This window comes from Lactuca virosa, chromosome 6, assembly GCF_052849685.1.
Source record: "Lactuca virosa cultivar CGN04683 chromosome 6, Lactuca_virosa_CGN04683_v6, whole genome shotgun sequence".
NCBI classification, from domain to species: Eukaryota; Viridiplantae; Streptophyta; class Magnoliopsida; order Asterales; family Asteraceae; genus Lactuca; species Lactuca virosa.
The window spans coordinates 177002677-177074765 of NC_136431.1; the positions used below are offsets into that span (position 1 = coordinate 177002677).

Here is a 72089-nt window from a genome sequence, read left to right on the forward strand (position 1 = left end):
GTTACTGGCAGATCTGTTCCGGGCGAGAGTCAATGTTGGGTGGGGCCCGATGGTTTTCGGGCAAGGCCCATTGTATGTATGATATTTGGTATTTTGGAGAACTCACTAAGCTTTGTGCCTACCGTTTTCAGTTTATGTTTCAGGTACTTCCGGATCGGAGGTGAAGAGCTCGGGATGATCCCATCGTACATACCATGACTTTCCGCTTTATTGACTCTGATGTATTTTGGATGATTATGAAAACCTTATGATTTCCTTATGGTTTTTATAAACACGTTTGTGTTGGATTAAGTGCCTAAGCCCATAACTATAACTGATATATACTTGAATTAATAGTAGCACAGTCCTTTTGGGTTGCCCTTATAACTAGCAACTAGACAGGATGACTTTTGGAGAGAGGTTTAATTTATTATTTGATTAATAAATTGAAATAAATGATTTATTAATGTATTATGGAAATAATATATTAATTAGAAATCATATTATTTAATTAATAATTAATCGGAAATTAATTGGAATTAATTTGGGATTAATTGACTTAATTAAAAGTGCAGAGGCTGTTGGGCAACTTATTGTTAGTTGAGGAAAGAGGCTCTAGAACCTCCCTAGAAAGGGTTGGATGAAAACTTCTAGAAAGGCCCTAGAATTTTCGTCCAAGGGCTCCTAGATGGGGATTCTTGGGTTGCTTGGTCCTTAAGCTAAGGAATTAGGGTTTCCTCCTAAAACTCTAGCTTTGGCTCTAAGCTAACTCACTATATAAGGAGCCTTACCGATCATCTAAAACCCTAGAAGGATAGCCAAAAATTCCTAGCCTCCTCCTCCTCTCTCCCCGCTCATCTTCTTGCTTAGTTTGGGTGTGATCTACTAGAGGCATGACACTTGTGACGCTTGCTCTCAAGGTTGAAGAAGACTTGGATTTTCATTGTTATTGCAACACACGAAATCTAAAAGGCCAATTAAGGAAAGAAAAACCCCAAATCAAAAAGGCAACTCGTCGAGTCCTAGGAGGAGAACTCGACGAGTAGGAATAGATTTGGGACGCGGGTTGGGAAACCTACTCGACGAGTTGGTCTGGGTTTGGGAAACCCTAAATCCGAGTTTTTGTACCCTATTTAAGCATCCTTTTCCCCACCTTTCAGCCTCATTTCCAGCCCCCATTGTCCAAACCCTAGATCTCGAACCCTAATGCTATAGTGAGCCATTTTTAATGTTCTTGTGAGTATTGAAGCTTGGGAAGGAAAGAGAAGCTTGGGGGAATCAAGAAGAAGCTAGTAGATCCAGAAACACCTTGTCTTTCTCATCATTTTTGGGTAAGAAAGTCTTCACCTTGCTCAAGGAATACTTAGATCTTCTTAGCACCTTTTCTAGTGGGTTTTGGTCCAAGAAGCTTGACTCTTGGGATTTGGACGTCCCAAGTGTACATCTTTCCAAATCTAGAGCCATGGAGGGCTTTCATGGCATAAAGGTGCAAACTTCATGGCCATTAAAGCCCCATGCAAGCTATAGGTGGTTATTTTGGCCTTTTAAGCTCCAAAAGGTCATGCATGAAGGAAAAAGGTGGAAGCTTTACGTGTTTTGTAGTATCTAGAGTCCAAATCTCAGTTTATATGCCTTGGTTTAGAGTATTAATGATGTTTGGATCAAGATCTAAGTCTTAAAGGAATAGGGTTTAAGCTTAACCCATTATGTAAGGCTATTAACGGGTAAAGCTGGAAACTTTACCCTTAAAAGGACATTTTAAGTGCATAGGAGAAGTGTGAAGCTTAGATCTGAAGGGTAGGGGCTTAATCCATTAAGAAGGCCCAAACTGACTGAAGAACTCGGCGGGTCCATGGAGGGACTCGACGAGTTGAGTTAGTTTGTCCTGATTCTATACAGGAGGAACTCGACGGGTCTGTGAAGGGACTCGACGAGCTGATTCGTGTTTTAACGACTATGAGTAGCAAGGGAACTCGGCGAGTCAGGGGGATGGCTCGATGAGTTGAGTCAACTCGGAGCATTGACTTTAACCGTTAACTTTGACTTTGGCCAAGGTTGACCTAGTTTGAGTTTTGTAGGCATTTGGACGAGAGTATGTGAGGGGTGGAATGGTCTTCTACCCCAATGAGGACTTATGGTTAAGTTATAAGAATCCCGGACTTATCTAATTTGTATGATGATCGGTAGCTCGGGGAGTCGAGAGATCAGCAGTTCGAGGATCTGCCAGCAAGCAGCGAGAGATTTATTTGCAGGATTCTGCAGTCAGCTTGTGAGATGAGTCTCCTCACTGTTTTCATGGGTCAACGGCCATAATGTCGGCCCATTTATTTTATGCATGGTAGGAAGACCCGGGGGTTAGTCCTAGGCATTGTATGATAGTATGTTATTCCGGGCCAAGGTCCGATGTCGGGCGGTGCCCGAGGAAGTTTTATATGTACGTTATTACGGACTAAGGTCCGATGAGGGGCAGTGCCCGAGGAATGTTTGCATGTTAGATTATACTTGTTGTCTGTGTGATACTTGTATGTGCCTGGTAGGGAGGTGAGTGTGGGCGAGGTCCCGTATCTCATCACTAGCTGAGTATGGACGGGGTTCCATATCTCATTATTAGCATAGTAGGGGTGGGGTCCGTGATAGGAGAGAAGTGAGTGTGATTGGGGGCCCATATATCACTATCAGCAGGAGTGTGGACGGGGTTCCATGACTCATCAGTAGCAGGACAGGGGCAGGGCCCAAGTTAGGCGAGGCCTTAGAACAGGAAATACATTTAGAGTATGTTTGGTTTATGTACTGGCATGTTTATGTGATTGTATGTGTATAGCGAGCGAGGCCTAGAGACAGACGAGGCCTAAGAGAAACAGATATGTATACCGAGCGGGGCTCGATGCAGATGGGGCCTGATGTCGGGCGGGGCCCCAGTACATATGGTTATGTGTATGGTATGTGGTAGTATGGGGAACTCACTAAGCTTCATGCTTATGGTTTACAGTTTTCTTTTCAGGTACTTCCAGTTGCAGAGAGAAGAGCTCGGGATGACTGCATTGCACACACCAAGATGTTTTAGCCTGGGATGTTTACTCTGATGTTTTGATACTTCGATAATAATGTTTTGAGATATTTGACTATGCTTTGATGAAATGATATGATAACTATGGTTTTATTAATGATTTAAAAGTGAAATTTTTGGGACTGTATTTTTAGGATGTTACAAGTTGGTATCAAAGCCTTAGTTTGAGGGATTCGGGTACACTCTTGGGTGTGTCTGAACTCAAACTGAGGACTTGGTATGAAAGTTTTCGAAAGAAAATCATTTTTATAAAAAAGAATTTTTAAAAGAGAAAAGAACTTTGAAAATAGAAAAGGGCGTGGTGAATGCAATCAGACGAGCTCAAGTAAGTACCCCCAAATTACCCATATAAGTTTATGTTATGATATGTTTATGAGAACGGCTTTATGAACTGCATGCTAGTACATATTAGTCAGTGAAATGATGGCCTGATTAGGATATGCTTGATTATGTTTACTCGATGCTCGAATGTTGCTTGCTTTGTGCTTTTAGGAGTCTTAGTTATCTTTTACTAACTAGTAAAAGTATATGTTAAGTTACATATTGCGAGGACTAAATAATTTCAGAAGGTTAGGTCTAGCTCTATTTCGCAACTCTTGTTTGAGTCCAACCGGTGTAGGGTAGGATCTCTCATTCGAAGAATTATCTAGTCTTAGTGATATATAATGGTATTCGCGAGCTAGTTAGGGGGAGATAACAAGGACTTCTTACGCAGCTGATGGCTGAGAGTGGGTTGGTAATTACCCTAGGGAAAGCCTAGGATGAGATTAGCATGAGATTAGTGCTGGGAGCAATAGTAGTAGTGAAAGGGACTTGGTGGAGTCGAGGCAATTGTTGAGGAAAGTAAGGGTAGATGTGGAAGGTAGTATGGGCCCGTACTACTAAAAGCAGAGGATCCGTACTCGAATCAAGGAGGGCTGAGATGAAACTAGGGAAGTTGTAGTGTGTGTGATCCCTCTAATTATGATGAGTATTCTGATGGTCATTATGATATGTTGCAGCATGGTGACGCTACGCACTAGACCAGGTGACACTTCGGCAGTCGTTGAGGGATCAGGCTCGGGCTCAGGAGTCGGGAAGCTCGACAAGTAGATGAGAGGATTTATTTCAACTGAGGTTACGCTTAGTATCCTTGATCAGACTCCTTTGATTTTCGGTACGGTCAAGGAGGGCATTATGGAGATTTTTGACGAGAGTTTGGATGCGTTCCGCACCGAGATGGTGGCCATGATGGGGGGCACGTTGACATTCAGGGAGTTTAGAGCCTGTGGAGCTCCACACTATCATGGGGCTAAGGACCCCATTGCTAGCAGTCGGTGGTTGGCAGATGTCGCCAATGCTTTTCGTACTAGCCGGTGTCCCGAGGGGGACAAGGTCCGACTCGCCTCCTGTCTTCTGAAGGACAGAGCACGTGATTGGTGGGAGGAGGTTGGACATGCTATTTGTAACGCCCAGTTCCCGGTACGTATTTTAAATTTAAAGATTGTATGTTTTACACCGGGACTCGGCGAGTTGGAGGCCCAACTCGTCGAGTAGACAAGACTTTGGACGCGGGTTCTTAGTAACCTACTCGACGAGTCGGGAGCCCGACTCGGCGAGTAGGACTGTCTAGATGAAACCCTAATATTTAGGGTTTGCACCCTATTTAAACGCCTTAACTTGTCCCAACCCAGCCTCCATCGTCCCTCCCAGCCCAGAATAGCCCTAACTCGAAACCCTAATCAATTATTGAGTGTTCTTAAGCTTCTTGGTTCCTTTTGTGTGTATTTGAAGCTAGAGAAGAAGAAGGAAGCTTGACAGATCAAGAGGAGGCAAGAAGATCCAGAGGTTTTGGCACATTTCCAAATCACTTGAGGTATAAAGCTGAAACCTTGACCATCTATCTCTTAGATCTCTTGTTAGGGTTCATTTCTACCTTTTCTAAGCCTTAGAAGTGCCATTCTTGGGATTTTGTGGTTATAGAGGGGTATTAGTTTAGATCTGGAACCATTGGGGGTTCCCATGGCATAAAGGTGCCAACTTTATGGCCATGGGAGTCCCATGCATCATATAAACCCCATTTTTGAACCTTTTGAGCCAAAAACCCCATGCATGGACGTCAAGTTTGTAACTTGACGTGTATTATGGACCCTAAGAGGCTAGATCTATGTTTTGGATGTGTTAAACCCGACTGAAATCAACTGTATGGACATGGACTTTGGGGGACTCGGCGAGTCGTTCATGGGACTCGACGAGTCGGGGTATGGTTCCCCAACCCTTTTCTGTTTTGATCGAACTGGTTGAGTCTAGAAGAGGACTCAATAAGTTAGATGTAAAACTGGACCTGGAAATCAGAACTCGGCAAGTTCAAGGCAAGTCCCAACTGCATGAAGACGAACTCGACGAGTTCATAAGGAACTCAGCGAGTCTAGGGCTAAATGGGCCTTCTTGCATTAAGGAGGACTCGACGAGTTCAAGGATGAACTTGGCGAGCCAGATAAAGAAGGTCCCGACTTTGTGTGATGGAGAACTCGGCGAGTGTGTGCAATACTCGGTGAGTAAGATCGAGGTCTTAGGTATTTGAGGATTTGGGGACTCGGCGAGTGGTGGGGTCAACTCGGCGAGTCGAGTCAACCGGACGTTGACTTTGACCCAGAGTTGACTTTGACCAAGGTGTTGACCTTGACTTTGGTTTTGACTTGAGTAACCCTTGTAAGGGTTAAGAGTATGTAATGGTAAATTAAGGAGGGTTGTTACATGTAGGAATTAAGAGGAGTTGATCCCGATAGCAAGGACAGTTCAGACACTTCACGACATTGATGTGAGTTACCTTCCAGTAACGGTGGGTCTACGGCCACAATGTCGGCCCACTAGTAGGAGCTGTCGATAGATGATTGTCTTTGTGATAATTCTCTAGGTTTGATACTACCTGATGTGTTTATCTGCTAGCAGGATATGTTGTATGTGTTAGTGGTAGTAGGAGGGGAGTAGTCCCCGAGTTCGGTTGTTAGGACCGAAGGGTAGGTCGGCACCCCATATATGCCTGACAGTATGTTTATGTTATGTTTTGTGTGGTAGTAGTAGGAGGTGAAATAGTCCCTGTAGCCGATTGGGATAAAACGGAGGGAAGGTCAGCACCCTAGAACTGCTTGACATGGGTAGGGCAGCGACCCAGAACTGCTTGACATGGGTAGGTCAGCACCCCAGAACTGCTTGACATGGGTAGGTCAGCACCACAAAACTTCTTGACATAGGTAGGTCGGGCACCCCAGAATTTCCCGACAGTATGTATGTTGTATGGTATCTGGTATGATGGGGGAACTCACTAAGCTTCGTCCTTACAGTTTTCAGTTTTATTTCAGGTACCTCTTCAGCGAAGGGGAAGGAGTCGGCACGGTAGCAGCGCATCGCACACACATGATTTCCACATTTTGAGATCCATGGGATTTGTACTCTGACATTATTACTACTTTATGTTATGGTTTTTGAGACACGTGACCAAGGTTTTATGAAATGATATGAATCGTTGATGTTTTCTATAAACTTTTTTATAAGTTACTTAATTAAAAACAATTTTTTTTGTCTTGAATTTTAGGATGTTACAAGTTGGTATCAGAGCCGTGGTTTGAGGGATTCGGACACACCTTCGGGGTTGTCTGAACTCAAATCGAGGGTATGAAATATTTTTACAAGAAATAGTTTTTCTAAAACTTATAATAAAAGGTTTTGAGAAAGAACAAGGTGTGTGATGCGTGCAACCGGCCGAGCTCAAGTAAGTTTTCCCCAAGATACCCATACATGTTATGCTATGATGTGATATGATATTGAGAATCGCATGCTAGATTAGGGCTAAGGATATAGGAATGATGCCTCATATGCTTGTTGCCCTTGTATGAGAACTGCATGCTAGATTAGGGCTAAGGATCTAGGAAGATGCCTTCTGTGCCTGCTATATGTGCTTATTGAATTATATGCTAGAGTTGATTAATCATTAATATGATGGCCTGAGTAGGATATGCTTTGTATGGTTACTCAATGCTCAAATGCTACTTGCTTTGTGCTTTTAGAAGTTCTAGTTATCTTTAGCTAACTAGTAAATGAATACATTAAGTTACATATTGCGAGGACTAAATAATTTCAGAAGGTTAGGTCTAGCCCTATTGCGCAGCTCTTGTTTGAGTCCAACCGTTCTATGGTAGGACCTCTCATTCGAAGAATTATCTGGTCTTAGTGATATGTAATGGTATTCGCAAGCTAGTTAGGTAGAGGTGGCAGGAATTCCTTATGCAGCTGATGGCGGAGAGTAGGTTGGAGAGTTACCCTAGGGTAAGCCTAGGATGAGTCTAGTGCAGAGAACAGTAGCAGTAGAAGGGACTTGGTAAAGTCAAGGAAAACCTTGAGGGAAGTATGGATAGATGTGGAAGGTAGTATGGGCCCGTACTACTGAAATCATAGGATCCGTACTCGAGTCAAGGAGGGCCTAGATAGAACCAGGGAACTTGTAGTATGTGAAACCTTCTAAGGTTATGTATGACTGTTTCAGAATGGTGATGATTACGCGACACGTAGGAGGAGGAGGAGGTTCAGGTTCAGGATTAGGTTCAGGATCAGGTTCGGGATCAGGTGCCGAGCCAGTTGATGAGGGACTACGTGAGTTCATTGCTTCTGAGATCACTAGAGGCATCCTTGAGTCGACCCCGGTGATTTTCGGGTCGATCAAGGAAGGGATCATTCAGCTGATGGAGGATCGCCTTAGAGCGTTTAGGAGTGACTAGGCGGCTAGCCAGTCAGGGGCGTGCACACTGTCCTTTAAGGAATTCAGGGGGAGTGGTGCACTGGATTTCCATGGGGCGAAGGACCCCATCGCGGTCAGGAGATGGATTGCAGACATTGAGTATGCACAGTTGACGAGCTTCTGCCCTGAGGGGTCGAAGGTTTGATATGTTGCGGGATGTTTGAGGGACAGGGCTAGGGATTGGTGGGAGTCTGTTGGTGATTCCTTGGGAGCCTCAGCCATTGAGGCTATGACTTGGTCGGACTTTGTGACCAGGTTTAGGGATAAGTTTGTGACGGTTGTGGAGCTTCAGCAGCTGGCCAGGGAGTTTCTTGATATGAGGCAGACGACAGAGACTGTGGCGGAGATTACCGCCAAGTTCAGAGAGAGGGCTTTACTGGTTCCGCATTATGCAGGAGATGAGGATATGCGGAGGACCCGCTATCATGATATGTTGAGGGCTGATATCCGGGAGCATGTTAGCTACTCGACATGCCCGACCCTGGATTCCATGATTGCCAGGGAAAGGGAGAGGGAGATCGATTTGGAGCACATCAGGACGAGGAAGGCGGAAGAGGGACAGGTGACATGGGTTTCGGGGAAGAAACCCAAGGGATTCGACTCTAGGTCGAAGGGCCAGCCGGGCCAGAGCCGCTGCAGGAAATGCGACAGGCCGCATGAGGGAGCTTGTAGACTGGGATCATCAGGCTGTTATAAGTGCAGCAGGACTGGGCACTTTGGTAGGGATTGTACTGCCCCTACCCCCACCTTTCAGACATCAGAACTAATTTGCTTTCATTGCAATCAGAAGGACCATAAAAAGGCCAACTGCCCGAGATTAACAGCAGCAGCAGCGCCAGTAGCGGCGCCAGCTCCAGCGACCTTGCGGCTCACGGATGGCCGGCAGGGTAAGTCAGAGGCTCCAGTGGTGAGGAGTCGAGCCTTCCAGTTGACTACATGTTGTTTATGATATTTATGTGCCATGTCATGTGTTTTGTTTAGGATCGTTCCATTTGAACGGTATTCCAGTTCAGGTGTTGTTCGATTCGGGTGCCACCCGATCGTTTGTCTCTCTTGCACTTAGCAAGAGGTTCCCTGAGTCTTCGGGCATGTTGGATTTCCCTCTAGAGGTCGACATTGCTGACGACCGATGAGTTCGAGCATCAGAGGTTTTCATAGATTGTGTTTTGAGGTTGTTCGAGGAGCGCTATCTGGTAGACTTGGTTCCCATACCATTGCTTGGGAACATGGTTATCATCGGTATGGACTGGTTGAGCCCTAATGGGGTTGTGATTGACTGTGCGCATCAGTTGGTACGCGTCAGGACCCTAAGTGGGGGAGAGCTGGTGATTCAGGGCGAGAGGCCACAGCACGGACCAGCCTTAAGCTCAGCAGCAAGGGCTAGGTGTTACCTTCAGTAGGGTTGCGCCGGATATGTCGCCTACGTCATCGATACCCGGGAGGAGGGTAAGGCGACTGTGAGTGGTGTGCCGGTGGTGCGAGAGTATCCGGATGTGTTTCCAGAGGAGTTGTCTGGGATACCTCCGGAGAGACAGGTGGAGTTTAGGATCGACCTGGTTCCTGGTGCGGCCCAGATAGCCAAGGCACTGTATCGGTTGGCTCCTCCCGAGATGCAGGAGTTGTCTACACACCTGCAGGAGCTGTTAGACAAGGGATTCATCAGAACGGGCAGTTCACCCTGGGGAGCCCTGATTCTGTTCGTGAAGAAGATGGACGGGTCACATCGGATGTGTATAGATTACCGGGAGCTGAACAAGGTAACGGTGAAGAACCGTTACCCACTCCCGAGGATTGATGATCTCTTTGACCAGCTACAGGGGGCATGTAACACCCAAAAATTTTGAACAAATTTAAACTTTCAAAACATGTCAAGTTCATCAAAACATTACAACTTTGTTTTCAAAATACATTCTATCAGAGTATTCCCATAAACATAAACATAACAAGAGGAGATGTACGATCATGCCTTCGCCTTGCCACGATCCCCTGATGTACCTGAAACGATAAACTGAAACTGTAAGCCCGAAAGCTTAGTGAGTTACCCCCAAAATACCGATATACATACAGTCCACATAACCATGTCAGCAATAACATATCATAGCAAAACCGAACAGAACAGCACATAACGGGTCCACAACCCTACAGACTGTAATACCCCCGAGCCCACAGTACGAGTCTCCCTCAGCCCGTAACTGGAATGCTCCTGAGCCCACAGTACGAATCTCCCTTAGCCCGTAACTGGAATGCTCCCGAGCCCACAGTACGAGTCTCCCTTAGCCCGTAACTGGAATGCTCCCGAGCCCACAGTACAAGTCTCCCTTAGCCCGTAACGGGAATGCTCCCGAGCCCATAGTACGAGTCTCCCTTAGCCCGTAACTGGAATGCTCCCAGGGTTTGTTGGCTATCACACGAAGCAGTACAACCTCAACCCATCCCATATAACAATCACATAACATAACATAACCACTGAGCATGCAATAATCATATAACATCACAGGTAGTCCTACAGATCTACCTAACTGGCATAACCACTAGCATGCAACACTAACTCATACCCAACATCTAACACTGCTAGGATAACATATCCAATGGGCCGGCCTTGGTTCCTTAGACCCCTTAGTATAGTGAGGATAACTCACCTCGCAAATGTCGACCCGGAAGATAAAACCCAACTCTCGAATCACTTGGCACAGGCTCCACCACCTAATACCATAGCACAATATACTCATAAGTCCTTAACCTTATAAGGTACTCCATAACCCACTAGTCAACCCCTGGTCAAATTCAAAGTCCTTAGTCAAGGTCAACAGTCCATGTTGACCTTACTCGCCGAGTACCCTCAGCTACTCGTCGAGTTCCTTGAAGCACTATCCCACTCGCCGAGTCATCGAGGTGACTCGTCGAGTTTCCCCGATTCTCGACCCACTCTAAGGCTACCCGTCGAGTTTTCCTTTTTGCACACGACGGACACACACACATTCATAACTTGGGGAAAACTCATCCGACTCGCCGAATTGTTCTTCAACTCGCCGAGTTGTTCATCCAACTCGTCGAGTCCACGGCCATCTTCATGTGACTCGCCGAGTCAACCTTGCGACTCGCCGAGTCCATTCAGTCCTTTTTCCATACAGACTTGTTTTGAGCCATGCAGCGGCTCCAAATCACAGATCCAAGCTTCTAGGGCATGCTTATCACGTAAAGTTGCAAACTTTACGTGCATGCATGGCTATAAAGGCTCTAAATGCCTATTTTAAGTTCTTAATGGAACTTCATGCTCAAGAGGGACCTTAATCATGACCAAAACTGAGACTTTATGCTTATAGAATCCAAGGAGGGTCGAGATCTAAAGTTACAACCTCAGATCTAGCTCATAGCTCATCTTTCCAACTTAATATCTCATCAAAAACCCTAAAACTCAACCAATAGAAGAGATTCACAAAGAAAAGGCGATTTGGTTACCTCCAGAAGATGATAACTGAGATAAGAGTTGATTCCCACACTCTACTTGCTCCAATCTCCTTCTCCTCTAAGCTTTCCCCCTCAAGGATCCTCTCTTGAAGCTTCAAACACACAATGGGCACACACACACACGTATTAGGGTTTTCTGAGCTCTCAAATGACTGCAAAGAGGCCAAAGGAGGCTTATCATTCCTTAAATAGGGTGCAAAACCCTGGGATTTAGGGTTTCATCTGCCAGCACCTACTCGTCGAGTCCCTTAGTGGACTCGTCGAGTAGGTCACTAAATACGTGTTCCAACCCCGCTGCTACTCGACGAGTAGGGCAACCAACTCGTCGAGTAGGACATTAAACAAATTAACCTTTTATTTAAATCCATACTTGGAATCGGGGCGTTACAGGGCATCTTGGTTTTCCAAGATAGATTTACATTCAGGCTACCATCAGATGAGGGTCAGAGACGAGGACGTACAGAAGACTGCGTTTCGGACCTGCTATGGCCACTACGAGTTCGTGGTGATGCCCTTCGGGCTCACCAATGCTCCTGCCGCGTTCATGGACCTCATGAACTGCGTATGCAGGCCAATGCTCGATCGATCTGTGATAGTTTTCATCGATGAGATCTTGGTTTACTCCAAGACGTAGGAGCAGCATTAGAAGAACTTGCGGGAGGTGTTGGATACCCTAAGGAGGGAGATCTTGTATGCCAAGTTCTCCAAGTGCGAGTTCTGGTTGCGCGAGGTGCAGTTTCTTGGGCACCTTCTCAACCAGAATGGGATTTTGGTTGATCTGGCCAAAGTACAGGCCATGATGAGATGGGAGGTTCTGAAGTCTCCATCTAAGATTTGGAGTTTCCTGGGATTGGTAGACTATTACCGGAGATTCATTCAGGATTTCTCCAAGATAGACGTACCCCTGACCCGGTTGACGAAGAAAGTCGTTGTTTTTCGCTAGGAGCCGAAGCAGCAGGCAGCGTTTGAGACATTGAGACAGAGACTATGCGAGGCGCCGATCCTCTCCCTGCCTGAGGGCGTGGAAGACTTTGTGGTTTATTGTGATGCGTCCATCTCATGGTTGGGCGTGGTATTGATCCAAAGAGGGCATGTTATCGCTTACGCTTCGAGGCAGCTGAAGCCTCACGAGGCGAACTACCCGACGCACGATTTGGAGTTGGGGACGGTTGTCTTCGCCCTCAAGATATGGCGACATTACCTCTATGGGGTCCGTTGTACCATTTACACGCATCACACGAGTCTGAGGTACCTCATGGATCAGCCGAATCTGAACAAGAGGCAGCTTCGGTGGCTAGATGTGGTGAAGGATTACGATTGTGAGATCCTCTACCACCCGGGAAAGTCGAATGTCATGGCCGATGCTCTTAGCCGCAAGGCATCCCCATTCAGAGACGTTTGCTTGCAGATGACAGTGGTGACTCCGCTTCTGGAGCAGATCCGAGAGGCCCAGCAGGAGGCTATGAAGGAGGAACATCGGAAGAGCGAGTGTATTGTGGGACAGGTTTCCTCCTTAGACTATGATAGCCGTGGGTTGTTGACACTACACCGTAGGGTGTGGGTTCCATATCATGGATAGGTGCGCCAGGTTTTGATGGAGGAGGCGCACAAATCCCGATTCTCGATTCATCCCGGGGTGAAGAAGATGTACAGAGATCTTCGTCATGATTACTGGTGGACCTGAATGAAGCGGGATATAGCCTGGTACGTCGAGAGGTGCCTGACCTGCAGGATGGTCAAGGCCGAGCACCAGAGGCCTCATGGCAAGACACAGTCGTTGGACATCCCCATGTGGAAATAGGAAGATATTACCATGGATTTCATCACCACACTTCCCAGGACTACGCGGGGAGTGGATTCGATTTGGGTCATCGTGGATCGGTTGACCAAGAGTGCTCATTTCATACCAATCTAGGAGAGCATCTCGGCCGAGAAGATGGCCGATATCTACATCCAAGAGGTTGTAGCTCGACACGGAGTGCCAGTCTCCGTGATTTCTGACAGAGATGTGTGGTTCACTTCCAGATTCTGGAAGAAATTCCATGACGAGTTGGGTACTCGTCTGCACTTTAGCACCGCTTTTCACCCACATACGGATGGCCAGACCGAGCGGACCATCCAGACTTTGGAGGATATGCTGCGGGCATGCGTTTTAGACTTCGGTGGTAGCTGGGATACCTATATTCCATTAGTTGAGTTCTCCTACAACAACAGCTACCACACGAGTATCGATCGTCCTCCCTTCGAGATGTTATACGGGAGGAAGTGCAGGACCCCGATTTGCTGGGGTGAGGTTGGGAAGAGAGTCATGGGGAGTACCGAAGTGGTACTTAAGACTATGGAGAGGATCGAGCAGGTCAGGAGCAGGCTTCAGACTGCTCAGAGTCGGCAAAAAGTTATGCCGACAAGCATCGTTCGGACCTGGAACTCCAGGTCGGGGATATGGTCCTCCTGAAGGTGTCACCTTGGAAAGGTTTCATCCAGTTCAGGAAGCATGGCAAGTTGGGCCCCAGGTACATCGGTCCCTTCAGGGTTGCAGCCCGGGTGCGCAAGGTGGCTTATAGGCTGGATCTGCCAGATGGGCTTAGCCAGATTCATAGAAACTTTCACGTCTCCCAGCTGCGGAAGTGTCTGGTAGACGACTCTGCAGTGGTACCTTTGGAGGATAATCAGGTGGATGACAGCCTGAACTACATTGAGCGACCAGTAGCTATCCTCGACAGGAAGTCGAAGGATCTGAGGAACAAGAGGGTCGAGCTGGTGAAGGTGCAATGGCAGCACCGTAAGGGCTCAGAATGGACTTGGGATCCATAGGACGAGATGCGGGAGCATTACCCCGAGCTTTTTCCGGATGCAGCAGCAGACTTCGAGGATGAAGTCTAAAATAAGTGGGGGAGATATGTAACGCCTGGTTCCCGGTACGTATTTTAAATTTAAAGATTGTATGTTTTACAATGGGACTCGGCGAGTTGGAGGCCCAACTCGTCGAGTAGACAAGACTTTGGACGCGGGTTCTTAGTAACCTACTCGACAAGTCGGGAGCCCGACTCGGCGAGTAGGACTGTCTGGATGAAACCCTAATATTTAGGGTTTGCATCCTATTTAAACGCCTTAACTTGTCCCAACCCAGCCTCCATCGTCCCTCCGAGCCCAGAATAGCCCTAACTCGAAACCCTAATCAATTATTGAGTGTTATTGAGCTTCTTGGTGCCTTTTGTGTGTATTTGAAGCTAGAGAAGAAGAAGGAATCTTGACAGATCAAGAGGTTTTGGCACATTTCGAACTCAATTGAGGTATAAAGCTGAAACCTTGACCATCTATCTCTTAGATCTCTAGTTAGGGTTCATTTCTTCCTTTTCTAAGCCTTAAAAGTGCCATTCTCGGGATTTTGTGGTTATAGAGGGGTATTAGTTCAGATCTGGAACCATTGGGGGTTCCCATGGCATAAAGGTGCCAACTTTATGGCCATAGGAGACCCATGCATCATATAAACCCCATTTTTTGAACCTTTTGAGCCAAAAACCCCATGCATGGACGTCAAGTTTGTAACGTTACGTGTATTATGGACCCTAGGAGGCTAGATCTATGTTTTGGATGTGTTAAACCCGACTGAAATCAACCGTATGGACATGGACTTTGGGGGACTCGGCGAGTCGTTCATGGGACTCGACGAGTCGGGGTATGGTTCCCCAACCCTTTTCTGTTTTGATCGGCATTGAGGTGAGTTACCTTCCAGTAGCGGTGGGTCTACGGCCACAATGCCGGCCCACTAGTAGGAGATGTTGATAGATGATTGTCTTTGTGATAATTATCTAGGTTTGCTACTACTGATGTGTTTATGTGCTAGCATGATATGTTGTATGTGTTAGTGGTAGTAGGAGGGAAGTAGTCCCCGAGTTCGGTCGTTAGGACCGAAGGGTAGGTCGGCACCCTAGATATGCCTGACAGTATGTTTATGCTATGTTTTGTGTGGTAGTAGTAGGGGTGAAATAGTCCCCGTAGCCGGTTGGGATAAACCGGAGGGAACGTCAGCACCCCAGAACTGCTTGACATGGGTAGGTCAGCACCCCAGAACTGCTTGACATGGGTAGGTCAGCACCCCAGAATTGGTTGACATGGGTAGGTCAGCACCCCAAAACTGCTTGAGATAGGTAGGTCGGGCACCCTAGAATTGCCTGACAGTGTATATGTTGTATGGTATGTGGTATGATGGGGGAACTCACTAAGCTTCGTGCTTACAATTTTCAGTTTTGTTTGAGGTACCTCTTCAGCGAAGGGGAAGGAGTCGGCACGGTAGCAGCGCATCGCACACACATGATTTCCGCATTTTGAGATCCATGGGATTTGTACTCTGACATTATTACTACTTTATGTTATGGTTTTTGAGACACGTGACTAAGGTTTTATGAAATGATATGAATCGTTGATGTTTTCTGTAAACTGTTTTATAAGTTACTTAATTAAAAACAATTTTTTTGGTCTTGAATTTTGGGATGTTACACTATTGGGGATGATGCCGCGTTGGACGCGATGACATGTAGTGACTTCTCGGCCAGGTTCAGGTCCGAGTTTGAACCAGTGATTGAGGTGCAGCAGCTGGCGCGGGAGTTCCAGGACCTCCAGCAGACTACGGAGACGGTGGCTGAGATCACCGCTAAGTTAAGGGAGAGGGCTCTTCTTGTTCTGCAATATGTGGCGGATGAGGAGATGAAGAAGGCATGATAACACGAGATGATAATGAACGATATCAGACATTTTGTGAGCCAGTCCAGCTGCAAGACGCTGGAGGATATGATCGCTCGAGCCAGAGAGAGATTGATTTGGAGGCAGATAGGAAGAGGAAGCCAGATGAGGTTCAGACATCCGTGGGATCGGGCAAGAGGCCCAAGACATCGGATTCTAGATCGAGGGGTCATCAGGACATTAGCCGCTGTGGTAAGTGCGGCAGGACACACGAGGGTGCGTGTAAGAGCGGTAGTGGTGGAGATTCTGGTTGCTTCAAGTGCGGCCGGATCGGTCATTTTAGCAGGGACTGTATTGCTACCACCACCCAGGGATCAAACCTGATCTGCTTTCATTGCAGTCAGCGGGGCCACAAAAAGGCCCAATGTCCGAGTTTGGCAGCAGTGGGTCAGGTGATAGCACCTTCCCCTGCGACGTTGAGGATCACCGACGGCCGTCAGGGCCGGGCAGAGGCGCTTGCGGCAAGGACCAGGGCTTTCCAGATGACCACAGAGGAGGCAGGGGCAGCTTCCGATGTTGCAGGTGTGTATCTTTTACTTTCCTGCTTATGAGTAAGTGTATCTTGGAAGTATTATTTCCTGCTTATGTTCGGATTATATCCCATCTGCATACCATGGATTCTAGAAGAGTGGTTTGAGGTCGTCGTCTTTTAGAGTGTGTTCTCAGGATGCGGTAGCTGTAGCAAGTGTGATTGGAACTCAGGAAGTGTTCTGTTAGCCTTCAAGGGTTCTACGGATTTGATATTGATTTGTTTTGGGTCGTTCGTAGTGGTAAGCGTTGGTTGCCAGCAGATTGGTTATTTGATGGCGAGAAGGATTGGGAATCCTTTCCGAGCTGTGAGTTGTAAGGGTTTAGTCGAATCGAAGTAGGGGAGAATCGCCCAAGTATTCAGGAATGGAAGTAAGTGAGAAACTAGGATGAGTTCGCATTCTCGTTGAGGAGGAAAGCGGCCTAAGTGGCTGATTGGATAGAGTAGTGCATGAGTTGGGAGTTTAGGAAACTTCCCAACGTGGGTTCGCGTCTTCTTGGTGTGGATAGTTGGTATTGGGAATCCAGGTTGAAGAATTCCCGTCAGGACGCGAGTTTTTCCAGGATATTAGGTAGTGTGTACGCTGCCGAGGGAGGTTTCGGGTGGGCGACCAGCATCCAGACAACGTGGAAGGTGTTGTAAGACTGCGGGATAGCCGTAGCATTCACCAGCAGTTAGACGGTGTGGAAAGTGTTGTAGGACTGCAGGAAAGCTGTAGCATTCATTAGCAGATAGTTAGCGGAGTGTGGGCGGAGGCCTGTATCTCCTAGTTGGCGGAGTGTGTGCGATTCCCGTATCTCCTAGTAAGCAGGATCAGACTCAGGAAAGGATAGTTCTATGGGATTCGAGGTGGAGTTGGACTTGTGTAGCCCTAGATAGGTGAGACCTATGGACAAGGCCGGTCTGTGCTATAGTTTGGGTGGGACCCGTGGGCGAGGCCCGTGTGCTTGTAGCAATGCAGGTGGGACCTGGCAGAGACCGTAGGGTCAAGGTAGGGGATCGGGGATCCCAAGACTTTCGCGCCATGAGTGGAAATGTAGATAGAGTAGCTTTCGATAGCCGAAGTTTTCTTCGGAGGTTGCTGGGAGCGACTAAGAAGGTGTTCTTTAGTTCAGCAACCGGGTGAGAGTCCGGTGTTCCAGATAATGGCAGTTAAGTTGGGACCTGGGAGGTCTCGGATCGGTTAGGAGTGGGTAAGGAGCAACGGGATTTTCGGACATGTAGTGATAAGAGAATTCTTGTGTAGAGCAGCTAGTTGATCGAGAGGTGCTAAGTTACTCACAGCAGGATTAAATAATCTCAGAGTAATGATTTTACTCTGTTGCGCAGCTCTTGTATGAGTCTAATTGTTGCAGGGATGAATCTCTTACTCGAAGGATTGTCTGATTCACACGCTGAGTTGGGTGTTCAACATCTGGACATAGTAAGTGGAATCGTTCAGTGGGTAATGGCGTAATGAATGGCACTGGGAGTGGCTGGGATTTTGGTTACGGTCGAGGATTTATTCCTTATAAAGAAAGAAGGGGGTTTCGTCGCTTACGTATAGTTGCCTTGGGAAGGCCATTGACTAAGCAGGGTAAGGGTTGAACCCCTTAGGATCCCAAGTATAAGTACTCGGGGAGTACCGGAAGGATTGTCGGCTAGGGTGAGAGCAATGTATTCAGGGTTTATGGTGATTAAAGTGGTCTCAAGATTTTACCTCCAAGGAGTAGTATTTCGCTCAGGAAGCAGAACGGAGGGCCAAGTGTAGCGGTCCTTTCGATTATTGGACCAAGCATACGAGGTTTTACATGGTATAGGATTGTTGTGAGAATTCGGGTGAATGCAGAGTATCAATTGTATCCCATGAGAGGCATCAGTTACTCCGGGGTAGAATGCGGGAGCCGAGGGCGTGACACGGGAGAAGTATCCGAGATAAGAAATTGCAGGAGACTTCGAGGACGAAGTCTAGTTTAAGTGGGGGAGAGTTGTAACACCCGGAATCCAGAAGGCCAATTAAGGAAAGAAAAACCCCAAATCAAAAAGGCAACTCGTCGAGTCCTACGAGGAGAACTCGACGAGTAGGAACAGGTTTGGGACGTGGGTTGGGAAACCTACTCGACGAGTTGGAGGGACCAACTCGACGAGTTGGTCTGGGTTTGGGAAACCCTAAATCCGAGCTTTTGTACCCTATTTAAGCATCCTATTCCACACCTTTCAGCCTCATTTCTAGCCTCCATTGTCCAAATCCTAGATCTCGAACCCTAATGCTATAGTGAGCCATTTTTGAGTGTTCTTGTGAGTATTGAAGCTTGGGAAGGAAATAGAAGCTTGGGGGAATCAAGAAGAAGCTAGTAGATCCAGAAACACCTTGTCTTTTTCGTCATTTATGGGTGAGAAATTCTTCGCCTTGCTCAAGGGATAATTAGATCTTCTTAGCACCTTTTCTAGTGGGTTTTGGTCCAAGAAGCTTGATTCTTGGGATTTGGACGTCCCAAGTGTACATCTTTCCAGATCTAGAGCCATAGAGGGCTTTCATGGCATAAAGGTTTAAACTTTATGGCCATTAAAGCCCCATGCAAGCTATAAGTGGTTATTTTGGCCTTTTAAGCTCCAAAAGGCCATGCATGAAGGAAAAAGGTGGAAGTTTTACGTGTTTTGTAGTATCTAGAGTCTATATCTCAGTTTATATGCCTTGGTTTAGAGTTTTGATGATGTTTGGATCGAGATCTAAGTGTTAAAGGACTAGGGTTTAAGCTTAACCCATTATATAAGGCTACTAACGGGTAAAGCTGGAAACTTTACCCTTAAAAGGACATTTTCAGTGCATAGGAGAAGTGTGAAGCTTAGATCTGAAGGGTAGAGGCTTAATCCATTAAGAAGGCCCAAACAGACTGAGGAACTCGGCGAGTCCATGGAGGGACTCGATGAGTTGAGTTGGTTTGTCCCGATTTTGTAAAGGACGAACTCGACGAGTCTGTGAAGGGGATCGACAAGCTGGTTTGTGTTTTCACACATTTGAGTAGCAAGGGAACTCGGCGAATCAGGGGGATGACTCGACGAGCTGAGTCAAATCGGAGCGTTGACTTTGACCGTTGACTTTGACTTTGGCCAAGGTTGACCTAGTTTGACTTTTGAAGGCATTTGGATGAGAGTATGTGAGGGGTGGAATGGTCTTCTACCCCAGTGAGGACTTGTGGTTAAGTTATAAGAATCTCGTACTTATCTAATTTGTATGATGATCGGTAGCTCGGGGAGTCGAGAGATTAGCAGTTCGGGGATCTACCAGCTAGCAGCGAGAGATTTATTCGCGGGATTCTGAAGTCAGCTTGTGAGGTGAGTCTCCTCACTGTTTGCATGGGTCTACGGCCATAATGCCGGGCCATTTAGTTTATGCATGGTAGGAAGACCCGGGGGTTAGCCCTAGGCATTGTATGATAGTATGTTATTCCGGGCCAAGGTCCGATGTCGGGCGGTGCCCGAGGAAGGTTTATATGTATGTTATTCCAGACTAAGGTCCGATGTTGGGTGGTGCCCAAGGAATGTTTGCATGTTAGATTATACTTGTTTTCTGTGTGATACTTGTATGTGCCTGGTAGGGAGGTGAGTGTGGGCGAGGTCTCGTATCTCATCACTAACTGAGTATGGACGGGGTTCCATATCTCATTATTAGCAGCGTAGGGGAGGGGCCCGTGATAGGAGAGAAGTGAGTGTGGGCGGGGGCCTGTATCTCACTATCAGCAGGAGTGTGGACGGGATTCCATGACTCATCAGTAGCAGGACAGGGGCGGGGCCCAAGTTAGGTGAGGCCTTAGTACAGAAAATACATTTATAGTATGTTTGCTTTATGTACTAGCATGTTTATCTGATTATATGTGTATAGCGGGCGAGGCCCAGAGACAGGCGGGACCTAAGAGAAACAGATATGTATACCGAGCGGGGCTCGATGCCAGGCGGGGCCTGATGTCGGGAGGGGCCCGATGCCGGATAGATTCTGATGTCGGGCGGGGGACCAGTACATATGGTTATGTGTTTGGTATGTGGTAGTATGGGGAACTCACTAAGCTTCGTGCTTACGGTTTACAGTTTTGTTTTCAGGTTCTTCCAATTGCAGAGAGAAGAGCTCGGGATGACTACATTGCACACACCAAGATGTTTTAGCCTGGGATGTTTACTCTGATGGTTTGATACTCTGATAATAATGTTTTGAGATATTTGACTATGCTTTGATGAAATGATATGATAAGTATGGTTTTATTAATGATTTAAAAGTGAAATTTTTGGGACTGTATTTTTGGGATGTTACAGTTATTACTACATAACAATCAAAGGTATGTTTACTAACCCTAGTTAGGATTTTCAAAAATTATATAGATCTATTAGGGTTTTCCATTTGATGTTCAAAAGTTGTATGTTCAATTAGAGAAAACATAGATCCAAGAATTAGGGTTGCATGCACACATAGGAATTTGTTTGTTATGCTCAAAACCCATCAGTGGTATCAGAGCCTTGGCTTGTTTTTTATTGAATTTGATTGCAATTGTTTGAATTTGATCAATTGGGGTGTATGACAATTAAACCCTTTTGGACTTAGGTTTTTTCGAAATTGGGGTTTCTTAACCCTTGGTTTCGAATATCTGGAAAGGGTTTTAACCCTTTCCCTTGTCGTACAAGTTTCGAAATTAGGTTTCCTAAACCCTCTTGAATTTCGAAAATGGCAAGGATTGAAATCCTTGCCTTGCTCCCCAATATTTTCCTTTTTTCGAAAATTAGGGTTTTACAAGGGTTTCTTATTTTTGGTAATTATTTCCTTATTTGATTAACTAGATAATTATAAAATTTGAGGAATCCCTCCCATGATTTTCGAAATTTAGGGGAAGTGGATTAGGTTAAATTATTTTGATTAATTTAATTGGCTAATCCTTATCTGATTTAATAAATTAATTAAATGTTCAATTAAGATAATTATTAAATCATGTGGTTTAATATTAAATTTAAATTAAAGGTTTTAATTTTCAAAATTTAATAATTAAACCTAGTATTTTGAAATACTTAAAATACACCTTATACTATATGTAAAATTAAATGTTTAATATTTACTATATGTATAAGACAAGTCAGTCGAACCACTAGTATGCTTCATTCATGAAGTCAATCTACAAAGGGAGTTTAAGGAAGCGGCCTATAAAATGACCATCATTCGGTATCCACTCTTACCCACCGCTCTCTTGATTGGTGGAGGGTCGTTAGCCGAACGGGTTTGATAGGAAAAATAATTCTCATTAATAAGCATATCGAAATTATAAAGTAACTAAATTCTTTTATTAAAATTCTCAATCTTAATTACTTTAGAAAAAATGTGAATTTGATGCTAATCCATGAAATTGCACATTGCACTTTATAAATCGTTAGTGGAGCGTGTGTAGTTAACTGGCACACTAATATGGACTAATAAAGGGTGGCAATGGGGGTCTTGTAAATTATCATTGATTAATGGAGCGTGTGTGGCTAACCGGCACATTGATTAGATGATAAATGACGTCGAGAGTACCAATCTAATTTGCATGGTTATTCATATCTTGTTTGTGATCTTCGGTATCCCAGTCACAGATGGAAGAGCATAATCGAGATTAAACATGCCATTGAATAGTTCAATGAATCTCAAAAGATCTAGGAATTTCATTAAAAACCTAATTTATTCAAATTTCGTTTTTCGTGGTGAAATTGGTAAATCATCATTTACCTACCATTATTTATTTCACAGTTAGATTACGACATCCCTTTTTTAAGTTGTGAAATATCTAGTTGGATCCTAGCCTTAATATTTTATTTGGGTGTTATATGGAGGATTATTCCTATCTAACCTAAAACTAGTCTTTCTTCTCCTTCCGATGTCAACTCCCAACGATGCTTCTGGTTTCTCCTCCAACAACAACTTCTCGCTTTTGAACATCTGCTCAAGAGTTACTTTTGATGACACCAATTATAATGATTGGATGCGTAACATCAAAATGGATCTACGTTTCGAGGATAAAGAGTATGTGCTCGAAAAGGAACTTCTTGAGATTGATCAAACCAAAGCTACTGCCGCAGAACTAGCTGAGTATAGGAAGCAATACAATGATGCAACCAAAGTGGCATGCATCATGGTGGCTACTATGACTCCCGAGCTACAAAGGTTCTACAAGGATTACTGGCCATATGAGATTAAAAAGGACTTGGTGGAAAAGTACCACCAACGAGTTCGTCAAGAGAAGTATGAGGTAGTAAAGTCCCTCATCACTAGCAAGATGAAAGATGGAGAGTCTGTCAGTAGCCATGTGCAAAGAATGCAACGATACGTGGAGCGCTTGATAAAGCTCAATGTGAACTTTGATGAGGAAGTGGCTATTGATATAGTCTGGTACTCATTGCCCTGTTGTTATGATCAGTTTATCCTAACTTATCACCTGAACAACCAAGAGAACATAGTGGCTCAAATTCAGAACCTCCCGCGAACTAATGAAGCAGGAATGAAGGGAAATGGTGTTTCGTCCACCCCTTCTACTGCTCCTGTCTTGGCCATTGGGTAAGGAAAAGGGAAGAAGAGGAAAGGTCCTCCTAAACAGAATTGGAAGGGAAAGTCCCAAGTTGGGTCCTCAAGCAATGGACCCAAAGGAAAGTCCAGTTCTGATTCTCCCCCCGCCTCTGATCCTAAAGAGGCTACTTGCTTTTACTGCCACGAGAAAGGGCATTGGAAACGAAGGTGCCCTAAGTACTTGCAAGAAGTAAAGGATGGCAAAGGTGAAGCCAACCTCGGCACCTATTTACACTATCTTATCTAAAAACTCATCATATTCTCATTCTTGGGTCCTTGATACAGGATGTGGTTTTCACATTTGTTCTGATTTACAGGGACTAAGAAAAAGTGAGGATGTGGAGCATGGGAGAATGAACTTGATCATGGGAAATAGTAGATCGTCACATGTTACCAAGATTGGAGTTTATAACTTAGTGCTTAGTAGTGGGTTGTGTTTAGATTTGAATAATTGTTGCTACTCGTCAGAGGTGACACGAAACATCATTTCATTTCATGCTTTATACAGACAAGGTTTTAGATATTCTTTCAATAATGAGAATGGATCTATTTCTGCTTTTAAAAATGGTGTATTTTATTTTGAAGCTTTACCTTGTGATGGTGTGCATGAAACCGTGATGGTTGTAGACAATTTAGGTAATACTGTTTTACAAATTGATTCGTCTAATGGTTTAAACAAATCATGCTTGTGGCATTGTCGCCTTGGACATGTCAATAAGAAACGTGTCGCCCAACTCCTAAAGGATGGAGTGTTGGAATCATTTGACTTAAAGTCAGATGATACATGCGAATGTTGTTTACTTGGAAAGATGACAAAATCACCTTTCATTGGTTCTTATAAAAGAGGTGACGGATTTTTGGATCTCATACACACATATGTGTGGGCCCTTCAAATCCACCACTAGGGATGCAAATCGATTCTGTGTGACTTTTACTGATGATTATAGCAGATATGGCTATATCTACTTAATCAAGCATAACTCAGAAACCTTTGAAAAGTTCAAAGATTTCAAACAAGGAGTCGAGAATCAATTGGGCTGGAAGATCAAGATGCTCAGATCTGATAGAGGTGGTGAGCATCTTAGTATCGAATTCCACGACTACCTCAAGGAATGAGGAATAGTTTCACAATTAACACCTCCTAGGACACCACAACTTAATGGTGTTGCTGAGAGGCATAATCGAACCTTAGTCGACATGGTTCGTTCCATAATGATTCGAGCTTCACTTCCAATATCATTATGGGGGTATGTCTTAGAGACTGCTGCCCACATTCTTAATCTTGTCCCAACTAAGAAGATTGCCAAAACACCTCACGAGATATGGACAGGGAAGGTTCCATCATTAGCACATATTAAGGTTTGGGATTGTGAAGCTTTCGTTAGACGAGAGACTCACGACAAGTTTGAACCTCGAAGTAAGAGATGTATTTTCATCGGCTACCCACAAAAGTCATTTGGATACTTTTTCTGCAGACCTTGTGACAACGTGGTCTTTGTTGAATGAAGAGGAGTCTTTCGTTAAAGAGAGCTCATACCCAAAGAGGACAGTGGGAGTACTATTGATCTTGAAGAAATTCAAGAGTCAAACGATGAAGGAACCTCTGAAAATGTTATGGCTCAACCTGAAGAAGAAATTCCAGTTGAAACAATTGACGAGTTATTACCTCTTAGGCGTTTCAGTAGAGTTAGAATGTCACCTGAGTTTTATGTATTCCATATTACTACAGATGGTGATATGTTTATCAGTGATAGTACACTGGTAAATTTGTATGAGCCTTCTAACTACAAGGAAGCAAATGCGGGCCCTGAGTCTGCCAAGTGGAAAGAGGCAATGGACAGCGAGATCAAGTCCATGTATGACAACCAAGTTTGGAATTTGGTTGACAATGTACCAGGCCGTAAGACAGTTGGGTGCAAATGGATCTTCAAGAAGAAGACTGACATGGATGGAAAGGTGCTCACTTTCAAGGCTCGATTGGTTGCGAAGGGCTTTACTCAAACCCCATGGGTTGACTATGATGAGACCTTCTCACGAGTGGCTAAAATTAAATCTATTAGGGTGATGCTAGCCATAGCTGCATTTCATGACTATGATATTTGGCAGATGGATGTCAAAATCGCTTTACTTAATGGGAAGTTGGCTAAGGATGTTTACATTAATCATCCAGAGGGTTTTCTAGATGCTAAGTACCCCAATAGAGTGTGTAAGCTTGAGAAATCAATCTATGGATTGAAAAAAGTTTCTCACAGATGGAATCTTTGCTTTAACGAGAAAGTTAAAGAGTTTGGCATCTCTAGAAGTGAGATGAATCTTGTGTTTATGTCAAAGCTCGTGGGAGTATAGTAACCTTCATGGTATTGTATGTTGATGACATACTTCTCATAGGAAACGACATTCGAGCTTTGCAAGAAGTTAAGTCTTCTCTTGGAAAGTGTTTTTCTATGAAGGATCTGGGAGAGGCTGCCTATATTCTAGGGATAAGAATTTTGAGAAACACGAGTAAAAGACTAAATGGACTTAGTCAAAGTACGTATTTGGATAAAGTGTTAAAATGTTTTAGCATGGAGAATTCCAAGAAAGGAGAGTTGCCTATCTAGAGTAATACCAAACTGAGTAAGACTCAAAGTCCGAGTATTGATGTAGAGATAGCAGAAATGAGTCGAGTTTCATATGCTTCCACCATTGGATCGATCATGTATGCTATGACATGTACTCGCCATGATGTGGGTTTTGCCTTGAGCATGGTTAGTCGATATCAGGGAAAATCTGGGTAGAGCTCATTGGATAGCGGTCAAGAATATTCTTAAGTATATACGAAGGACTAAGGATTGGGTCCTTGTTCTTGGTGGCAGTAATAACTTAAGAGTAACTAGGTATACATACGCCATCTTTCAGACAGACAGAGACAACGTCCGTTCTGAATCTGGCTGGGTGTTTACCATTAATGGAGGAGCGATAACTTGGAAAACTTCCAAACAGGAGATTGTCGCTGATTCTACCTGTGAATCATAGTACATAGCAGCAAGCAAAGCATTGAAGGAGGCTATATGGTTGAAGAAATTCATCGGAGACCTTGGAGTTATGCCAGCCATAAAGGAGCCAACAGAGATTTTCTATGATAATGAAGGAGCGGTCGCCTTGACAAACGAACCAAGAGATCATGGCAGATCGAGACATATCGACAGAAAATATAATTTTATCAGACATAGAGTAGAAAAAGAAAACCTCATCATAAAGAGGGTATCATCAGAAGAGAATTTTGCAGATCCCCTCACAAAGGGTCTGAGTAAGCACGTTCAGCATGCAAAGAGCATTGGTCTAAAAGATGATGTTAGTTTTAGTGGTTAGATAAATATTTAGAAACTTGTAAAAAAGCAAATGTAATTGACTTTTGATGATTAAATAATAGAGAATTATTTATGAGTATTGTTTACTGTCATTTGTCAATTGTTTATTATTGTGCTTTATTTTGCATGTTTTACTTCCCGAATAATTGGATTATTTAAACATCCACAACCGATCGTACTTTTGGAAGTAAGTAATGAATCAAGACTGTCATGAATTGTATTGTAAATTGTCTAAAGAGTTTTAGACATAGTAATGGATTTGCTGAAATATTCATGTGTAACAATCGGAATGCAGGTATTTACCCTTTCTACCCCTGGAATAAAATTTCTTTTGCATGAAGGGTCCCTACATACGTTGGGCGTACATATGCATACGCTTAGCTTACTAAGGAGGAATGGACGCGGGCATGCACCACGTACGTGAGGGCGTACGTGGCTTAAGACCAAAACCCTAATTTTAGGGCAAGGACCCTATTTAAACACTCTTATGCGATTTGGACCTTACCCTAAGCAGCCTCCATTGCCTCTTATCATCCCAAAACCCTAGTTTTGCAAAAGAGTGTGATCCTTTAGCTTAAAAGTGTTTTAGGTGGCCATTTTAGTGGGTTTGCAAGAAGGAGAATGTGGTGGTCAAGTCTTGAACGTGGGTGAGCTTATAGATCCTACATCTACTTCATCTTGGGGAGCTCTTGGAGGTAAAAAGTCCAGACCTTGCTTATTCCTTTTGCTAGAATGAGTTAGGGCTAGTTATGAGTTCATTTTTGGTCCATGGATCCTCTTTTGTGAGTTTGAGCAACTCCAGGGGTTAAGGATGTTAGATCTAGGTCCCTTTGTCTGGTTAAACGCATAAAAATGCTAACTTGATGGTTGTTATGGCACCATGCAGGGGTTTAATATCTTAAAGAGAGTCTTAATGGATAAAATGAAGTGTTGGTTTCCTACATGGCATGCAAAGGCACAAAGTTGCCAACTTTATGCCCTAGGACCTCTATTATGACCAAGATCTAGAGTTGGAGAGAATGACTACATGATTTAATCACTTAATGGTCATTTGTGCAAACCGGCTTGTACGTTGGGCGTAATGATTTGTATGTTGCACGTACAGCCAAAGGATCCAATATGATAAGCGTACTGATGAGGTATGTTGGGCGTACGCTCCCCAGTGGAGTTTGGGCTTCGTTGGGCTTATGATCTATTTTGGGCCCTATTCAGCCTTGGGCCTGGACCCATTAAGAGTTATTGGGCCTTTGTACTTGTTTTGGACCATAGGTGGCATGGTTAGGCCTATTGGGCCTTGTGGCCCATTATTGTAATGGACCTTGGATGTTAGGCTCATTTAGGAAGAAAGGCTTTTGGGCCATATTGGAGGAATTTACACTTGGGATTTTGGGCCCTTGGCTAGGTATTGTCATAATCCTAATTAGGTTAATTTGTATATTTATACAGTGTGAGATTTTTGGATTGGTAGCCGAACAGCTATTGTTTTCAGCGAACCGAGGTGAGTCTCTTCCTGGTATTACGGGTAAAAGGCACCAAGGCCGGTCCATTGTTTGTTTATGCAAAATGTTAGTTGTTGTGTGTTATATGTTGTGATCGGGTTGAAACACACCCCAAGGCGGGGGCCCAATATGATATGTCGGGTTGAAATATACCCCAGGGCAGGGCCCACTGTGATATGTTGGGTTGAAATATACCCAGCACGAAGCCCCAGGGAAGGGGGGCATATTTGTATTGGGTTGGAAATGAACCCCAGGGATGGGCCCATTTGTATGATTAGTATGTGTTATTTTGGGAAACTCTCCAAGCTTTTGCTTATAATTTATTTGGGTGCTTTCAGGTACTTCTGGTACTAAGGGGAAGGGTCCGGCTTGATGGCGCAACATTCACTCTCCAGCATATTCTGCATATATTGTTATGGATACTCTGATATTTTGTCATGACTTGATGTAATGGATTTCTTTTTAAATGAATAATGAATGAAATTCCCATTTTTGAAAATGAAAATTTTTTCCTTGGTATTTCGGGTTTAACATCATGAGTACTTTTGAAATGGGGATTTAAGTATTGGATTAACCCACACTCAGAGAATTACTTCATGGAATTTATCACGCGTAATTCTGAGACGATAATATCTTATAATCTTTAAATGGAGATATATGAGTTGTTTTTTACAAGTTGGTTGTGCATTGATAATGCGTAAACGCATCAGTAACTTAATGTTATAAAACATATTGTTGTGCATGATTTGATGAGTAAATATTACAAGCATATTAGTCAAAGTTTATATGTTCCTTTTTCCATAACGGGAAAAACGATATTTTGGTCCCCTCGATGATTTGGTGTTGAGTTATAGTGTCGGGCCCAGCCAGGACTAAATTGATGTGTTCGATTAGTAGTTCTTGGTCATTACAAATAGGAAATCGGGAAACAAAATATTGGACAGTGAGATTGATTCTGTTCTATGTCGTTTTTCCACATGATATCTTGCAGAACGGATGATTATATGATCAATTATCTTAGTACACATAACTAACTAGGTCAGAGTTTGTCAGCGGCTTTGAGAGCTACAATTTGCTAATCAGTTTTTGAAGTTATACTGACAATTATAGTTATTAGAATTATCCAAGTGGGAGACTGTTGGATTAGGTGTCTAAGCCATAACTACAATTGGTATATATTTGAATTGATAATAACACAGTCCATTTAGGTTGCCCTCATAACTAGCAACTAGACAGGATGACTTTTGGAGAGAGGTTCAATTTATTATTTGATTAATAAATTGAAATAAATGATTTATTAATTTATTATGGAAATAATATATTAATTAGAAATCATATTATTTAATTAATAATTAATCAGAAACTAATTGGAATTAATTTTGGGATTAATTGAATTAATTAGAAGTGCAGGGGTTGTTTGGAAATTTATTGATAATTGAGGAAAGAGGCTCTAGAACCTCCCTAGAAAGGGTTGGACGAAACTTCTAGGAAGGCCCTGGAATTTTCGTCCAAGGGCTCCTGGATGGGGATTCTTGGGTTGCTTGGTCCTTAAGCTAAAGAATTAGGGTTTCCTCCTAAAGCCCTAGCTTTGGCTCTAAGCTACCTCACTATATAAGGAGCCTTACTCCTTCTCATTTTCGATCATCTGAAACCCTAGAAGGATAGCCGAAAATTTCAAGCCTCCTCCTCTTCTCTCCTCTCTCATCCTCTTGCTTATTTTGGGTGTGATCTACTAGAGGCATGACATTTGTGACACTTGCTCTCAAGGTTGAAGAAGACTTGGATTTTCATTGTTATTACTACATAACAATCAAAGGTATGTTTACTAACCCTAGTTATGATTTTCGAAAATTATAGAGATCTATTAGGGATTTTCATTTGATGTTCAAAAGTTGTATGTTCAATAGAGAAAACATAGATCCAAGAATTAGGGTTGCATGCACACATAGGAATTTGTTTGTTATGCTCAAAACTCATCAGTTTGGTTGATGCTTTAATTAATATAAAAACAAAAAAATTTGGTTCTGGTTTTGAGACGTTACACATATGTTATATTAACTCACTATCTTTTTTCTTTATTTGACATCCAATTTGAGTCTCACGTCGATTCAAGGATCAAAACATACTTCAACTTTAGGTTTATATAAGAAGACTTGAGGTGGTCGTTGCTATTGATCCATCCAACAGAAACAAAAATTAGTTCCAACAAGATTTTAGGTATTTTCATGTTGCCCCATGTTTAGGAATAATTTTTTGTTGCAATAGGGTAAGAAGGAATTTTTCCTTACCAATTTTTGTTGGAATATGATAAGCGGGAAAGTTTCCCTCTTCTTAGAGTGATGAAAATTTTATAGAAACTAAACTTTGTTGCTATAGATTTAATTTTTCTATTTTTTAATTAATTTTTTTAAAATAATATTATTAATGAGATGAAAATTTATAGATATGAAAAGTGTTTTTTGCACCTAACCCTAAAGATCAACTCCTTTACCTTTATTCACTTGCACCCAAACTAAAATCAGAAGGAGACACTGGGGGAGCAAGTCGAAGACAACATCGCCGATCAACTATCTCATGCGAACAAAGAACTGTCGGCGATGAAGCATCTTTGATATGTATTTATCCCTTTTCTTCGACATGCTTTTCTTTCAACCTTTCTTCCCTTACACCTATATGACAATCAGGAAGGAGAGACCGGCAACCAAGGCAAAGGTAGCATTGTCGGCGAAAAAGCATCTCGGATAAGTATTCTTCCCTCTTCTCCTAACTGCTTTTCTTTCAACCTTGTTTCACCGATTTGTTTGTATTCATGCTACTGAAATGTCATAGCTTCTAATGCCATGATTTCTAGCGTAAACTTTCCATTTGATGTTCAGGATTTCAATTTCAAGCAAATCAACTTATAAGTTTTGGTACATCACTTCTAACTATACATACAAAGCAACTCATGGTGAAAAATATGTTGGTACATAAGTTCTAGTACAAAGAGTGTTTGGTTTTAGCAACTGATTGCATAAAACTGTCATATGTTTTATAAATGCATATACATAGATGATAACTTTAGCTTTGGTGCCACAATACATGGATTTGGTTTTAGCTTTTAGCCATTTGCACTTTCATATAGTGGTCACTGAGTTTTGGTAGAGTATTAGAATTTGATTCACTAATATATTTTTTTATATGTATATATATAAAATTGATCTTAAAATGTGTGTTATATTTGTTGAAATATGTTATTTTTCTTCTTATCGTATGAACGCTGATGTAATTGTTAAGATAATGTTGAAAATTTTATTATTCATTATCTCAACTACCAACCGTGGATGCAATTCAATGATCCAATACTAGGATTTCATCAATTTCGAGAAACAAATGACCATGAAAATACTAGCGATGAGGAGCAATTTGACAATATAGACATTGCATGATTTTGTTTTCTTAATACATTGAACGGTTTGTATCAAATTGGATGTTAACTATAGTGTTAGCTTTGGATTTAATAGATAATATTATGTTTTAGTATAAAATCTGGAAATATAATTAAAATGTTTTGGTACAAAATCCGGAAATCTAAATAAAAGTATTTTTGTACAAAATTTTGAAAAAGATTCCTAATATTTTTAAAATAAATTTAAAAAAATTTGTTTGTTCCGGGAAGTATTAAAATAGCGAAAAATAAATAAGCTATAGAAACAAAAGTTTTGTTTCTAAAAGGGGGCGGGACCTATAGCATCGAGCCTATAGCAACAACACTCACAGTAACAAAATTTTGTTTCTACGGTCTTTAGGAACAAAATCAATACATTTAGAAACAAAAAAAATTGTTTCTACAAGTGACTTTTCTTGTAATTCTGAACCCATCGTCGTTTGAATATTTCCTCCTCAAAGGAACCTCAAGTTTTTGTATGTGCATATATTTTTTTAAATTTGTTGTTTAATTACAAGATAAGCGAATAAGAAAAGGTTAAAGTATGTGGGTATTCAGGAAAACCAACCAGACATACTCAAAGAACCTGTGGGAATTGGATGAAATGGTAAAGACAATCGTGCTTGAATGGTTGAATTTGGAGAATTACTTGGAAGGCCACTTGAAATAAAAATACATAAATCTGTAGAAAATTCTTATTATTTTGGGAAAATTAACGATTCAGTCCTAAGTACCTACCAAGTATATCAAAAAAGGAAAAAAGTCAGTAATTTTTTGGACTTTTCTAAAAACCCATTTTTTCCAAATCCTGATTCGACACAGAAGATGAAAGCTTCATTCACAAAAGGTAGAAGTGATGTTAAGAACATCAACCATTGGCCTGAAGGAAAAGGAAAACAAGATCAATCACGAAAGTATTCTCAAGAGCAAATAAAAAATGCTTATGAGAAGTACTTGAATGATTCAATAAATGGAAGTACTTCATCTCAGGAGTCTACACCAACAGTACGAAAGTGGAACGAAATTTCAAAGAAGAAAATTGATGCCTCTAAGAAAAAGGATGAAAAAGTTAAAATCAAAGTTGAACATTCCCCATTGCATGATTATATTTTGATGCCTAAAGCAAGTGAAATGGACTTAATTGACAATTTCAAATCAAAAGTTCGTAAATGGGTTTTAGGTTCTTCATTGAACAGTGTGTTTCAAACTAATGTCCAAGGACCCAAAAGGTCTTTGGGACCTAAATTCTTCTAACTGATTGCAGGTACTATATGACGAGCAATATGATGAAAAGTGGTACATCGATAGTGGATGCTCGCGTCACTTGACTAGGAGGAAAGAAAATTTGATAGATTTTCGAAAGTTGGAAAATGTTGGAGTTGTCAAGTTTGGAAACAACCAAAAATGTAAAGTCAAAGGTTATGGAAAGGTGACGAACGGGAAATTCACTGTGAATCGATTCACTTATGTTGAAGGTTTAAAGCACAATCTGATTAGTGTTTCGCAACTAGTTGTTGGAACAGGAAATCTGGTTTTTTCTTTTTTTTTATGATGAAGGAAGTATTATCTCCAACAAGGAAACATACGAGATCCTGCTGAAGTCAAAACGAAAGGGAGACATATTCACTCTTGACATGAAACCAATTGTGGGCATTCCCTCGGTGTGTTTTCTATCGAAAGCATCTTCGGATCTAAGTTGGTTATGGCATAAAATTCTTTCTCATCTCAACTTAAAAAACTTAAACAAACGTGTTCTTGATGATCTTGTTCGTGGTTTACCTGTTTTGAAATTTGACAATGATTTGTTGTGTGTTGCATTTGAACAGGGAAAACAACATCGTCAGGGTCATCTGATCATAATTGATTAAAAATCATTAAACCTTTGGAATTTCTTCACATTGACTTGTGTGGACCTTCGATTGTTGAGTCTCTCAATTAGAATAAATACATACTAGTTATTGTTGATGATTTTTTTAAGGTTTACTTGAGTTTTCTTTCTTCAACAGAAGTCTAAAAATGCTCAAGTGATGATTGATTTTATCAAGAACATTGAATTGAGCTTAAAAATGAAAGTTTGAAAGATAAAGAACGACAATGGAAAGGAGTTCAAAAATCGAATTTTGGATTCATTTTTTACTGGACTAGGCATATCTCATAATTTCTCGTCCCCATACACACCGCAACAAAATGGTGTTGTCGAAAGGAGGAATCGTTCCTTGTGTGAAGCGGCGAGAACGATGCTCACTTATGCAAACTTGCCACAATACTTTTCGGCAGAGGGGTTTCGACTACTTGCTTTACGCAAAATCGTTCTTTCATTCATCGTCGTTTTAACATAACACCTTATGAAATTATAAAGAAAAGGAAACCTAATGTTAAATTTTTCCATGTTTTTGGATGCAGATGTTTCATCATGAATCTCAGGGATAATCTTTCCAATTTTCAGTCAAAAGTTGATGAATGAATTTTCTTGGGATATTCTCAAAATTCTGTAGCCTATATGGTGTTAAACAAGCGAACAAGGAAGCTAGAAGAAACTTTCAGTCTCACATTTGATGATCACTTTCATATAGTGGTCATTGAGTTTTGGTAGAGTATTAGAATTTAATTCACCAATCTGTTTTTTTATATATATAAAATTGATCTTAAAATGTGTGTTATATTTGTTGAAATATTTTATTTTTCTTCTTATCGTATGAATGTCTGATGTAATTGTTAAGATAATGTTGAAAATTTTATTATTCATTATCCCAACTACCAACCGTCGATGCAATTCAATGATCCAATACTAGGATTTCATCAATTTCGAGAAACAAATGACCAAGAAAATACTAGCGATGAGGAGTAATTTGACAATTTAGACATTGCATGATTTTGTTTTCTTAATACATTGAACGGTTTGTATCAAATTGGATGTTAACTTTTGTGTTAGCTTTGGATTTAATAGATAATATTATGTTTTAGTATAAAATCTGGAAATATAATTAAAATATTTTGGTACAAAATCCGGAAATCTAAATAAAAATATTTTTGTACAAAATTTTGAAAAAGATTTCAAATATTTTTGAAATAAATTTAAAAAAATTTGTTTGTTCCAGGAAGTATTAAAATAATGAAAAATAAATAATCTATAGAAACAAAAGTTTTGTTTTTAAAAGGAGGCGGGACCTATAGCATCGAGCCTATAGCAACAAAACACTCACAATAACAAAATTTTGTTTCTACGGTCTATAGGAACAAAATCAATACATTTAGAAACGAAAAAAATTGTTTCTACAAGTGACTTTTCTTGTAATTCTGAACCCATCGTCGTTTGAATATTTCTTCATAAAAGGAACCTCAAGTTTTTGTATGTGCATATATATATTTTATAAATTTATAGTTTAAATACAAAATAAGCGAATAAGAAAAGGTTAAAGTATGCGGGTATTCAGGAAACCAACCAGACATACTAGAAGAGCGTGTGGGAATTGGATGAAATGGTAAAGACAATGGTGCTTGAATGGTTGAATTTTGAGAATTACTTGGAAGGCCACTTGAAATAATATATATATATATATATATATATATATATATATATATATATATATATATATATATATATATATATATATACACACAAAGTACATAAAAATACTTAAAAATACCTATAAATACATAAAAAAATATGTTTATAAATTTAAAAAATATAAACATACATAAAACTGTATATAAAAAACTTAAAAAATACATAAATATGTAAAAAAAATATAAAAATATGTAAAAATACATATAAATATTTAAAAATACATTTATATATTATATACAAATTTTAAAGAAATCTATAGAAAAAAAAATTATTATTTTGAAAAAATTAATGATCCAGTCCTAAGTACCTACCACGTACGCGAACATATCAAAAAATGCATAAATAAAAGAATTAACAGGTTTTTTAGAATTTTCTATTAAAAAAATTAAAATTTATTGTTAATTTTTCTACAAATTATTATTGATTCAAAAAGCTTTAGCAATCTCAAAAGTATATATAGCCGTGTAATAGAAAAACATTGACCCGGAAAACTTTAACAATCTAAAATGTAAAGCCGACAAAGAGTGAAAGAAATAAGGATGGTTCTTTAATACATCATTCTACCTTTTCACTTATAATTGTTTCAACCTGTCTTATTTTCTTCTTCTGTAATATTTCTTTGATCGCCCTATAATCTCTTACATGGAAGAGTTTGATCACCTCAAAATTCAGCTGAAGGACATAACAGAAGCCACCGACAACTTTAGTGCAAGCAAGCGAATTGGAAAGGGTGGGTTTGGAGTCGTGTACAATGGGGAGTTATCTCTCCCGGAGGGACGAACTACGGTTGCTTTTAAGCGCTTAGATCGCAGACTAGGTCAAGGGAATATAGAGTTTTGGAAGGAGATCATTACGCTTTCCAAATATAGACATGAAAATCTGGTCCCTCTTATGCATTTTTGCATTGAGGGTGATGAAAGGATCCTTGTGTACGAGTATGCATCTCGTGGGAGCCTCGATCGCTATCTAAACCAAATTAGTGTCACATGGAGCCAACGTTTGAAGATATGTATTGGCGCTGCACGTGCACTAAACTTTCTTCATGATCCCATGGAGACACAACAAAGAGTTCTTCATCGAGACATCAAAAGTTCAAACATCCTTCTAGATGAGAAATGGACAGCTAAAGTTTCTGATTTTGGCTTGTCAAAACTTGGCCCTGCTAACCAACCACAAACGTATCTTTTCTCCAATGCTGTTGGTACGCCTGGGTATTGTGATCCGTTGTATTTGGAAACGGGATTTTTATCAAAAGAATCTGACGTCTACTCTTTTGGAGTGGTGTTGTTTGAAGTAATGTGTGGGAAGTTATGTTACGAGTACTCTAATGATAAGATAACAATTTTAGTGCCTAAATGGAAAAAATGTTATGAAGAGAAGAGATTAGATGAGATTATCTTCCATGGTCTAAAAGAAGAAATGGGATCGAGTTCTTTGGAGTCCTTTTCTTCCGTCGCATATAAATGTCTTGAGAAAGCTTCTGAGAAACGACCAACGACGGCTGAAATAGTGAAAGAACTTGAGTTTGCACTTAAACAACAAGTAAGTGTTCTATCTAGTTCGATTTCTTCCAAGTTTAGATTTATTGTTCAAGATTGTTCTTGAAATATAATATTTATACAGGAGGTTTTTGAAGATCTCGGAAAGAAATTGGACTTTGAAGAAATGATCAGGATTGCTCATCTTGCAGTAGCTCCTCTATCTTACAAATCTCAAAGTCAACTTTACACGCTTTTCTTGAAAGGATTCCTTGTTGACGATGGCAAAACAGTAAACCAATAATATGCTTCCACTTTGAATAACGAAAATATTTGAACTTTACTTTATTATTTATTCACAACAGTTTTTTAAAATTGAATTGTTTTGTTGGGCAGTGGATATCAATAAATAACAGTGGAGAAGTTGTCGAAATGATATGTTCAAAAACGTGTATCTCTGAACACCAACTGCAACCTTATGCCACAAAAGATTCGAGGTTAGTAAATATGCTTATTAGCTACTGGTTTCCCTTCTCTTTTGTTTTAATAAATTATATAAAGAAAATATTTATGAAAAGTACGTTTTTTCTCATCTCCTATATATGTTCTCACATTTAAGTTTTTTGTCGGTAATTATATATAAAAACATCACTTTATTTTTCTGCTTTTTTTTTTCTTTTAGTTGATCAATTATTAAAATAAATTTATATTAGTCCTCTTCAACTTTTATGGAAGACGGAGTTTTCTAAGCCACATACCTTTCCTATTTCTTATTCTGAATACATATAGATTTATCTCTTCAACGTTGACTAGGTACCCTTTACTTTAAGATATTTCTCAATACTTAATATATAGGTGCTTTTGTTTTTTAAAATTTAAAAATCCTTACAGTCTTTTCTATATCTTTAAAATAAGATGTGAACCAAAAGATTTATGTAAAAAAATGGTTTATTTTTTAAAATGTGCAATCTTCATAAATAATATTAAATCATATTAATTATAATTAAATTATTGATTTAATTTAATTTCTACTATATAGTTTCCATTGGGTCTTTATTAAGCTACTGATTAGCTTGGTGTTCGTAACCTATTTTAGAATGTAATTCTTGTTTGTAATATACAGTAGTTGTTATCATATCCATATATAGGCATATATTTACTCTCCACCCATTAACAGAATTATATATTTTACATTGTTTCTGTGAAATTAATCCGACAATTTAAGTTATTTTTATACAAGTGTTAACATTTAAATTAACCAAAGACAAAAGCCTCCATTATTCTCAATAATGAAATGCATGAATGAGTGAAATGTTATAATTTAGACAAAACTTCAAAAATGGTCTCTGTGGTTTTTGAAAATATCAAGTTTAATCCCTAAGTTCAAAAAACCTCACAGATGGTCCTTGTGGTTTCAAAACTTTTAACATTTGGTCCTTCCGGCTCACTCCGTTACCATTTAGCCGTTAAGTAAGGGGTATTTTTGTCATTTCACTACCCAGAGACTATTTTTGAAGATTTGCCTTATTTAAAAAAAAGAAAAAAAATATAATTATTTAATATTAATGGGTCCCACCTCTCTCTCTCTCTCTCTCTCTCTCTCTCTCTTACACAAACGCACACACATACACACACAAGACCACAGAAGCTTCACCTCTCAACATTTACTCCTCTGCTACTTCTCTACTTCTCTCATCTCTGTGTGTGTGTGTGTGTGTGAAGGTTTTACGTATTGATCCACATAAAAAGGTCGTGTTTATAAAAAAGGTGTTCATAGGTGATGTACGATTGATTTCATGGGTTTAGAGTAAAGGGTGTCAAATCAAATGGGAAAGCTTCATCAAAACAACTTGGGATCAATTGTTCTAGACCATCACCCCACCACCGCTGGAGTTGGTGGTGGGAATTTCAAGTTTTGGTCGTCATGTCGTCGTAGAATCATTGCTACAATGAGATGCGGTGGAGGCAGGTATCGCCACCACGAAACTGTTATGTCTCCGGTGATGGAGAAGCCGAAGGAGGAGAGTAAGAGATCCGAATACAGATCTGATGTGATTAAGAGCTATAACAACTGTAAGAGTTACAAGTCTGACAAGCTTTCAGAGTTGTTGAGGATGTCGGAGTTGTAGGAGGAGGAGGAGGAAGCGGTGAAGAAGAAGGTGGAAGTGTTGGAGGAGTTAAAGCGGGTAGTGAAGGGGTTACAGTGCGGCAGAGATTTCAATTGTGAAGAGCTTAAGCCTAACCCAATTATTTACAAAATAGAAGCATTTATGCATTTCTCTTATTAACAAAAGCTTGTTTGTTAATCTCCTCAATTTCATACCTTCATCCCTGCACATTCCCCTGTTATCTGTTGGATTTCATATACTAAGGTATGGATGAATCATTTTGCATTCATTCATTATAAATTATCAACCGAGCTACGCACATAAAGTGTTCGATAAAATAACAGAACCAAAACATTGCCCTGTTCCACCAGCTTTTCCTTTGTTATATCCAACTTCATTCCACACCACTATTATACTTGACACTAAACCAGTGTATAGTGTTGATCTGGGAATTATAACCATTATACTTAGGAAAGGAGAAAAGAACGACCATAGTGTTCATCACCTATCGAATCTGTATTCATAATAAAAAGGGCCCATGGAAATCTGTTTCAGATCAAATAAAAGAATGGAATTCGGCGGCGATTTAAAGAAAGGGGTGGAAGAATGGTGATGGTAGTAAGAAGTAGGAACGGTGGGGGGGGGGGAGAGAGAGAGAGAGAGAGAGAGAGAGAGAGAGAGAGAGAGAGAACGGGGTGGGACCCATTAATATTAAATAATTATATTTTTTTTCTTTTTTTTTAAATAAGGAAAATCTTCAAAAATAGTCCCTGGGTAGTGAAATGACAAAAATACCCCTTACTTAACGGCTAAATGGTAACAGAGTGAGCCGGAAGGACCAAATGTTAAAAGTTTTGAAACCACAGGGACCATCTGTGAGGTTTTTTGAACTTAGGGATTAAACTTGATATTTTCGAAAACCACAGGGACCATTTTTGAAGTTTTGTCTATAATTTAATACATGTGATTGTGATGTTTGCAGGTTTTTGAATGTCTTATTGTGCACAATAAACAATAATTTCAAAGTGAATGTGAGCACCCAATTTTTGTTACCGGATATTACATACAGCGTGAACCTTGTCTTCAAACATTTTGGTATAGATAATGGGACATATGTACCCTTCAAATACAAATTAGACGAGGAGAGAGACTATCGAAATTCATGTCTTGCACAGGTAAGAGATGATGGATGGCTAATGATGGAACTATATCAATTTACAAGCAACTGTAAGGAACATAATGTTAGGATCGAATTTATGCGTCCGTTTCGTATTGCTTCCTCATTCTTTATGTACATACTTGAAGGCATTGAATTTCATCCTGTAAAATATGAAACTTAACCAATAAATTTATTGTGAATAGATTTTTAGGTATTATTTTGAGCTTTAAATTTCATATTTTTCAAAAATATAGTGTTAACAACTTACAACTTAAATCTTTTTTTAGCATAAATGTCACCCATTTACTTTGGGAGCTTATTTTTTTCAAGGATTTTTTAATACATCAAATGTTTGAACATTATGCCTCTCAACCCATTTTAATTTTAATTTGAGGATGATGCTAAAAATAACCCTTTAGAGTTTTTATTACCTTGCATTCTCGTCCAAAACTTTTTCTCTTTTTCTTGAGAGGTGTTATTGGGTTTAGTTTATTGGTTTTCAGTGTATTGGGTTTTCTAACATCTCTAAATTAACCATACCCAAACCAAATAAGGTTAGGTTTAATCAGTTTTTTATCATTCGGTTTCGGAATGTCATATTAGCCCATCAAACTTATCGTGTTTGTTTTAAAAGGTCACTAAACTACTTTTTTTTTTTGCACATTAAAGGGATAAACTCTCATTTCCCTGTTTTAAAATACATTTATGTTACCTGAAACCGGGTTGAGTTGAAAGGTAATATACATGCCACGAAGGAAAATGTCGGTGCTAGGTCATTTAATGAAATGGCCATGCGTAGTACATTTATATTAATTTGTTTTAAATAAAACGATTACGTTCTACACTCCCCTCCCCCCTCATTGGAGAAACCCATCCTCCTCATTTCCAAGGTGTGTTCATCAACAAACCTTTTTGTTATTCTGATGGTGTTCATCTTGTGTTCGACACCATCGATTTTGTTGGTATGTCATATAATGAGTTTGTGGGTTTTCTTAAACGATTCACACAAGAGAAGTGTGAGAAACTTTATTATTGTCAACCTGATTTATAAATCCGAGAAGGTTTAACCTTGATTTCTAACGAACTTCAATATCAAGAATTTATAGACATTGCTTATCGATGTGGAGTACAACTGCCTTTTACATGGACCATTTTGGTACTACTATGCACGTAACTAAGGAAAATGAAAATGAAGATAATTGTTCTGTGAAGTCAAATATGTCAATCGAAGGGGAAGAAGGTATTGACCTAACTGACTTCACGAGTCTACAACAGAGCAACATGGAAGGAGTAACCAATGAAGGAGTAAGTCAGGAAAATGGAAATGAGGATGCCACAGAAGGTGATGCAAAAGATGATGAAGATGAGAATGTCCCAGATGTGAAAGGAAAATCAATGTTTAATGAAGACATATCTTGGAAGAAGCAGTTGCCAATTCTAGGTATGAGGTTCACCAACCCTAAACAATTGAAATTCATGCTTTGTAATTATGTTGTAGCAAATGGGTATCAATTGTACTTTGAAAAAAAATACAGTAAAAGGTTATTGGTTAAGTGTTGCGATGGTGAATGCATAGTTAGGCTCTGGGCGTCACGGATGAGTGAGGAGCACTCTTTCCAAATCAAGTCACTTATCAATGACCATAATTGTGCAAGAAATTTTAAGTTAGGGTCAATTGTTAATTATAGATGGATTGGTAGTCATTTCACCAGGGAAGTTCTTGAGAATCAAAAATTCAATGTTAGGATGCGAAAAGTGGATGTAAAGACTAAATTTAGCGTAGAGGTTAGTATGGAACAATGTAGGAGAGCTAAGCAAAATGCAGTGTCACTTGTCATATTAGCCCATCAAACTTATCATGTTTGTTTTAAAAGGTCACTAAACTATTTTTTTTTTTTTGCACATTAAAGGGATAAACTCTCATTTCCCTGTTTTAAGATACCCTTATGTTACCTGAAACCGGGTTGAGTTGAAAGGTAATATACATGCCACGAAGGAAAATGTCGGTGCTAGGTCATTTAATGAAATGGCCATGTGTAGTACATTTATATTAATTTGTTTTAAATAAATCGATTACGTTCTACACTCCCCTCCCCCTCATTGAAGAAACCCCTCCTCCTCATTTCCAAGGTGTGTTCATCAACAAACCTTTTTGCTATTCTGATGGTGTTCATCGTGTGTTTGACAACATCGATTTTGTTGGTATGTCATATAATGAGTTTGTGGGTTTTCTTAAACGATTCACACAAGAGAAGTGTGAGAAACTTTATTATTGTCAACCTGATTTACAAATCCGATAAGGTTTAACCTTGATTTCTAATGAACTTCAATATCAAGAATTTATAAACATTGCTTATCGATGTGGAGTACAACTGCCTTTTACATGGACCATTTTGGTACTACTGTGCACGTAACTAAGGAAAATGAAAATGAAGATAATTGTTCTGTGAAGTCAAACATGTCAATCGAAGGGGAAGAAGGTATTGACCTAACTGACTTCATGAGTCCACAACAGAGCAACATGGAAGGAGTAACCAATGAAGGAGTAAGTCAGGAAAATGGAAATGAGGATGCCACAGAAGGTGATGCAAAAGATGATGAAGATGAGAATGTCCCAGATGTGAAAGGAAAATCAATGTTTAATGAAGACATATCTTGGAAGAAGTAGTTGCCAATTCTAGGTATGAGGTTCACCAACCCTAAACAATTGAAATCCATGCTTTGTAATTATGTTGTAGCAAATGGGTATTAATTGTACTTTGAAAAAAAATTACAGTAAAAGGTTATTGGTTAAGTGTTGCGATGGTGAATGCATATTTAGGCTATGGGCGTCACGGATGAGTGAGGAGCACTCATTCCAAATCAAGTCACTTATCAATGACCATAATTGTGCAAGAAATTTTAAGTTAGGGTCAATTGTTAATTATAGATGGATTGGTAGTCATTTCACCAGGGAAGTTCTTGAGAATCAAAAATTCAATGTTAGGATGCTAAAAGTGGATGTAAAGACTAAATTTAGCGTAGAGGTTAGTATGGAACAATGTAGGAGAGCTAAGCAACATGCAGTGTCACTTGTTGAAGGTACCATACTGGAAAATTATGAAAAGTTGTGGTCCTATGGTGAGGAGATAAAAAGGTCTAATCCAGGGTCAACAGTCAAGTTGTTTGTGAACTCTACGCCAGATGAGAAAACTTACTTTAGCAAGATATATATATATATATATATATATATATATATATATATATATATATATATATGTATGTATGCATATATATATACATACATATATATATACATATACATACATATATATATATATATATATATATATATATATATATATATATATATATATATATATATATATATGTTTTCATGCACTAAAGGAGGGTTGGAAAAGTAGTTGTAGATGGATAATAAACTTAGATGGGTGTTTTCTAAAAGGAATGTGTATTGGTCGGTTATTATTTGTTGTTGGTAGGGATGGAAACAATCATATATACCCAATAGCTTGGGCTGTAGTTTGTGTTGAAAATAAAGACAACCAAAAATGATTCTTAGAAAACTTGCAAGAAGATCTGCATCTTGAAGGTGGGTTTGGTAAGACATTGATGTCAAATCACATAAGGTATGTTTGTGTTAATAATGTCATGACTTATTTGTTTCAAATGTGATCTACTTCTAAATGTTATGATGATGTAAATGCAGGGGATAATTGAAGCAATAAAGGATTTATTCACATAGATAGAACATAGGCAATGTAACAGTCATGTTCTTTCCAACTTCAAGAAGAAATTCTTTGGGGCTCAATATGAAAAATTATTTTGGAAGGCTTGTAAGGCATCAATTGAACCTCTTTTCAATTCTGCAATGAAAGAGATTCAAATGATTAGCCTTGCTGCTTATGTGCATCTTATGGGAAGGAATCCAAACTCATGGTCAAGAGCATTTTTTCAAATAGGAAGGGGGTGTGATGTTGTTGAGAATGGGTTGTCTGAAAGCTTTAACAATGTTATCTTGGATCTAGGAAGAAGCCAATTATTACAATGCCAGAGGATACTAGACTATCACTAGAAACTAAATGACATTTAGTGGCACAATCTTTTAGTGACATTTTTTTTGTGCCACTATATGGTGCTTTTAATGGCACATTCTAAATGCCACTATAAAAATAATGATTTTCATGGTATTTATCTTTTTATGTCACTATAAATCATATATTAGTGACATAATAATTCCAAATGACACTATATGTTATATTTTTATTTAATCGCTTCTTTTTTTGTGCCATTAAAACTATTAAGCTATTATTTTCTTTTTCATTGTTGTTTTCCACCGGTTATTTTTCATTTTTCGTGTTCCCTACTTATGATTTCCATCAAATGGCAAGTTAGGGCAAAAGAGGCAAAATGCTCCCAGAAATTGTGATACTTTGAACTCGTAATGCTCTTAACTCCATATGTGCTCTAGATCCCATCGATCGTTGCGTTGTAAAGACTCCTCCGTCGCTGCTATCGGTTGTTCCCCATCGTCCTTTCCCACCTCCACCGTTTTGTTTCTCCCGTCTGTGCTTTTATCAGGTAATACATTATGCCTCTTCTTCCTACTTCGTCTCATTATCCTCAAATTGTTCCTTTTATTTTTGTTAAACCATTCAATGGCAAGAGTTTTTAGCATTTCTTGTAAACAACAATGTCGTACAAACTCATGAAATTTGAGGAAATCAGAAGCAGTTTTTAACATTTCTTTATGTATATAAACTAGAAAATTGTTTATTATGTTCCACATAAATAATCCTAGAACTTGTATGATACTGACTCCTGATCGAGCATATGCTTTAAGTATATGTTATATACCATCGACTGTAACTTTACCTTCAAAAAGCAAAATAAATAAATAACAAGGTTCAGAACAAATATTTTGTTATATGAGGGGATAAAATTCAGACTTTGCCTTATAACTTGAAACTAATTTGGTAATTTTCTTATATCTCATTTCGAGGTTAAACTTAAACACTCATTTAATATATAATATATATGTGTACCTCGCCACCTGTCCCAAAAGTCCAGCTTTGCTCCACCACAACACTACCTAAAACTCTCTCAATTTTGTTCTAATTTCATCATGTTTAGAATTTAGGTTATATTTTTGTTTATTTCATCGATTCTATTTGCTACATGAACAATCAGGTTTAGATTGATAAAAACATTTGAAACTTGGTCAGAGAATGTTACAACTGAGCACAAAGGAGGATCCTATGTTTACCTTCTTCAGGTAAATAAAGGTTTTTCAACATTTAAATAGTAATTGTTAATTATTGGTGTTGTGTGTGTGTGTGTGTGCGTGTTAGGATTTCATGGACAAGACTGTGGTTCTTGCTTTAGCAACTGGACAGAAGAGATTTATTGCTTCTTTATGCAAAATTGTTGAAAAGTATGCTGAGATTTTAGCAAGTCAATGACTTTTGACAACAGATATGAAGTATTTAAAGGTAATGGGCACAAAAGATTTGGCTCCTGAACTTGTGATCTTAAGTGATTGGATTGCCCTTTTATCTCAACCTGGTATGATATTCATTATACTCAATTCACGCTAAGTTGTTATTTTTTATAACATTAATTGTATTTATTACATTTGGTTATTTATATTTGCAGACAAAAAGTCAAATGGTTTGTTGATTTTGTTGTTCACTCTCAACCACTAATAGGAGTTGTATATGGTGCAAACCAGCAAACAAACTCTTTCGTGGAATCCTATTTTGTGTTCTGGATGAGAGCTCTTATCAACAGGAAAGCTATCAACAACTACCTTGTCCTTTATACAACACACAATATCAATCACCACAACATTTTTCCATGTTTGTTCCATCTCCTGCATTTGAAAGTCCACCTGTATGTAATTATTTTAAAACTTCCATTTTATCCCTTTAATTTTAACTTGCTTAAAACTTACAATTTACATTTATGTTGTTTTAGACGGGGTTCAATGATCCAACTCTAACTGCAACTCAAGTTGTCCCCAAAGTCTTTGTTACTACAACTCCAACTATCATGAGAAACGTTGACCAATACCATCAACCCTTGGTCTTCAGCTCTCATATATACCCTGTATGTATGTCTATATTATTAATGTTTAGTATATTGTATCTATAAATTTATAATTGTAAGTCTGATGATACATGCATAATAAATACCAGAGTTTGGTGAATGCTAACCATGGTTACCAAGCGATGTAAAACTTGCAAACAACTACTGTAAGTTATTATTCTTTTGAGCTTACACCCTCCCCAACCCCCAACCCCTATGCTGACATGGCTTTAATAGGTTTCCTTTCAGAGAGAAAAATCACGACAAAAGCCTCCTGAAAAGATGTGAGTTACAACTGATGTAAATTTATATTACCATAATACCCTTTTGATACTACTTATCTTTGTGTACTTTATCCATAATGGCAATTTATCTACATTTCTTCACCAATAAAACAATATACTTGCATTTGCTATTATTTTTATTAATAATAGCAATGTACTTGCATTTGCTACCAGTATGGGCATTGTACTTTTTAGTTGGATATTGGTATTATTGGTAAGGGAATGTAAGTATGTTGTTATTATTAGTAATGAGTTGTAAGTATGTTGTTATTATGTGTACTTTATCTTTTACCCGTAACAATATACTTACATTTTTCACTGATAATAACAATATACTTTATTTTTAACATAAAAGCAATGTGCTTACATTTTGCTACAAATATGGACATCGTACGTTATTGCTATTGTTGATAAACAATAATGTTAGTATATTGCTATTATGAGTAAAAACAATTGTAACTGCATTGCTAATATGTGTAATTGAAATGTAAGTAGGTTGCTTTTACGAGTTACATATTGTTGTTGTGTGAAAAAAATTACATAAATTAAGTACATTGTTGTTATGGGTAAAAATGAAAGTGCATTGCCTATATTAGTAAAGTACGTTTCTAATTCCTGCAATTTGTCCTTACAAAAATGTTGTTTGTTGGCCATCATCATTTTCATTCTTTAATTTTGGAATAGGAATCTTGGAAGCATTAGCTGTAAAAACAATAGCATGGGAGAACGAGAGAGGAGCCAAGTTCACTTGGAGTAAGAAAAAAATTGATTTTTTGCATCTAATTTCATGATTTTCATTAAATATTTTATTCTTTCATTCAAATTTCATTAATTAAAGGTTGGTAATGGAGAAGAGATGTCTGTGGTGTTTGTCTTTTATGATTAAATCGAAGGAATGTAATGGTTCATTCCAATTGAATGTAAAATAAAATCTTTGTTTTGTTTGATGGATGGAAAATATTTATTATTTTTTGTGTACTACACTTTAATTCTTTATTTTATTTTATATTATAGATGAAAGTTATGTGGATATAAGTAGTCTAAAATATAGTATTTGCCTGTACAAAATGTGCATAAAATATTTTTTTTGTATTGTGGCTAATAAAAAAGTGCCGCTAAAACCTTAAAATGTGTAACTAAAAATAATACAAATTCTTGAATCAAATTACCATTTAGTGGCACAAAATAAGTGCCACGAAAGACCTTTCTTCTACCGTGACAAATAAAAAAGTGTCACGAAAAGCCTCAAAAACTGCAGCGGCAAAAGCAAAAAGTGTCATTAAAGGGTTTTAGTGGGAGCGTTTCTAGTGACACTTATTACATGTGCCGCTCATTCTCTAAGAAGCCTTTAGTGACACTTTTTTGGGTTTTTAGTGACACTTTTTGTGTGCCACTAAATGACATTTTTTTGTAGTGTATATGTGATGCAGAGGATGTGTAGTTTGAGATAAAAAGGAAGTGGATGGAGACATTTTGATGTATGTCCAAACATAAGGCTTGCCATAAATGAATTGAAGATCCAACAAAGGTACTTTATTCTTCTCTGAAACTCTTGTTCACCATAGTAGCTCTTGCTAACTATGTTTATTTATAGGTACTGGCAAGTGCTTCCTAGTGGTCTGAATACCTTTGAAACAAGAAACTTAGGAGAGTTTTATGGTGTTGATTTGGAAAAGAAAACATGTACTTGTAGGATTTGGAAACTGAATGGGTATGGTTGTGTACATTCAGTGGCAGCCATTTCTTATGTAAACAGAGATGTAGAGGCATTTGTTGATCCTTTATATCGTACTTGCATATATATGAACACCTACAAGTACTCAATAGGAAGCATGAATGGGAGTGCAATGTGGCCCCCAACAGACTACATACCACCTTTGCCACCATTGAAAAGGAAGATAACAGAGAGACCCACTATTAAGAGAAAGAGGGACAGTACTGAGGTTAGTGGATCACACACAGTATCCAAGTCAAGAAAAAAGATTATATGTGGTGTTTGTAAAAAAGCAGGCCACAATAAGTCAACCTGTGATGCAGTGTCAAAGCCCCAAAAAAGTCGGGTCAAAAAGAGGAAGGTTGAAGGTGAATGTGATAGTGGTAGTGCATTGAAGAAAGGTAAGGGTGAAGTGCAAAGGAGAAATGGTGTACAAAAGGGAAATGGTGAAGGTGAAGGTGGAAGTGGAATTGGTTTCAAAACGGGACAAGGTGAATGTGGGTCAACAAGTTTTGTGAATAAGAAGAATAGTCAAAAAGAAGGTACAGTCAAGTTAAGGAAAAAGTCAGAGAGGATAATAAAGAAAAAGTTGGCAAAAGGGTGAGGGCAAAAACAGTGAAGGAGATACATCATCCAAACCAATGGACTTGGATTAAAGGTATTTTTTGTTTATGGAGTATGTTAGTTACAGTGAGATGTCTTTATTTCATGTTTGTTATGGTCTTGTTAAGTTTGTTAGTGTGTCCTTAAAACACCAAGTTATAACATTAATGAATGCATGGATGTTTGTTTTTCATTTGTAACATGAATGTTTTTTTTGTGATTATAAGATGAATGTTTGTTTATGATTGTAAAACATATATGACAAAGTAATTCGACATAACGATGTACTTTCACATAACAATGTACTTCCACATGAACAAATCAATATACAGTTAACATAACAAAATGTACTTCGAATACATTACTAAATATTAGAATAACATCATATTAAAACAATGGTTAATAGGAACTAGATTTCATTTCATTCGTCGAAGTGGCCATACATTACAACTGAGGTTATTGTGTTACCAAAAACCCCCCCAAAAAGATGGTTCTAAAAACCCTAACATCGTCAACAGGCACCACTGATCAAAATAACCAACAACAAAACATACCCTAATACATACATATTATACTAGCAGATGGCGAACTTAGACAAAAACAAACAACCTTCGACAACCCCAAAAATCCAAAAACCACTAATCGCCATCGTGCTACCTACTGACTAAACTACATCCACCAAAATCCCCACCCAGAGCTTTCGACGCAAACACGAACCCCGATCAATGACATCACTGCAACTGCAACTCCAACAGCAGCCATCACGGTCCCGATCTTTTTCAAGTACCGTATTTCCTCCCTAAACTCGCCAAGCTGCTGTCGCATGTCATCTCTCATTTCCTCAATCTGCACTTGGGTTTTCATGGCGTGAAGCTCGTGGTCAGTTAGTACGTCTAGGTCTGAAACTCTGAAACCACCATAGGAGAAGCTTTGTTCTGAGGCCATCTTCTTGATTTATAAGTGAGAAAAGATCGAAATCGGCTCTATTATGCGAAGGTTATGGATTAGGGTAATAAAGTGGGTGGGGAACACGAATTTAGGGTATCCCTTCAATTTATAAAGGGGACCATCGAGGATGACTTGGCAATATTGGGGACTAAGATTGCAACAGTACTAGTCCACGGTGGAGGCCCATGTCATGAAAATATGCTCCATACATTTTACAATCGGTAAAAGGATGTAATTAAACGGTCATATGAGAGTTTATTCCTTTAATGTGCAAAAAATAATAGTTTAGTGACCTTTTAAAACAAACACAATAAGTTTGATGTGCTAATATGACATTTGCCCTTGTAAAAATTATACACCCATTTAAATAAGTTTTCTAGGCATTTGTAGCTAGGTGTATATGTGCAGTTATGTAATTTTTAATTATCACAACTTTGCCATTTCTAACGATATATTTCTATTAGATTTGCAAAATTTTATTAAACTGGCTGTTAATGTTTTTTTACCGTTTATAGTAGAATACTTTCAACAAAAATTTCCGTTTAAACTTCGACCGCAACGTGCAAGCTTCGAGAGTGTTTGGATGTTCATTTTGAAGGTAAAAAGTCATATTACCCAAAAGGACTTATTAACTTATGAAAAAGGAAAAATGAGTTTTTAAAAAAAATGTTTGACTTAGTTTTTATAATAGCAAAAGTCAATAAATCAATAATTTGGTTTTTAAAAAATGTTTGGGTTAACTTATACAATAAACTGACCAAAAGGGACATATTTAATTATCTAGACTTTTTTACATATAATATTTAATACGAACCATTATTTTGGATTAAATTTATAATTTTTTTTTCAATATTTTTTGAGGAAATATATAATATAATTTCCTTTTACACAATGTAAATTTTTTTGGTAACATTCAAAAATAATGTTCATAGAAAACTAAAACGCATATTGTAAATAATTCTTAAAAAATCATACGTAATTTCATATTACATTCATCCTCACGATCTCGTTATCTCTTCCGCAATAATATCTCGTACCGTTGCCATATACATCATTATCATTTGTACGACGTGTACTTGTACCTTCTTCATGCGCTTCATTACTATTACCAGCTTCAGTTGGATGATAAGATTCTTGTTGTGTCATGTTAAATGTTTCATCAAATCTATCGGCCTTTCTTATATAGTTTGTAACACCCATAAATTCAAGCCGATTTAAAACTTTTCAAAACATTTAAAAACAATAGTTATTACAGATTTGTTTTCAAAATAGTCTATATCAGAGTTTTTCCCAGAAACATAAATAAAACATGAGGAGCTGTACGATCATGTCTTCGCCTTGCCACGATCCCCTGATGTACCTGAAACAATAAACTAAAATTGTAAGCCCGAAAGCTTAGTGAGTTCCCCCAAAATACCGATACACTGCACATAACACATATACAAATAACAACATGTACCGGGTCCACAGTTTTACAGACTGGATTACCCCTAGGCCCACAGTGTGAGTCTGGATTGCCTTCCGGGCCCACAGCTCACATCTGGATTGCCACCGAGCCCACAGTACGAGTCTGCCTCAGCTCGTATCTGGAATGCTCCTGAGCCCACAGTACGAGTCTGGCATGCCCCACCTGGCCCTCAGCTCGTATCTGGAATGCTCCCGGGTTTGTTGGTTACCGCACGAAGCAGTATCACCTCAACCAATCCCACATAATATGTCGACATATAACACAACTAATACACATACAAATGATCACATAATACTACAGGTAGTCCTACAGATCTACCTAACTGGCTACTCAACATACTACCACTGCTAGGATATCATATCCAATGGGCCGGCCTTGGTTCCTTAGACCCCTTAGTATATTGAGGTAACTCACCTCACAAGTAGTGCCGAAGTACCGCAAGTCTCTGACTGTTGTCTCACCTGGAATCCCGAACTATCACATAATAAATACTAAGTTAGTTCCCGAAATAACCTCCTTGACTAAGTGTACACACCACTCATTAAGTCCATTCTCTTAATTGGGCCAAGGCCCAATTACCAAGTCCTTAACTTGAAGGTCCATATATAAGGCCCATTATTGGCCCAATTTACTAAATTGGGCCCAACCTCCTAATTGGGCCTAACCCCATGATCCACTACCACTAACTGTCCCAAAACATCTTATTTACAAAGTCCAGCAAAGGCCCAAATCCATTTAGTCCATAAACAGCCCAAAACCCAAAGCCCATTTGACAAAGGCCCAACAGAGGACGTACGTGGGGCGTACTCCTCTGGTACGCGGGGCGTACTCGTCCAGATGTTGACCACCATTGGGGTGGTTGACCCAGTATGTTGGGCGTACTCAACAGTTTGCCAAAACCTTATTAAGTGCTTAATGGCTTAAGCACTTAAGCCCAAACTTCAGATCCTGAGACCTAACATGCCTAGGATCTATAAAGTCATGAACTTTATCGCTTTGGACGTCCATAAAGTTCTTAATGTTTGGTCTTAATCCATTAAGACCTTATTTCTCTGTGCATGGGACACATCCAGCTAATGAGACCTCATTTTTATCACTCAAGGTCCCTTCAAGAGTCTAGAAGGACAGTCCTTTTTGTCCAAATCTCAACATTCACCACCTTGTGGTTTTTAGGACAAGAAATGCTTCTAATAAAGCAAAATGATGAAATCTATGCATATATGCATAAAGTTTAGAACTTTATACCTTCTGGAGCTTCTTGAGCACAAGCTAACTTCAGATCCACAAGCTAGATCTCCTTCTCCAACTCTTTGATGCAATAACTTCCTCTTTAAGCACTCAAGAACACAACAAGTAAGCTTAAACACATAAAGGAGAGGCTAGGGTTTAGGGAGGACGAATGTAAACTGTGGAGGCTGAGGTAAGGGGGTTCTGGTGCTCATAATGTTGTTTATATAGGCCTCAAACCCTAAATATTAGGGTTTCACCCAGACATTAGTACGCCCAGCGTACTAAGGCGGACCTTAATACGCTTAGCGTACTCTTATGTACGCGCAGCGTACTCCCTTTTGGCCCAAGTTTGCAAACTTGGTCCCTAAACTTATCTTGGCTCTTCACTTCCAACCCCCAAGGAACATAAATGACAAGGTAATGATAGAAGAGGGTACGGAAATACCTGCCAAATTTGAAGATGTTACAATTCTCCCCCACTTGACTTAGACTTCGTCCTCGAAGTCTGCCGCAGCAAATAGACCCGGGTAATGCTCCCGCATCTCGGACTCGGGCTCCCACGTCCACTCGGACCCCCTCCGATGCTCCCACTGTACCTTTACCAAAGGTATCTCCTTGTTCCTTAGAACCTTCTTCTTCGTCTCTAGAATAGCCACATGCCTCTCCATGTAATTCAGGCGCTCATCGACCTGAATATCATCCAATGACACCACTGCCTCCTGATCCATAATGCACTTTCGCAACTGCAAAATGTGAAAAGTGTTGTGGATCCGGCTAAGCTCCTCCGGTAGCTCTAGCCTGTATGCCACCTTGCCAACCTTGGCAATGATCCTGAACGGCCCAATGAAACAGGGACCCAATTTCCCCCTCTTCCTGAGGCGGATCACACCCTTCCAGGGTGAGACCTTCAGGAGTACCATATCACCCACCTAATACTCTAACTCAGATCGGCGTCTGTCGGCGTAACTCTTCTGTATAGGCAAGCAATGAGCACTCTTGGTCAATCGATCTACGATGACCCATATAGCATCAAACCCCTTCGCCGTCCTCGGCAGTTTGGTAATGAAATCCATCGTGATTTGTTCGCATTTCCACATGAGAATCTCTAAGGGCTGCAGCTTACCATGCAGCCTCTGATGCTCAGCCTTGACCATCCTATAGGTCAAGCGCCTCTCGACGTACCAAGCGATTTCTCGCTTCATACATGGACACCAGTAACTCAAACTCAGGTCTCTATACATTTTGGTGGCCCCCGGGTGAATAGAAAAGTGAGACTTGTGAGCCTCCTCCATAACTGTCTGTCTGACCCCACCAGACATCGGAACCCATACCCGACCGCATCGGGTGAACAACCCCCGGCTATCCTGCACAAACCGGGCGTTCTCGCCCTTGATCCTCTCCGGTTTCCAATTGTCTGGTCGCATGCCCTCCACCTGAGCATCCCTGATCAAACTCACAAGTGGAGAATCCACTGCTATCCTCATGCATACCGCTGGGGTGGAAGTCCCAGCTGACTTGCGGCTCAGAGCGTCCGCCACCACATTCGCTTTACCGGGGTGGTAAAGGATCTCGCAATCGTAGTCCTTGACTACATCCAGCCACCTGTGCTGCCTCATGTTCAGGTTCGGCTGATCCATGATATGTCTCAAGCTCTTGTGATTCGTATATGAGGTACAACGGACCCCATATAGGTAATGTCTTCATATCTTGAGAGTGAACACCACCGCTCCCAGCTCTAAATCATGCGTAGGGTATCTCATCTCATGCGGCTTCAGCTGCTGCGATGTGTAGGCTATCACTCGTCCTCTCTGCATGAGAACCGCCCCCAAGCCTGTGATGGATGCATCACAGAACACCACAAAATCCTCAACTCCCTCCGGGAATGTCAAAACTGGAGCCTCGCACAAATGATGTTGGAGGGTCTCAAACGCTCTCTGCTGCTCGGGGCCCCACCGGAAATCCACACCCTTCCTCGTCAGAAGAGTGAGGGGTAATGCAATCTTGGAGAAATCCCGAATGAATCTTCGGTAGTACCCTGCTAATCCCAGAAAACTCCTGATGTCTGAAGGAGATTTCGGCACCTCCCACTGCATGACTGCCTCGATTTTGGCCGGGTCGACCAAAATCCCCTCCTGGTTAACGAGATGTCCAAGGAACTGGACCTCTCGTAACCAAACTCACACTTCGAGAACTTGGCATACAGCCGTTCTCGCCTCATAAATCCCAACAAGTCCCTGAGGTGCTCCTCGTGCTGCTCTCGGGTCTTGGAATACACCAAGATATCATCTATAAATACGATGACCGATCGATCCAGGATCGGTCTGCAGACCCGATTCATTAGGTCCATAAATACTAACGGCGCGTTGGTGGGCCCAAACGGCATCACCACAAACTCGTAATGACCGTAACAAGTCAGAAACGTGGCCTTCTCCACGTCCTCCTCTCTAACCCAGACCTAATGATATCCCGACCTCAAATCAATCTTGGAGAACCAAGATGCACCCTGCAACTGATCGAAAAGATCATCTATCCTCGGCAGTGGATAACGGTTCTTCACCGTCAACTTGTTCAACTCCCTATAATCAATGCACATTCGGTGCGAACCGTCCTTATTCCTGAAGAAAAGGATCGGTGCTACCCATAGAGAACTGCTACGTCGAATGAACTGCTTGCCCAGCAGTTCCTGCAGCTGTGAAGACAGCTCATGCATCTCGGGTGGCGCCAACCGGCACGGCGGCTTGGCGATAGGAGCCGCACCCGGCACCAGGTCGATCCGGAACTCGACCTGCCTCTCCGGAGGTATCCCTGGCAACTCCTCCGGGAACACATCGGCAAACTCCCTAACCACTGGAACCTCTAAAACTGAAATTTGATCCTTGACTCGCGTATCCACCACATACGCTAGATGAGCCGCACACCCGTGCTGAATATACTGTCGAGCCCTGGCAGCTGAACAAAACCCTAATCCCACTCTGGTTCCCTCACCATATACAATCATTTCTCCCCCACTTGGGGTTCGAACTACCACTCGCTGGCCCTCACAGTCAATCATGGCACCGAACCGACTAAGCCAATCCATCCCTACAATCATACACACCTCCCCCATGGGAATCAAAATCAAGTCTATCGGTAAAGATACCCCGAAGATCTCCATCTCACATCCTCGGTAGACCGAAGAAGCAGAAACCCCGTGTTCGTTGGCGATCGAGACTCGCAACGGACACTCTAGCTCGCCCACTGGCATACCGAACTCCCTACTAAAATTCTGTGATACAAATGACCGACTCGTCCCCGAGTCAAATAAAACCAATGCAGGCAAGGAGTTCACTAAAAACGTACCTAAACACAGGTATAGTTAGATAAGCATAAAACATATAAGATCAGTAAGATAAGGGATAGAAACATACCAGCAACCACATCTGGTGCTGCCCTAGCCTCCTCTGCGGTGAGCTGAAAGGCGCGTCCCTGAGCCTTCGGGGGCTCTGCTCTACCTGACCTCCCATCCATAATCCTCAATGTAGCTGGAGCGGGAGCCTGTGTCGGCTTAGCGGCAAGCAACGGACAGTTGGCCTTCATGTGGCCAACCTGATCACAGTGATAACATAACCTCATACTCGGAACCGTGGCGGGCTGGCAACAATCCTTCACATAATGCCCCTCCTTGCCACACCTGTGGCACCCGCTACCAGCTCGACAAACCTCAGAATGACCCTTGCCGCACTTTCCACAAGTGCGGCTCTGCTGACCCCCGGTCCTAGAATCAGCGGTCTTGGATAGCTTAGGCGCCGGCTACGATTACGTCGGGACCTGCCGCTGCTCCCTCAACTGCAGCTCAATCTCCAACTCACGCCGCCTAGCAGCCTCCTGCAACTCCAACAGAGTATCACATTGCTGTGTGGCAACAAACTGACGAATATCAGTCTTGAGCATGCTCAAATAATGTGTCATCTGAGCCTGCTCGGAAGCAAACTTCGGGCAATACATTGCCCTCTCAGTGAGCATCCGGGTGATCTTCGTCACCGACTCTCCATCCTGTCTAAAACTCAAAAACTCCTGAGCCAACCGTTCCCGCTCAACCCGTGGAATGTATCGAGCGCGGAACATATCCCGGAACTGCTCCCAAGTAACAGCAGCTCTCTGATCATCAGTGTACGACCCTGTCGTGAATCTCCACTTATCCTTAGCCCCTAGCCTCAACAGGTCCAGGGCACATCTGACCCTCTGGTCAGCCGGACACGAGCAAGTAAACAAACACCCCTCCACATCAGAAATTTACCTCATGGCTTTGATGGGGTCCTGAGTCCCATCAAAAGTAGGGGGCTTCATGTTATCGAAGTCCCTGTACTGAAAATCCCGGCTACCTCCTCCTCCTCCTGCCGCTGTTACAGCCGATGCAGCTGCACAAGATTTCTGGCTTATGTCTCGGATACGAGAGTAGAGACCGTGACAGATGTGGGCAGTATGCCGGTGGTACAGGATTTCCGGGATATTTTTCCCGAAGAGTTACCAGGAGTGCCTCCGGAGAGGCACGTGGAGTTTCGCATTGACTTGGTGCCGGGTGCTGCTCCGATAGCAAAGGCACCCTACCGGTTGGCACCACCGGAGATGCAGGAGCTGTCTACGCAGCTTCAGGAGCTGCTAGACCGAGGGTTCATTCGTCCGAGCAGTTCCCCATGGGGAGCACCGATTCTTTTCTTGAAAAAGAAGGATGGATCACACCGGATGTACATCGATTATACGGAGCTGAACAAATTAACGGTGAAGAACCGTGATTCGTTGCCAAGGATCGATGATTTGTTCGATCAGCTGCAGGGTGCGTCATGGTTTTCCAGGATTGATCTTCGGTCGGGATACCATCAGATGAGGATTTGGGATGAGGATATACCGAAGACGGCTTTCAAGACTCGGTATGGGCATTATGAGTTTGTGGTGATGCCGTTTGGGCTCACCAATGCCCCAGCAGCATTCATGGATCTTATGAACAGGGTGTGCAGACCGATGTTGGATCGGTCGGTGATCGTTTTTATTGATGATATCCTGGTCTATTCTAAGACCAGGGAGCAGCATGAGCGGCATCTGAGGGAGGTATTAGAGACCCTGAGGGCAGAGAAACTTTATGCGAAGTTCTCCAAGTGTGATTTCTGGCTGCGGGAAGTACGGTTTTTGGGGCATGTCATCAACCAGGAGGGTATTTCGGTTGATCCGGCTAAGGTGGAGGCTGTGATGCGGTGGGAAGTACCGAGGAATGCATCAGAGATTCATAGCTTCTTGGGTTTAGTGGGCTACTATAGGAAATTTATCCAGGATTTCTCCAAGGTTGTTGTTCCATTGACCCGCTTGACCAAGAAAAATGTGACTTTTCGGTGGGGTGCGGATCAGCAAATGGATTTTGAGACCCTGAGACGGAGGTTATGCAAGGCTCCGATTCTAGTACTCCCTGAGGGGTTAGATGATTTGGTGGTGTACTGCGACAGGTCAATCTCAGGGTTAGGTGTGGTACTGATGCAGAAGGGGCATGTGATAGCTTACGCCTCGAGGCATTTGAAGCGTCATGAGGCGAATTATATGGACTTGAGGCAGTTGATAGCTTAAGTCCAAGTTCTCTATACACCCAGGAGCTACAAAAATGTATATGTACTTGAGGCTGGGTTATTGGTGGCCCTGCATGAAGCGGGAGATCGTCTGGTTTGTGGAGCGGTGATTGACCTGCAGGAAGGTCAAGGCCGAGCATCAGCGGCATCACGGCATGGTTCATCCACTACCCATTCCCATGTGGAAGTGGGAAGAGATCACTATGGACTTTATCACGAAGTTGCCTAGGACGGCGAGGGGAGTGGACGCTATATGGGTGATCGTGGACAGATTGACGAAGAGTGCCCACTTTATTCCAATTTTCGAGAGTATATCCGCAGAGAAGTTGGCAGATATTTATGTGCGTGAGGTGGTGGCTAGACACGAGGTTCCCGTGTCTGTGGTCTCCGACAGGGATGTCCGGTTTACTTCCAGGTTTTGGAAGAAGTTCCACAAGGAACTGGGCACTCAGCTACATTTCAGTACGGCGTACCATCCTCAGACAGACGGTCAAAGCGAGAGGACGATCCAGACGCTGTAGGACATGCTTCGAGCATGCGTGCTAGATTTTGGAGGGAGTTGGGATACATACCTCCCACTGGCAGAGTTCTCGTACAATAATAGTTATCATGCCAGTATTGACCGAGCTCCATTCGACATGTTATATGGTCGGAGGTGCAGGACCTTAGTGTGATGGGACGAGGTTGGGCACCGGGTCATGGGGAGCACTAAGGTAGTGCTCAAGACTATCAGACTGATTCAGCAGGTGCGCGAATAGTTGCGAGTCGTGCAAAGCCGTCAGAAAAGTTTTGCTAACCGACGGCGTTAGGATCTCGAGTTTCAGGTGGGGGATTTTGTATTACTAAAGGTGTCACCCTGGAAAGGGATTATCAGGTTTCGAAAGAAGGGCAAGTTGAGGCCTCGGTTCATAGGCCCGTTCAGGATCACGGCCCGGGTGGGCAAGGTGGCATATCGCTTAGAACTCCCTAAGGAGCTTAATGGGAAAAGTGCTTAACCTGGTTGTACGTTGGGCGTAACCCAGTGTACGCCGCGCGTAGTCCCAAGACCCCAGTACACAGCGCGTACCAGGATGGTACGCCAAGCATACGCATCACAGTTGGGCTCAAATCTGTCTTGGGCCTTTGAGCCATTTGGGCCTCATTTGATTATTGGGCATGGTGTATTCTGGGAATTATGGGTCATATCATCTATTATGGGCCATGGACATATTGATTGGGCTTATTTGGGCCAAGAGGCCTGATGATATATGGTCCATTAGCATGGCCTAGACTGATCTAGAGCGCCAGCCTGGCCTAGCGCGCTCCTGCCAGCCCTGCCTGGCGTTCCCTTGCCAGCTTTGCTGGGGAATCCCTTGCCAGCCCTGCTGGGGACTCTCCTGCCGGCCTGGCCAGGCGCTCACTCGCCTGGCGCTCCCCTGCCATCCTTTCCTGGTGCGCACCAGCCAGCCTTGCCTGGGGATCGCCCGCCAGCCCCGCCCGGCGCCTCCGGGCGGCCTTGCCCAGCTCCTTGCTAGTTGCGCCTGAATTGGGCTGGCCTAAGGCCTAACCCAATTCCCCTTGACCTAATTGTCCACTATAAATAGAATAGTGCTTCTTCCATGAAGGAGGACTTTTCCTAGGACTCTTTTCCCGAGGACCTTTCCCTTGGACTCTTCCCACATGGCTCAGTCGCCACACTATACTCCGGCCGGGTGACTCAGCCACCACCCACCGCCGTCAACCACCATATACCACCACCAGCACCAAGATGGTTCTCTCCAGCTATGGAGGACCATCTCAGATCTTATAGCTGATCTAACTTGACCGTCGGAGTCCGCTCCCGGGGCACAGTCCATGGGGCGGCTCTAACGACTTTGCACTGTGATGTCCAGATCTCCTCCGCAGCAGAAGACCAGAAGACTGGCCGGAGGTCGATGTCGCATCATTTGGTGCCATCCCGGACTTGAACAAGCAGCCATCACCTTGTTCTTCCTAGATCTGTTCAGATCTGTTGAGTTCCACATCAGGTTTTCTCAGATCTGTCCATTCTTATCCTCATTTGATTAGATCCGTTTGGTTCTTGTCAAAATCTCTTCAGATCTGTTTTACCATTGTTTAGATCTTAAGATCTATTTCATTTTCAGTTCAGATTTCTTGAGGTATTTTCGTTTTTTAGCTCAGATCTCTAGATCTGAAAGTTTTTGTTCACTTAATCATCTCTCAAGTTTAAAAACACCAGCTCAGACCCATTTTAATTATATTTTCGGGGAGAGAAGAGGTTCTCAGGAGCCCTCTTCCTTTTTTATTCATATTTTGGTGTTTTATAGAACCAACTTGAGAGCTGAAGAACTCTTTGGTGGATATTTACTTTGTTTTCAGTTTATGTTGCAACGAAATCACCTTCAGTCTATGATTTTCTTTGCAAGGCTTCTTTGAAGTTGTTTACTTGGTGTTTCTTTTCAAAAACTTAGAGAAAGAAAACGAGAAATTTTCAGATTTGTTCCTTGTTCATGTTCTTGTTAAACAAGTTGAAAAGAGAACGAAAATTTATCAGATCTTTTTTCTCTTTCATCTTTCAATGGCTTGTTGAGCAAGCTGAGGGGAAAAGAAAGTTTTATGAGAAGAAAACCTAATTAGATCACGTTTTCTGTTTATATCTTGGGGTTTTTCAGCAAGATTTGAGAAAAAAAAAACTTTTGTTGCTTATTTAGTGTCTTTTTTTTATTTAGAAGTTTGAGAGAAGAAAAGGAGAAGAAGTTTTATGGGTTTTTACACCACCTTCAGATCACATATTTTCAAAAAATCCTTCACTTCTGATTGTTTAAGAAGCTTGAGAAAGAAATAAGTTTTTATGAGTTTTTTACCTTTTTCTTTGTTCATATTTCATCAGAAAATCCTTTTTAGTCAAGGTTTTCTATGTTAATATCCATTCCATTTACAGTTGTTTGTACACCCAGCTATATTTCTTGTACATACAACTATGCATATTGTCCATTTCATAAAACTCATAACAACGTTTATCCCGTTTATGAAAAACCATCAGATTATATTATGTCATTTTTACCTCAAAATTATAACTACCTATTATTTGTTTATTTTAACCCCCCTCAAAGTTACCCTGCATTTTAGTTACCATTTTATTAAATGGTTTTTAAAAGAAAAAAAAGGATGAAGAAAGAAGATAGATGCACCATCTGCAACATAAAGCAACACAATGTCAGCTGGTTCACATGGTTTGAAAGATAGTATGTGCACCCATATGCTTGCACACAAGACAAGAGTCGGGTCCCACCTGATTCACAGCTATACTGTTTGTACATTCAAGAAATCCTTTTCAGTTAGAGTTTTGCTGCCTATAATTCGTATAGTTCATAAACCCACAAAAAGGAAAACTGTTTACCCATCTTACCAAAACACATCTTATTTACCCACAAGCAAACCTCGAAAATTACACCTACCCTACATATGTACGATTTACAGCTCGTCATTTTGATTTAAAAAAAAAAGGGAGTAAAAGAGGACTATCGGTTGGTTAATGAGGATGCACTTGTGTATCCTCTCAACTAACAAACCCATTATCAAAATGGGATAATGGGACCATCTCCATGTCTATGTACAACAGACGAAAGCATAAGACAAGATCTTATCGTGGGACCCACTTAGTCCAGCTCTCTACGCACGAAAACAACCAGCCGGCAACGACAGCTTCAATTGTTGCTTTCATCGTCGGTGACTCAGCAAGACATCGCCACTACCTCCAGTCACCAGACGAATACCCGACACCGCTATCTACTCATTCCTCACTGGTAACGAAACAGAGCAACCTCGAAGAAGCACTGCTGCCGGTAGCAGGAGCAAATACGTTGCTCGCTAAACCAACATGCCTCGGGCCTATACAGTCGATCAACTGCTAGGACGCATCCTCTATGGTTCTCATTCGCCACCTACTGCTCTTTCACTGCCCGGCGACCACCGGTAACGACATCACCATCTTCGCCATTGGTCGCCTTCAGCATTGGCGACCCAACAAGCTAGCACCGCTGCCTGGAGGAGCAACGAAAACCATAGCACCGCCCAAACGATGTAGCTACTCTGATCTTCTTCTGCATCCAGCGCCTCCAATGGCCATCACCATCGGTGCAACCCAGCACCACAGCTCGACGAAATAACTCCAATAACTATCGCATCTCAGCCTTGCGCAAACCTCCAATCACCCTCTTTTGTGTTCAATTAATACCCGCCCGCCAGAGCCAGGGTACCACCAAATCGCCTGCATCCACCGGATCCCACCTGGACTCCTTCTCTTTGCAGACAAGAGCCACTCAGTTAACCCAGTCGACGGACATCTTCAACAAGCCATAATTCCCGTCGCCGGGAAACGAAGCCAAGACATCACCGATCAATTTCAGCTCAATCAAGCATCGCTATCATCAAGGGGGAGAAGGGTCGTCGGTACCATCCTCGCATCGCAAGCCATCTCCAAGCGAGGGTATAGCAGAGCTGTACAGCCAAACCAAAAGCCCCAATCTCCTTCTACAAGCCACGATTTCCAATAACGAAAATGGAGAGTAGTCTCCGGTAGCTGAACGACCACCACCAGCTGGAGTCACATTACCAGTCAAATCACCATCGGTATCGATCGGCGGCCACAGTTCCTTGAGCCGCCGCCGCTCCAGTCTGCACCGCCGATGGTCGGAACTCGGGTATCACCAACTGACCTCCGAACTCCGATGGAACACTTCCCGTCGTCAGCATCAACAGCTGCTCCACCGGTCAACCTCCAGTCAAGGCTTTTGGGCGAAATGCATCCCACCACAAGCTTCTTCGTCTTCTCTTTTCTTTGGTGAAGAGATGCCCCTCGTAACGCAGCAGATGAGTAAAGCAGTGGGCCCACGTGATACCCTAAAAGGCTTACAACTATTTCTCACAGCAAAAAAAAAAAAAACAAAATGAAATTTGGGCTTTGTTATTATTTTCAGCTGGACTATCATTCCTCTTACAATGGACTCCTTAGATCACGAGAATGGGCCCCAACAACTCAACGAGTTTCTTTTAGGCTTGTCATTACATGGGGCCACTTTAAGAATTAACGTGGATCACTTTTATAAGATAATTTTTATCTATCAAACGCTCAGCGAACGAAGGCGACAATTCCACTAAAAGAAAATTATGTTTTTAAAAAAAAGACAAGTTGCATCTCATACCACACAGCATTTCAAAAAAAAAAGGATTTGGGCTAACGATTCAACATTTGGGCTCATCCATAAATGGGCTGCTGCCATTATATTTTGGTTTTCTCCCATATTTGATCATTTAGAATATCTCAACAATTAAATGAGCCGCTTTCGCAAGAGAAAATTCAACAACTCAACGCCATGTGCTCCAATCCAGTCAAGCTAAATATGATTTTATAAGATGCGGTCCGACCATCTCAATGTTTTCAAGAAAAAAAAAGGAGGGAGAAGAGTAGTGCATCACTACTACTACTCGTGAAACATTTCGAAAGAGCCCCGGAAGAAAATCAATTGGTTTATGATTTAAATAAAATACTAACTTTCTTATTGAGTTGTCTTTTCAGATACTCGTTCCAGCATCGCGACACTCAGGGTGCGCCAACTGCAAACTTGCGGAGCAAAGCCCGGTCTGTAAAGCATTTACAGGGGACTTGCGAAGTGTGAACCGCTGACCAGTCACTCAAAGTTCCCATTCAGCGGGCATAGAAATATAACTCCCCACCCGGTGTTGGCTACGGGTCTCGTCCCTCTCGCCGGGGTGCGCGCGCGATGCTCAGAGCGTCAATTTCTATTAACAACTTTCAGCTGTGACTGGAACGAGGGAATCATGGACCAAGTACGTTGTATCTATTTACAGACTTCGGAGCTTGGCACAACATCTGTGCCGCATAACAGTCTTAGGGACTGAAGGGCAAGCTTACGGTTCTTAGCTACCCCGGCCTGACATTCCATCGACATCAGTGTCGTGTAACACTCTTTAGCAGCCTCGGTCCGCATGATCGCAACAATAGTTACGTTGCATCGCACCGATCGACTCGCACTCCACTCAATGAAGGAGTATCGAGTCAGCTCAAGCTGCATAGGCAACGTTTGGCTCATCGCATAACCCCACGGCTCTCGTGAGCGAGGTTTGGTCATTCTCTCTATTATTTAAATGCGTTGGTGCTTTATCTAGTCCGATCCGATTGGCAGCAACCCAATCGCATCAGACTAGGGGGACTTGACGACGCACAGTTTATATGACTAGTTCCAGTCCGATGTCATTGCCGTGTACCAATAACATCAGACTGGGGGGACTTGATGATATATGTTCCATTAGCATGGCCTAGACTGATCTAGAGCGCCATCCTGGCCTGGCGCGCTCCTGCCAGCCCTGGCTGGCGTTCCCTTGTCAGCCTTGTTGGGGACTCCCTTGCCAGCCCTGCTGGGGACTCTCCTGCCGGCCTGGCCAGGCGCTCCCCTGCCATCCTTTCCTGGTGCGCGCCCGCCAGCCCCGCCCGGTGCCTCCGGGCGGCCTTGCCCAGCTCTTTGCTAGTTGCGCCTGAATTGGGCTGGCCCAAGGCCTGACCCAATTCCCCTTGACCTAATTGTCCACTATAAATAGAATAGTGCCTCCTCCATGAAGGAGGACTTTTCCCAAGACTCTTTTCACGAGGACCTTTCCCTTGGACTCTTCCCACATGGCTCAGCCGCCATACTATACTCCGGCCGGGTGGCTCAGCCGCCACCCACCGCCGTCAACCACCATATACCACCACCAGCACCAAGATGGTTCTCTCCAGCTATGGAGGACCATCTCAGATCTTCTAGTTGATCTAACTTGACCGTCGGAGTCCGCTCCTGGGGCATAGTCCCTGGGGCGGCTCTAACGACTTTGCACTGTGATTTCCAGATCTCCGCCGCAGCAGAAGACCAGAAGACTGGTCGGAGGTCGATGTCGCATCAAGGCCCATTAAGGATTTTGGACTTGTACCTTGGGCCCATTAAAAAGGGATGGATAATTGGGCCTTATGGAAAGGTTTGGAGTTGGGTTTCCCTTGGTTAATTAAAGTCCTAACATTGTTGAATATTATTATTCAACATGGGAGGTTACGGACCGTTAGGAGAACAGCTTTTGTATTCAGCAGGCAGAGGTGAGTCTTCTCACCATACCCATGGGTCTAAGGCACCAAGGCCGGTACATTATGTGATTATGATTTATGTATTAGTCATTCTGTGATTTGATATGATATGTGATGGTGTGTTTTGGATGTAAGACCATGTGGGGTAGCCCATGGCAGTCCTAGGTAAAGACCATGTGGGGTAGCCTATGGCATTGAATGTAAGACCATGTGGGGTAGCCCATGGCAATCCTAGGTGAAGACCATATGGGGTAGCCCATGGAATTGGATGTAAGACCATGTGGGGTAGCCCATGGCATTCTTACATGTTTTATGTATGCATGGCTTAGGTGATATGTGCGTAGCTTAAATTAGCTAACAGGATATGTGTATGTGTATTGTGTACGGTATGCTCTGGGGAACTCACTAAGCATTTCGCTTACAATTTGTTGATTTGTTTCAGGTACATCTGAGCCCAAGGGCAAGGGCAAGGCATGATGGTGCGACGTGCACTCTATCTCTCTTTCACTGATATGTTTTTGGGGACACTCTGATGATTTAAATAAGTGGTAATGAATATTGATTTGAAAACAATTATGTTGGGATTTCATGGTTTAGGCAAATGTGTTTTATTAATTAAAATGAAAATTTCTTTGAAAATTTTGGGTCGTTACAAGTTGGTATCAGAGCCTTGGTTTGAGAGATTCGAGCACACTCTCGGGTGTTTCGGGACTCAAACTAAGGAAAAGATGAATTGTTTTCAAAATAAAAGTTAAAAACTTTTAAGAAATGTAAAGAAGAGAGTGCAACGCTCGCGATCGGCCGAGCCAAGTAAGTAGTTCCCAATGTGTTAGCCATGTTATACTGATATTTGAGCTTGATGATCGTATGAGACTTGCTATGTGTATGCTTTTAAAATTGTATACGGTTAGGAGCTTATAGCCTCAGAATGATTGATTTGGCCTTATTTCCTGTTCCTTGTTTGGTTGTGGTCCTAGGGTAGAATATTTTATTCGAAAGTCTATTTGATCCTTTTCTGTGTATAATTTTCATGCATAAAGGCAACCTGTTATGATTGGTCTGATTGATATGGGTAGAGCAAATCTTAGGACAGCCTAGGATTTGGGTTATGCAGTGGTTTGTGTGTTATGATTTATTTTGGGACAAATTGGAGTTATCAGGTGGAGCCTTGGGAAAAGGTACAGGTAGGTGTGGAAGGTAGTATTGGGCTCGTTCTAATGAAAGCACATGACCTGCACCCGAACCAATGCTAGATCTGATCACTCTAAGGAGGACCGGTATGGGAAGATCCGCTATATATATAATGTGTCCTGATTATTATGGTTCATGACTTTTCAGTTCAACATGGTGGTGACACGATTTGGGGCAGGGGGATCAGGATCAGGGTCTGGATCGGGGTCTGGGTCTGGATCGGGCAGCGGTACTGAGCCTATTGATGAGAGACTGCACGATATCATTGCAGCCGAGGTTACGAAGTGCATGCTTGACGCTACCCCAGTCATTTTTGGGACGGTCAAGGAGGGTATTATGGAGATCATGGAGAAGAGACTCAGATCATTCAGGGCTGAGATTGCTACGGGCCAGATTGGGGCCCGAACTCCCTCGTTCCGGGAGTTCAAGGTGTGTGGGGCGCCAGAGTTTTTCGGGGTCAGGGACCCCATTGTCAGCCGACGCTGGGTGGCGGATATCGAAAACACCCAGCGTACGAGTTCTTGCCCGGATGTGGCAAAGGTTTGGTTTGCTTCTTGCATGCTGAGAGACAGAGCTCGGGATTGGTGGGGCGAGGTTACTAGACAGGTGTGACCAGCCGAGGTGGCTGAGATGACATGGGCCGAGTTTGTTCGGCGATTTGATTTGGATTTTGCACCACCCATTAAGGTGCAACGACTAGTGCGAGAGTTTCATGATTTGCAGCAGACCATCGAGACTATGGCGGAGATCACCGCCAAGTTTCGGGAACGAGCTTTGTTGATCCCACAGTATGCTACCGGTGAGGAGATGAGGCAGACCCGATATCATTCCATGCTAAGAGATGATATTCGGGAATTTGTGAGCTTTACCGGGTGCAAAACCCTGAATGAGATGGTGGAGAAGGCCCATGAGAGGGAGATGGAGTTGGATACCCGCGCGAAGCGGAAGACTGAGCAGGCGCAGGCAGCAGGAGGTCAGGCTAAGAAGCCTAACAACTCCGATTCTTCGGGTAAGCGCCAATAGGGCCGGGGCCAGTGTGCCAAGTGCGGTAGATTTCATAGTGGGGAGTGTCGGACAGCTGGGATATCGGGATGTTACTCTTGTGGTCAGCAGGGCCACGTGAGCAAGGATTGCCCCAGGAGGGGCTTGATATGTTTCCACTGTAACCAGACTGGCCATAAAAATGCCGATTGTCCGAGGTTGCAGGGAGGGGAGGAGCAGTGGTAGCGCCCGCGCCCGCCAAAATGAGGATCACAGATGGCCACCCTGCTAAGGCGGATGCCCCGGCGGTGAAGAGTCGTGCTTTTCAGCTGACTACCGAGGAGGCTCGGGCAGCTCCGGACGTCGTGGCTGGTACGTATCTATTATTCTTTGTTCTTATTATTTGTATGACTTATGTGTACTATATGCTTGTATAGGGACCTTTTTGGTCAATGGGATGTCTGCTCATGTCCTGTTTAATTCGGGTGCTACCCGATCGTTTGTGTCACTTGCGCTTACCAAGATGTTCGGAGACGCGTCGGGGACCTTGGATTCCCCACTCGAGGTGGAGATTGCAGACGACCGCACCGATAGTGCTGCGAGGGTATATAAGGACTGTGTACTGAATGTATTGGGCGAGAGGTTCCGTGTTGATCTAGTTCTGATACCATTACGAGGGTTGAAAGTGATTGTCGGGATGGATTGGTTGGGGGCCAACGGGGCCATGATTGATTGCGAGCGCCAGTTGGTCAGGGTTCGAACCCCAAGTGGGGGAGAACTGGTTATTCATGGTGAGAGGGCCTCGCAAGGGCCGACCCTCTGTTCCGCAGCAAGGGCTAAGAGGTTTTTACAGCAGGGTTGCACAGGATTTCTGGCTGCGGGAAGTACGGTTTTTGGGGCATGTCATCAATCAAGAGGGTATTTCGGTTGATCCGGCTAAGGTGGAGGCTGTGATACGGTGGGAAGTACCGAGGAATGCATCAGAGATTCATAGCTTCTTGGGTTTAGCGGGCTACTATCGGAGATTTATCCAGGATTTCTCCAAGGTTGTTGTTCCATTGACCCGCTTGACCAAGAAAAATGTGACTTTTCGGTGGGGTGCGAATCAGCAAATGGCTTTTGAGACCCTGAGACGGAGGTTATGCAAGGCTCTGATTCTAGTACTGCCTGAGGGGTTAGATGATTTGGTGGTGTACTGCGACACGTCAATCTCAGGGTTAGGTGCGGTACTGATGCAGAGGGGGCATGTTATAGCTTACGCCTCGAGGCAGTTGAAGCCTCATGAGGCGAATTACCCCACTCATTGTTGGATAAGGTGTCTAAGTCCATAACTATTTCTGGTATGTACTTGACCCGACCCGGCATGGTCCATTTGGGTTGCATGGCACCATGCAATTGGATAGACTAAATGAGAGAAATAACACTTGTGGATTATTAATATATTATAAGTTCTAATATATTAATAATATTATTTAATTAGTTTGATCAAGAATTAATTTAGAATTAATTAAGTGATCAAAAGATAACTAATTAAATATATGGGTAGATTATGTAAATCTTCCATATCTTATATAGTGGGCTAAGAGGCTCCATGGATTATCAAGTTGGGTTCCACCCATAGGATGCTCTATGGATGCTCCATGGGAGTTACAAACCCATGGGTCATGGAAATGAAGAGTCATGACACATTAGGGTTTACATGGTGTAACCCTAGATGTGTCAACACTATATAAGAAACCCATTCTCCACCAAAATAGGCTACACTAAGAAACAAGAGGGCTAGAGTCGATTTTGCAAGTGTAAGATTCTCTCAAAAGTTTACTCCAAAAGCATTTGGTGTTGTGTGAAGCATTTGAGGCATCACACTTGGGGTGCTAGGCTCACAAGGTTTCAAGGATCATAAGCAACAACAAGGTAAGTTATTCTATCTTTCATGCAAGTTAAAATTTGTTCCCCATGTATGCTAGATAGGAATATAACCTTGGAATTCAACTTTGCATGATAATTAGACAAACATAGATCCAAGGTTATTAGGGTTGTATGTACACTTAGGAAGTGTTAGAATGCTCAAAACCCATCACTCATGACCTGGAATTGGGGGCAGTGGTGTTTTCCCTCAAGATTTAAAGGCACTATTTATATGGAGTATGGTTCACTATCTATACCAATCACAAGAGTCTAAAGTATTTGATGGATCAGCATAACCTCAATATGCGACAGAGGAGGTGGTTGGATGTGGTGAAGGATTATGATTGCGAGATTCTATACCACCCAGCGAAAGCCAATGTGGTGGCTGATGCTTTGAGCCGCAAGATGGCAGGGGCTCCGATTGGGTAAATTTGTATGAGGATGACGGTGACTTCTCCTTTGTTGGACATGATCAAAAGTTATCAGGTTGAGGGAGTGAAGAAGGAGAATTGGAAGATCGAGCGGATTCGGGGGCAGTATCCTTTGTTTGTGAAGGATAGCCACGGCCTTTTGACGCAATGTGGACGTGTATGGGTACCAGTGACAGGGGGAGTGAGACAGAGGCTATTGGAGGAAGCGCATAAGTCCAAGTTCTCTACACCCCCAGGAGCTACGAAAATGTATAGGGACTTGAGGCTGGGTTATTGGTGGCCCTGCATGAAGCGGGAGATCGGATGGTTCGTGGAGCGGTGCTTGACCTGCAGGAAGGTCAAGGCCGAGCATCAGCGGCCTCACGGCAAGGTTCATCCACTACCCATTCCCATGTGGAAGTGGGAAGAGATCACTATGGACTTTATCACGAAGTTGCCTAGGACGGCGAGGGGAGTAGACGCTATACGGGTGATCATGGACAGACTGACGAAAAGTTCCCACTTTATTCCGATTTCCGAGAGTATATCCACGGAGAAGTTGCCAGATATTTATGTGCGTAAGGTGGTGGCTAGACACGGGGTGCCCGTGTCTATGGTCTCCGACAGGGATGTCCGGTTTACTTCCAGGTTTTGGAAGAAGTTCCACGAGGAACTGGGCACTCAGCTACATTTCAGTACGGCGTACCATCCTCAGACAGACGGTCAGGGCGAGAGGACGATCCAGACGCTGTGGGAAATGCTTCGAGCATGCGTGCTAGATTTTGGAGGGAGTTGGGATACATACCTCCCACTGGCAGAGTTCTCGTACAATAATAGTTATCATGCCATTATTGACCGGGCTCCATTCGAGATGTTATATGGTCGGAGGTACAGGACCCCAGTGTGTTGGGACGAGGTTGGGCACCGGGTCATGGGGAGCACTGAGGTAGTGCTCAAGACTATCAGACTGATTCAGCAGGTGCGCGACCGGTTGCGAGTCACGCAAAGCCGTCAGAAAAGTTATGCTGACCGACGGCGTTCGGATCTCGAGTTTCAGGTGGGGGATTTTGTATTACGAAAGGTGTCACCCTGGAAAGGGATTATCAGGTTTCGAAAGAGGGGCAAGTTGGGGCCTCGGTTCATAGGCCCGTTCAGGATCACGGCCCGGGTGGGCAAGGTGGCATATCGCTTAGAACTCCCTGAGGAGCTTAGTCATATTCACAATACCTTCCACGTGTCTCAGCTTCGGAAGTGTGTTGCTGACGAGTCTGCAGTTGTTTCCTTGGATGACATTCAGGTGGATCGGAACCTAAATTATGTCGAGAAGTCGGTCGCCGTCTTAGATAGGAAGACGAAGGGTCTTCGGAACAAAGAAGTGAAGTTGGTAAAGGTACAATGGGAGCACCGGAAGGGCTCCGAATGGACTTGGGAGTCGGGGGAGGAGATGCGGGAGCATTACCCCGAACTGTTTACAGCTACGGACTTCGAGGACGAAGTCTAGTTCAAGTGGGGGAGAGTTGTAACACCCTAAATCTGGTATGACTTGAAACCCTCAAGAATTTACATTTCAGCATAATTGGTCCTTTAAGTACGCTGGGCGTACTTAAGTGTACGCTTAGCGTACTAAGCATGGTTAGTCGCGGAAGAGCTGGACGTATGCTGGGCATACCAGCAGTACGTTGGGCGTACGTGCCAGGGGTCCAAAACCCTAATTTTCGGACATGAGGCCTATTTAAGCGACCTTAAGTCCCTTGGACTTAACCCTAGAGAGCCTCCACAGCTTTAGAACGTCCTTACACTCCAGAGAAACTTGTGAGACCATTTGTGAGCTTTAAAGAGTGTATTTGTGGCCCTTTTAGTGCTCATTCCAAGAAGAAGAGGTTGCTAAACAAGCTTGGTTCGAGTTGGTGCTTCAAGAATCTGCATATTAGTCATCTTGCAAAGCTCTTGGAGGTAAAAAGCTTGCACCTTTCCACTTAAGTCTCTAAATCTAGCTAGGGTTTTCTAGATTTGTTCCTTTTGTGGATTTTGGACCTCCACTTGTGAGTTTAGCAACTCCAGAAGATGGGAATGACAGATCTGAGGTCCCTTGGTCCCTTAATGTCATAAAAATGGAGTCTTGGTGGGATTTTGGACCTCATGCATGGGTTAAGAGCCTTGGAAAGGTCTCAATGGAGGTGTTGGGTGCATATATGGCATTCAAAGTCATAAAGTTGCCAACTTTATGCCTTAGGACGTCTTATCAAGCTTAGATCTGACTTTTGGACGTAAAGAAATCATGTATTAAGCACTTAATGGGGAATGTGCTTAACCTGGTTGTACGCTGGGCGTCACCTAGTGTACGCCGCGCGTAGTCCCAAGGCCCCAGTACGTTGCGCGTACCAGGATGGTACGCCAATCGTACGCATCACAGTTGGGCTCAAATCTGTTTTGGGCCTTTGAGCCATTTGGGCCTCATTTGATTATTGGGCATGGTGTATTCTGGGAATTATGGGTCATATCATCTGTTATGGGCCATGGACATATTGATTGGGCTTATTTGGGCCAAGAGGCCGATTAAGGATTTTGGACTTGCGCCTTGGGTCCATTAACAAGGGATGGATAATTGGGCCTTATGGAAGGGTTTGGAGTTAGGTTTCCCTTGGTTAATTAAAGTCCAAACATTGTTTAATATTATTATTCAGCACGGGAGGTTACTGATGGGTTTTGAGCATTCTAACACTTCCTAAGTGTACATGCAACCCTAATAACCTTGGATCTATGTTTGTCTAATTATCATGCAAAGTTGAATTCCAAGGTTATATTCCTATCTAGCATACATGGGGAACAAATTTTAGCTTGCATGAAAGATAGAA

General features: G+C 41.9%; 2 protein-coding genes and 1 long non-coding RNA gene across 4 annotated transcripts; all 3 read left to right on the forward strand.

Moving 5' to 3' along the window:
• Positions 1–22430: 22430 nt before the first annotated feature.
• On the forward strand, positions 22431–23111 carry LOC145122103 (uncharacterized). The gene has a single exon (XM_079057763.1). It carries the CDS (start codon positions 22431–22433, stop codon positions 23109–23111), a length of 681 nt encoding a protein of 226 aa, XP_078913889.1.
• Positions 23112–35457: 12346 nt separating this feature from the next.
• LOC145121112 (putative receptor-like protein kinase At5g18500) lies at positions 35458–39936 on the forward strand. Of its 2 annotated transcripts, none has more exons than XM_079056895.1 (4): positions 35458–36502; positions 36584–36730; positions 36835–36935; positions 39529–39936. In XM_079056895.1, the coding sequence occupies exons 1-4, from the start codon at positions 35603–35605 to the stop codon at positions 39884–39886; spliced, it is 1506 nt and encodes a 501-aa protein (XP_078913021.1). In that variant the 5' UTR covers positions 35458–35602; the 3' UTR covers positions 39887–39936. The 2 variants fall into 2 exon arrangements, with proteins under 2 accessions (XP_078913021.1, XP_078913022.1); XM_079056896.1 differs by having other exon boundaries at positions 39648–39719.
• A 4132-nt stretch (positions 39937–44068) lies between these two features.
• Positions 44069–48554, forward strand: LOC145120637 (uncharacterized). The gene is made up of 10 exons (XR_013714270.1): positions 44069–44286; positions 44896–44980; positions 45057–45270; positions 45361–45597; positions 45682–45813; positions 45903–45959; positions 46030–46076; positions 46761–46829; positions 47491–47604; positions 47671–48554. It is a non-coding gene; the product is annotated as an uncharacterized LOC145120637 (long non-coding RNA).
• The last annotated feature ends 23535 nt before the right edge of the window (positions 48555–72089 follow it).

Coding starts and splice junctions, on each gene's coding strand:
- LOC145122103 (XM_079057763.1), top strand. CDS start 22,431: ATGTCAACTCCCAACGATGCTTCTGGTTTCTCCTCCAACAACAACTTC.
- LOC145121112 (XM_079056895.1), top strand. CDS start 35,603: ATGGAAGAGTTTGATCACCTCAAAATTCAGCTGAAGGACATAACAGAA. Junction 36,503..36,583: donor AGTTTGCACTTAAACAACAA/GTAAGTGTTCTA, acceptor ATATTTATACAG/GAGGTTTTTGAAGATCTCGG. Junction 36,936..39,528: donor TATGCCACAAAAGATTCGAG/GTTAGTAAATAT, acceptor TGATGTTTGCAG/GTTTTTGAATGTCTTATTGT.